Genomic DNA, 72,089 nt, shown 5'->3' with positions numbered 1-72,089 from the left:
GATTAACAGCATAAATTGTAGGTAGTGGAGTGAGGTCGTTCCTCAAGGAGACATGACTTCACCTTAATTCAAGGGTTCTAGGTCTGTAAACTGGCTCAAGACTGGAAATTGATTGAGGGGACATGTTTTTATAATTCAAGTTAGTATTTTGTGCATTCAACCTGGAAGTTTTCTGCTTATGTAAATTAAGTAACAATGCAGTAGGTTTTGTATCAATATTATTTCTAGGAACACCATGATTAGCCAGTGCCAGAGATCTACACGAGTAAGACATTCTGCTTGCTGCTTTGCCTCTGCTGTCCATTACTGTAGCTACACCCACCTTGCCTTTGATGGTTCAGTGCTACTACTTGATCCCTGCCACCTCAGGATCCAATTATTCTCATTGTAATTTAAATTTTGTAGTTGAGTGACTTTGGTTCCCACTGTAAAATCTGGCATACAGAGAAGAGCAATCGCAGAACTTGTCAAGAATGCAGGTGCTGCCCTCACAAATCTGTTTTGTAAAGCACTGGTCAAACATCTATCTTCTGAACCCACCTAGTTGGGAGGAGTAGGTCTAAAACGACTAATCCACTCCAGCACCCTAATCTCCCAAAGCCTTTGGATACCTTCCTCCACACTAAACCAAGAGAGATCAGACATTTTCAGTTCGCTCACAGTGGGACATCTTTTAATCCATATTTCAGCTAACCAAGCAAATAAACTATTAGAACTTTTTTAAAACTCCCCAAGCTGCAACATTAAATGCAAAATCCCTGCTTTGTGGATCCAAATCAATTAATTTAGCCTTATCAAATTCTATGTTTCTTCCACCATTATCCCACACTCTTAATATCCATTCCCATGCCTGTTATCCAGATTTCTGCTTATATAAATTAGAAAACTCAAGCAATTCTTTCCAACTGTAGTGCACCTCCCCATGGGTCACACTTTCAACCTCACCTCTAGGGGTCTGCGAGGACTTTAGTCATGGGACTAGAAGCAAACGGGGTGGTAGGGTGAGTCCTGAGGAGAATCAATATTACCTTACCTAGCAACTGACTCAGGGGAGGCCATCACAGTTGCCTCAGGCAGTGCAGGTTTTGTCTCCTTAGACAAAGTTGGAAAGGCTGACGGCAGCGTGGTTGGGGAGGGGATGTTGCTTCTGCTGGGGATACAGAAGCTGTTTCCTCTGGAAAAAAAAGGCTCATCAGAGTTTGTAAGCTCAGTACCTGCAGCTTCATCAGGGTCTTCCCACACCTCCCATTCCAAGTTGCAGGTTCCCATTCTTTTTCAACCAATGCCCTCACTTTAACAGTAGACACCTGGTGAGGCTGTGCATGCACATTTTGTTGCAGGTCAGCTACTCACATGATAAGAGCTTGTGTCTGATTTTCCACAGTTTTGGCTCTTTCTCTATGGGAGATACGTAAGACTCTCACTGAAGGCAATTTTAGAATATTTGAGGCTCAGTATGTACTTGTGGAGCTGGGAGACAGAATCCCTGAGCTTATCATTTTCTATCATCACTTTGTTCAGTGAATTTAGAAGAAACCAACTAACTTCATTATATTCCTTGGTTCTCTACATATGGTCAGTTATGATGTATGGAGTCACTGAACTTGCCTATCATGAGTGGTAAATCAGGAGTATCAAATGCATTTATTTTGCATAACTCTCTAAACAGTTCATGCCAAAGACATGTTACTATTAAAAGTAGAGTCCTTAGCATTTTGGGTTCTAATCATATTAAGAAACCAACTACAGTGACCCCTATACCAAAAAAGAACTCCATTCTTAATACTCTGCTTCTTTAGAACCACTCTTGATACTAAAATCTGTATTAGGTTCTCTAGAGGGACAGGACTAATAGGATAGACGCATATATAAAGGGGAATTTATTAAGGAGAATTGACTCACAATATCACAAGTTGAGGTCCCACAATAGGCTGTCTGTAAGCTGAGGAGCAAGGAAACCATTCCAAGGCCTACAACCTCAAAAGTAGGGAAGCCAACGGTGCAGCCTCTAGTCTGTGTTCAAAGATCCAAGACTGCCAAAGCTGAAAAACTTGGAGTCTGATGTTCAAGGGCAGGAAGCATCCAGCACAGGAGAAAAAATGTAGGCTGGAAGACTAAGCAAGTCTAGTCTCTCCACACTCTTCTTCCTGATTTTATTCTTGCTGTGCTGAAAGCAGTTTAGATTGTGCTTACCCAAATTGAAGGTGGATCTGCCTTTCCCATTACACCGACTCAAATGTTAATCTCTTTTGGCAACACCCTCACAGACACACCCAGGAAAAATACTTCGCATCTTCAATCTGGTAAAGTTGACACTCAATATTAAACATCACAGGAATGAATACAGTTTATTTTGATTGGTATCTTCCACCAGGCCTGAAAATGAGGCTTTAATTACTGCCAGTGTTTAAGATTTAGCAGGACTTGGTGTCCTTTTTAGATGCAGGAGTCAAACTCTGTAACTCAAGATCACAAATATTTAAAAGCATATACAGAAAGATACATGTATGTAATAACCATAATTAAGAACAATTTTTTTCTCAGTTTTTTTTTTCCTAAGCAAACAAAAACTTAATAATAATGGCATAGAAATTGTTTGTATAAAATATAAAATCTGTTAGGCCAGTTACCAAAAGGCAAAAGAAAAGACCTTCTGTACTACACAGAATATTATGTTGGAAGAAAACATTCCCTTTAGATCTTTAAGAAAACATTGTTAGAATCAGACCACAATAAACAGAACTCAACTGAAATAACTTATATGAGCTGAAAATGAGTTGAAAGAGAGCATTACTATTTCATGCCTTTTAAAATGAGAGAGACAACTGAAGTGATAGGCTGTAATAAAAGTTAGACTTTGGATTTAAAAAAAATTAAAATCTATTATAATTTATTAAGAGTAAATCAATCCCTTAAGAAAATTTCATTGTTCTAACCAACTATTTAGTATATATGTGATTTTTTTCTTTTACATCAAGTCCAATCTCCAGAGAGACCATTATAATTGGCCTTTAATTAATAGACAATGTGATCATATTAAGTCTTTTTTTTTTCTTTTTATAAATTCACTTATTGTGGCTCACACAGACCATTCATGAGATGGTTGGACTTTCCGTTTGTCCTGAACATCCTCCTTTCTTAAGCAACCAGACATTTTATTCTAGGACTGAATCTACCATACAAGATTCTTTCTCACACAAAATTACTTCTCTTTAAGCTTTCTTAACAAAACTCTCCTCTGTATTTCTATAACATTCTTTATATCTCTCTTACTTCTTTGCTCCTTTTACCTTGCTTTATACATAACCTTCAAATAAGCTTTGAATTAGACAAAAATTGTTCACCTTTTTAAAAAAGACACACTTTTCTTAGAAAAAATGTTTTCCTATGAATATATTTATATTGGAAAATACCCAAATAATGAAATATATATTATTTAATTTAATATAACTTCAGATTCTAGATTATGATAAGTTTGTCTACATATATTTATCCCATTACATTTACCTAATTATTTTATTTTAATCATTTACCTAGATTACTTATGAAAACTATGACAGTCATCATTTAAAGTCATGGAACCAGCTGGGTGTAGTGGCTCATGCCTGTAATCCCAGCACTTTGCAAGACTGAGACAGGTGGATCACTTGAGGTCAGGAGTTTGAGACCAGCCTGGCCAACATGGTGAAACCCTGTCTCTACTAAAAATTCAAAAATTAGCCAGGTGTGGTGGTGTGGGCCTGTAATCCCAGCTACGCAGGAGACTGAAGCAGGAGAACTGCTGGAACCCAGGAGGTGGAGGTTGAAGTGAGCTGAGATCGTGCCACCGCACTCCAGACTGGGTGACAGATCAAGACTCCATCTCAAAAACAAACAAACAAACAAAAAATAGTTATGGGACCATCATTGCAAAATTATAACTGAGAGAGTAAAAAAGATCTGACCAACCAGCTTCATCTTACTTCTACCTCCAAGCAGTCCTTGTTCATTCCTGGGCGTAGGCCAAACTAACTTTGAGAGGAACTTAGTTTATAGTTGCACTTTGAAACAAAGATGATAACAGTCTCTTTCCAAAATAAACTTTACTGCCTGTGAACTAGACCGCCTAAAGCCACGAGATTAGAAGTTATAGTAATCTTACTCAATTCAAGATTTAGCTATTTTTATTAAACAAATATCAATGTCTTATTTATTAAAGATTACACAAGCAAAGATCATTCCGTTTGGCGATGAGTTTACAGTTTTGTAATCCCTATGCCAAATTTTGACACCTTATAGTATTTGGCAGGGATAAGTATGAAATTACTTAATTAATAAATTCAAACAGAAACGCATGCTGGCAATTCTTAAAATATTTTTAATGTTACTTTACCAATAATTTTGAAGCTAGCTTATTTTTTAAAATATTTTACTTAAGTTACATAAACTTGAGAAAGCATTTGACTAGTCTTTTCTTTTTCCTGATAAAGTATTTGAGTGAAATGCTTTTATTTTCTTAAGCCAATTAAAGTGAATTTAGTTGTAAATTAAACATAAAATTATACAAAATATAAAGTTCTTTTAAATGTATACACACATATATACACACACCCACAATGATCCTTTGGCTTTTATTTCAGAACTTTAGCCATGAGATAAATGCAAATTCACTGACTTGCAATAAGAACCTGTGTGATTGAAACAGTGCTTTTTATCTTAATAGAAAAATAACAGCTGAGTTAAAACAGTCAGAAACTAAAAATAGAGAATTTAGGATTACTTAGTTTGCAGGTCAACCTTAGGCTTCTTTTTCATTAATGTAAATGTACACAAGGACCATATTTCTTCCATTTTACATAAACTCTGGCAAGAAGAGGTGCCATAAAACCTAAGGAGTACTTCAAAGGGGGCATTCTCCTTTGTTATTCCTCATTCTTAGATTATGTGTTTCCCACACTTTTTCTTAAAAGGAGGAACTGAGATGTTGCCCAGGGTTGTTGTGTAGTGGATTTATGTGCGGACTCCACAGTGTGTTGCCACTGAGCCGTTTCCACCCTCTTACGTGTCCTGGTGTCTCTTTCCAGAGGTCTATGACTTCTAAGAGGATTCAAAACGCTGAATGATCAGCCCTTATATTTATTTCCTGGATGAGCTGTTTTTTCAAATTATTTTTTTGTTGGGAATTTCCCTCCAGGGCCACTGCACATCATAGAGCTTCAGTACCCCAATACTCCCGCGAAGTCCCTGGTCACCCAGGGGCATATTTTGGCTAGGAGGAGCAAATGCCCTTTCTCTTCAGAGCTGAGAAAACTCATAAAAACAACAGTTCAGTTCTTCACAAAAATGTGCATAGACAAGCCAAGTCAGGATTAATTTTGGGAGAAAAAGCAATAGAGAAGACCCCTTAGAATGTGTGTATGAACTAGAAGATCCTTAAAGAACAACTTCCTAGGAGAGAACAAAAACAACAGTCAAGACTACTTCCTTTAAATTGTGCTCAGTCACCCCTACTTTACAGTTCTTATCTGCCATGACACACACAAAAGTCAAATCCTCTCACAGTACAAGGTCATCTCTGCCACTCCCAAAGTCAAAGGGATCAGGTCACGCAATACAGAAAAAATAGAGCTTTAGACCTAAGAAGAATCTGCCCACGACACTTGAAACTCCACAAAGAAAACAGAACACCCCAAAAGGGATGAGTGGCACCTTTGTTCTTCAAAAGGGGTTCAAGTTATTAGAAGCCTTTTCTAGATTTTTTGGTACTGCAGATGGCAAAGGGAGAAGGAGGTATCGGATGAAAGAAAAGTAAATGAAAGAACTTTGTTTAGAACAGGAAGCAAACAAAGAAACCAAGAGCATGAGTTTTTGTGTGCTTTTTTTCTCTTCTGCAGCTGTGAGGAATTTTAGCTAAATTAGAGGGGATTTATTACCCATAATTTGCAATTCTTACTCAGATTTGACCAAATCAGGTACAGTTGGTCAAATCTGATGGGAGAAAGACTGGAACAAATAACAACAAAAAACCCCAACAGTACGATCACAGAACATTCAAACAGTATGGAGAAATTAAGAGCAGCTGGTTGTTAAACGTTAGGCAAAACAAAACCCCATTTCAGCTATTTACCTAGGGATAGGTCTCAGGCTAAAGACTGTTTTCTACCACCCTAGAAGCAGGAAAAAACAATAGCAAAAACAACAACAACAAAGCCCTCAAATTTGTCTTTCCTGCTTGGGAGCAAGCTCAAATTCCATAAAGGAGGTACCTGCCTTCCATCATCATAGAAGGAGGAAATCTTGCATTCTTGTTGGAAGCAAGTAAAACTCAAATAAAAGAGAGTTGTACAGAAAAATAAACTTTAGATCGTAACCAAATTTTGGGAGATCAGGGATTCTCTGCAGAGTGTGCTTCTAGACCTCAGCAAATTGTCCTATTGGTTTGAGTCATAAAGTTAGCTCACTCTGGTACCAAGCAACAATAGGAGATTAATCAAAAGTCAAGGTCATCTCCACTCAGAAATCCTCCGTGGTACCAAGCACCAACAGGAGATTAATCAAAAGTCAAGGTCATCTCCACTCAGAAATCCTCCGTGGTTACCAAAATGTGAACCCCCCAAATCTGAAACAGGTCTTAGTTAATTTAGAAAGTTTATTTTGTCAAGGTTGAGGATGCATGCCTGTGACACAGCCTCAGGAGGTCCTGGCAACATGTGCCCAAGGAGGTTGAGGAACAGCTTGGTTTTCTACATTTTAGGGACACATGAGACATTAATCAATATGTATAAGATGTGCATTGGTTCGGTCTGGAAAAGTGGGACAATTCAAGAAGAAGGCAAGAGAATTTGAAGAGGGAAGCAGGCTCTAGGTGACACGTAGATAAGAGACAAATGGTTGCATTCTTCTGAGTTTCTGATTAGCCTCTCCAAATGAGATAATCAGATATACATTTATTTCAGTGAGCAGAGGGGTGACTTTGAATAGAATGGGAGGCAGGTTAGCCCTAAGCAGTTCCCAGTTTGACTTTTCTGTTTACCTTAGTGATTTGGGGCCCTCAATATTTATTTTTCTTTCACATGCCATACCCAAAAATCAACTCAAGATGAATTAAAGACTGAAATTTAAAACTCCAAACCATAAAAACCCTGGAAGACAATCTAAGCAATCCTACCTGGGACCTAGGAATGGGCAAAGATTTCATGACAAAGACACCAAAAGCAATTGCAACGAAAACAAAAATTGATGAATGGGATCTAATTAAACTTAAGGTCTTCTGTACAGCTAAAGAAACTATCAAAAGAGTAAACAAATATCCTACAGAACGGGAGGAGATATTTGCAAACTATACATCTGACAAAGGTCTACTATCCAGCATCTGTAACAAAGTTACAAATTTACAAGAGAAAAACAAACAGACCCATTAAAAAGTGGGCAAAGTACCTAACATATACTCTCAAAAGACTACATACATACAGCCAACAAGCATATGGAAAAAAAAAAAAAAAAAAAAAAAAAACCTCTGTAACATTGATTATTAGAGAAATGCAAATCAAAACAATGAGATATCATCTCACACCAGTCAGAATGGTTATTATTTAAAAATTAAATAATAACTGATGCTGGTGTGTGGCAAAAAAGGAGCACTTATACGCTCTTGGTGGGAGTGTAAATTAATTCAACCATTGTGGAAAGCAGTATGTCAATTCCTCAAAGATCTAAGAGCAGAAATACCATTTGACCCAGCAATCCCATTACTGAGCATATGCCCTAAGGAATATAAAGCATTCTATCATAAAGACACATGCACATGAATGTTTATTGCAGCTCCATTCACAATAGCAGAAACATGGAATCAACCTAAGTGCCCATCAATGACAGATTAAATAAAGAAAATGTGGTACATCTACACCATGGAATACTATGCAACCACCAAAAAAAAAAAAAAAAAAAAAAAAAATGAAATCATGTCTTTTGTGGGAACAGGGTCTGGAGGCTCTTATCCTTAGGAAACTAACACAGGAACAGAAATCCAAATACTGCATGTTCTCACTTGTAAGTGGTACCTAAATGATTAGAACTTATGAACACAAAGAAGGAAACAACAGACACTGGGGTCCACTTGATCAGGAAGGGTGGAAGTGAAAGAAATCGGGCACATTCCTCAGCCCCGGGCTCAACACAAAGCACATTCCTCAGCCCCGGGCTCAACACAAACAGGCCCAGTACAAACACATCCCATCATATATCTCTCAATTTCCTGAGCCCCGTACAAACACATCCCACCATATAGCTCTCAATTTCCTGAGCCCAGTACAAACACATCCCACCATATATCTCTCAATTTCCTGAGCCCAGTACAAACACTACCTGGAAAAGTCCCCGATAAGGACACAGCCGTTTGTGGTTTTACTGAAAGCGTGGGAACCAATAGAAAACTGCTAAATGTATAACTTAAAATGTAAACCAATTGCAATGCTGTAACCAAAAGAATTCCCTTGTCCCTCTGTAACTTTACGTATCTTATTTACATCGGGCTATAAAAAGCAAGCACTCGCATTGTTCAGGGCCCTCTTGTACGCTGTGGAATGGAGGAACCAAGTTCGAACTTGCAGTAAAAGATCCTTGCCGCTTGGCTTTGACAATGGACTCTGGTGGTCTTCTTTGGGGAACAAATGGTCTGGGCATTACAGGAGGAGGTAGAAGACCAGAAATCATAACTACTGTGTACTAATCTCAGTACACAATTGATGAAATAATCTGTACAACAAAACCTGTGGCACATGTAACACATCTTCACATGTTAAAAATCAGCATTTTAAAAGGAATGTAGTTTATTTATGTAAGGCTCAATTTAATTATATACATTCACTCAGAATAAGATAATGTCTAATTAATTAAGAAACACAAATTTGTGATTATTATAACCTCATTTGTTTCTCTAATAGATATTTTAAACGGATTGAGAGTGAATTCAGCCCTGCTATTGAACACATTATTTATCCAGATAATTTTCCTTTCTTTGCTACAAAGATTGATTTGTGCCTCTCTTTCTTATTCACTGAGCAAATTAAGAAACAAATATACTTGCTGAAATTATAAAAATTCCAATAATTCAGTATAAATGTTGCAATATTGTATCATAACACTTCTAACACATGTCCCTGACACCTGTCTCTAATTCTTACTGGCCCCTTTCTTTCTAATATTAAAAGTCTACTAGATTTATCATCCAAAATTATTTATGATTTTGGCTGCCAGAATCATCTCACCAATAAATCGAAGTTCTTGAAGGCTATGGAAAGAACTACTGAGGCAATTTCTGAAAAAAAAAATAAAATTTAAAAATTAAAGAAAAAACTCAGGATATTTAATTGACCTCATGACACCATTCATACTGTGAAATCAGGTAAAGTATTAGCCTATCACCAAAAGAGAAACTTTCATAAGCAATTTTTTAGTTTAAGGTGACATTCATCTTTAATTCTCTCAGTTAGCATCTAATAGTCTTTTACAATTTTTAATAGTTCAATGTGTGATAAACCAACATACAATTTATATAAGTTGTCTTTTTTTTTTTTTTTTTTTTTTTATGGTACAAAAATAAGTTGTGTGATTTAGATTGAAATTTACCAGAGATTGCATACCATTTGTTTGGGATCTCTTTCAGGAATGGTGGAACAATTTAAAACTTAATTGGTGTCCTAGAAAGAACAAAAGGAAGCCATTTTATAGTTGCCAGGATGCTCAAATTATTCCCTGTAGAATCAGAAGTGACTGAAGTAAAAAATGACCCCAATTTTACTGTGGTTTAGAAAGAGAACAAAACAAAAAAATGTCTTTTTATGTTTTGTTCATGCTGCATCGTCAGTTAGCAGGGGTCATTAAAGAGCTATATTCCATACAGGCTTTCAAGAACCCAAACTAAAAAAAATCTCCATTATTGTCTTGCTTCCCTGACTAAAATATAAGGCTTTCTCAATCAGTCAGTGAAGCAAGGGGAAAATATTAGAAAATTATTAATGAGATTTTCATTGACTAGGCTGTGAAGAATACATCATATTTCTTCACAGCCCTTTGGCCAGAGCAACATGTGACCTCACATTAAAGGAAAGTTTCTGGATAATGTAGAAAAGCAATGGCAAATAAAATCTTTAGTAGGTATTAGCGTCTGCTTCAATCGGTTCTTTTAATTGCCAAATTCCTTTTTTCTTCCTTTTTCTAATTCATCATACTTGATATGTTCATAAGCTATTTAACTTTCTGAGGGACTCTTTCATATTCCCTATCCTACTTGGCCAAATATAAAGTAGGCTTAGGACAATATGTTCTTCCTATTATTTGTACATCTTTTTCAGTTCACTACCTACCTGTAGAATCTTTTTGGGTCAAAGTATAGTGATGATTCCGTCCAATCACTGCATTGAGTGGTATGGTCAGAATATGATCTTTCCAAAAAGTCAACAAAAATTTTAACTGTCTGACTTCAATGTATACCCATGATATAATAGTGGAACAGTAAAAATCTGCAATAATTATTCCCATTCATTACACTAAAAAATGGCAAACATATCTAATATATCATCAACTGTTCCTCCCCAGTCTGTTCCAAAGCAGTTATAAAATCCTGCTGGATACAAATAAACAATCTAGATACGTATTCACACACACAAATGAAGATGAGCCAGCCAGGAGTAAACAGTAAGTCCAAAGATTAGACCCTACAGGAGGATGCTCCATTGGTCCTGCAGACCTCAACCTGCCCAAAGGGGACACTCTGGCAGAGGTTCTGAGGCCTAGTATAAAATTCTCCTTAGAATTTTCTCTTGCAATTGCAATGCTGCTCGGCCCCAAAATTGTTAAGAATCTGAGGTTAACTATCTAATGGGAAAGTGGGATGGCATTTCATGTATCCAGGCTTTTGTGCTGCTGTTGTAAGCAGGGTGCCTGATTAATGTGTGATGCCCTGCTTTGGTACTGTTTGGCCCCAGTGCTCCTTGGAGTCTGGGGAGGGTTAGCCTTTAAAAATCAAACTGCCGTGGAGACTGCTTTACCCAAAATTTTGGTTCACAGCCTTCCTTCCTCGGATCATCTATTGGGTCAAAGTAAAACCGGCAAGCTTGTATTGATATCTTAGGGCTAAGGTTCCCAGCTATTGAATCTTTATCTATGTGTGTGAATACATGTCTAGATTGTTTATTTGTATGTACACTTCTTGTTCTCTGTTGTGTGTACCAAATTGGCTTATAAGTAAAAGAGTACTCATAAATTAAGTAAATAAGTCTAAGCAATTTTCAAGTTCACTTGACCTAAGTATAACTTTACTAAGCAGGCTAACTTTAAAATTATTGGCAGAATAAAAATAGAAAGGCCTTCAGAATTGTCAGCATACATTTTGTCTGAATTTTATGTTTGTTTTTGCTAGATATTTTTAAATGTCAGTGTTAATTCAAGCTGGGAGCTGCTTGGTGTGAGGCTGCCTCCCATTCTATTCAAAGTCCCACTGAGATAAATGCATATCCTATTGCTTCCTTTGGAAAGCGTAATAAGAAACTCAAAAGAATGCAACTATTTGTCTTCCACCTGTAATCTGAGAACCCCAAGCCCCCTCCTCACCTTGAATTGTCCTGCCTTTCCAGGACCAAACCAATATTTGTTTTACATATGTTGATGGATGTTTCAAGTCTCCCTTGTTAAAAGTAGAAAACTAAGTACAGTGAATAGGATAATTGTTTTAGGTAAACCTTTTGTATAAATTAAAATCTTTAAATTATTTTTAATGCTTGATTTATATCTGGATCATTTCCAACCAAAAAATAGTTGTAATATAGATAAATATGTTTCTAAAATTGTGAAATTGTTCTTATCTATGAATGCCCATATCTTCATAGTTCAAGATTTCTTCCTTTTCAGGGTTTCACTAAAGTTTTGGGTTACTAAGGATAAAAATTTTAGTTAACATGTAATTCTGTATAGAAAATGTGCCAGAAAGGCTTGTTATTAGTGGAAAAAAAAAAAAAAAAAAAAAGAATAATTTTGTCTAACTAATAAGTTATCTAAAAGTTAGCTCAAATTACAGATTTGAAAAGGTTATTTATGAAACAATGTAGTGAGGAGTCATTAAGTAGGGGAGAAAGATGTGGAAAAGTTTAAATAATAAAATGTTCTTTAAAACCTGATAGCGACTTGGAGACATTTGGCTAATTAACTTTTTCATAGTTAAAGCTCTTAGTCTTGATTAAAGTTAAATAAGAACTATTGTGAAAACGCATCAGCAGTTTGGCAATTCTTTTTCTACAATAGTTAAGCATGAAGCTAGATTTAGTGTCAAGTCAAATTTCGCATACATGTTTGCACTGCTTCACACTATCTTTACAGTTTTGTGTGGATAGTGCTAGAGTATTTATTAGTCATGTGCCTAAAATGAATTTCTTGATTGATCAGAATGTATAACGATATTGGTAAACTTAAGGATATTAACTTATGTATCAGGAATAAAATATCCATTTTGTGGGGTTTTTGAGGTCCTAGGTAACACTGTAACCTCCAGGGTAAATTGAGTAGGATAATTTAGGGTTGGTGTCCTGCTTATTTGTTTTTGCTTCAAGTTTTCATTCATTTGCTATTTATTCTCCTCTGGCTTTGTTTTTGTATGCATGTATATATAAAACCATGATTATTTTAGTTCCTAGTGGAAGGATTTTATTCACTTTGGTGTTCCTATGCACTTCTAGTGAGTCATTATTCATTCCTTTAACTCGCGTCCCTGTGAAGAGACCACCAAACAAGCTTTGTGTGAACAACAAGGCTGTTTATTTCACCTGGGTGAAGGTGGGCTGAGTCCAAAAGGAGAGTCAGTGAAGGGATATAGGGTTGGGGCTGTTTTATAGGATTTGGGTAGGTAATGGAAAAGTACAGCCAAAGGAGGTTGTTCTTTGGCGGGCAGGGGCCGAGGTCACAAGATGCTCAGTGGGGGAGCTTCTGAGCCAGGAGAAGGAATTTCACAAGGTAATATCATCAGTTAAGGCAGGAACCGTCCATTTTCACTTGTTTTGTGATTCTTCACTTGCTTCTGGCCATCTGGATATATACGTGCAGGCTTGGGCTCAGAGGCCTGACAGTTCCATTGATCTGTAATTCCTAAGCTACATTTGTCAGGACTGCAGGAATTAATAGAGCACACCAGGTTTTTACCCTTAAACTAATTTTTGGATTTGAGGCTTCCTGATACTTTAGGGGTGTTGAGTATATTCTCACAAGTAGAAGTTGAGTCATATTTCTCTCTTTTCCTAGTTTCTCCAAAATTTGTAAACTATGTATGAATTAATTCATGGCAATGTGTCTCTTTGCATACATTCAAGCAGGGCTGTCAGGGCTGCTCAGGGAGAAAGAACCCAGAAACCTGGCATGCCAACACAAGGGTAAGAATTTCTTACCAGTCAGTGTCCGGCCTCTTTCTCTCCATGTAAACTGGTTAAATATAAAGTAGAAGTCACTGTATATTTTCTCTGAAAGTTTTAATTAATTAATTAAATAATAATAGCTTAAAGCAAATATTTTGTCAGAAAAGTAGAAAATGTAATGTCTTTTAGTTCACATGACTTTAGCAATCTTCAGGAAATAAAGATGGCTTTCAAGATTATTGGTAAAATACAAATGTCTTCAACATGTAAACTTGTGGTCTGAATTATGTTCTATTATTAGGTTTGCTAAATACATTAAGGTCATAAATTGCTTCTTTGGATTTTGAAAATTGTTTAACTTGCCTGCTCTCCAGCTAGATAAGACCTAGGGACATGTGGAGTTGGCCATGCCCTAGCTATGCTGGAAACAGTCAAACCTTATCAGAACATAACTTACCAGGTTTTATGTTAAAGTTAAAATTGCTGAGTCATCATTGTAACATGCAATTAAGACTATTAGAGGCCGGGCGCGGTGGCTCAAGCCTGTAATCCCAGCACTTTGGGAGGCCGAGACGGGCGGATCACAAGGTCAGGAGATTGAGACCATCCTGGCTAACACGGTGAAACCCCGTCTCTACTAAAAATACAAAAAACTAGCCGGGCGAGGTGGCGGCGCCTGTAGTCCCAGCTACTCGGGAGGCTGAGGCAGGAGAATGGCGTAAACCCGGGAGGCAGAGCTTGCAGTGAGCTGAGATCCGGCCACTGCACTCCAGCCTGGGCGACAGAGCGAGACTCCGTCTCAAAAAAAAAAAAAAAAAAAAGACTATTAGAAACAGTTTTACATGCAAGGTGCGTAAGAACAGTAGAACGTGGTTTTTTTTTTGTTTGTTCATTTGCTTAATTTTTATTTTTTAAGTTTATAAGAGGTTTTTTGCTTCTTTGAAATTTCTGAGTCATCATTTTGGTAAAAAAATAATTTCTAGTAATCTGGAATTCCAAAATCAAACTTCAGTTTCAAAATTGTCTTTCCTAATGCCTGGTTTTCTGGATGGATCAGAGGGCCCCTGAAAACATCCAGACATGAGATAAACAAGATTAGTTGATGTGTTTAGGTAGATGGGATTGCCAAAATGACGGTCAGTCTTCTTTAGATTATATTTTTGTGAATGATACTATATATATTCCAAAATGGTATGGGGTTTCTAAAATTATAATGTATAATTGTGTGCTACCAATCAAAATTACAGTTTTCATGCTGTTATTATAAACCACATATATAACCCAATTTCCTTGTATAAAGCTACTAACCCAAATAAAACAATAAATTAATTAAATCTAAAGAAAATACTTTCCTGTTAAACCAGCTAATACTGAAATTGTTTTAGTATTATTTAGTAAATTGTAACCAATCCTTGATCCCATATTACTGGGAAAACAAAGCTTCAGGTACATTTGGTCACCTGCTGGGCCATTTAAACATTCTTATAAAGGAATTTTATTCTATTGTGATTTTCACTGCATGTTTTCTGGTTGTATACAAGCTTTCTCATGCAAGAGGGTTCCCATGCAGTAGATTATTATGCTACAATGTATTTTTGCCAAGTAAAGAAAGATTTTTAGCATTTGAATCTTCCAGGAACATCAGAGAAAGGCAGTCGTTGCCAACCACACTACAGCAAAACTTTGGGACTTAGGGCTTTGGGTTCATGGTCTCACAACTGAGAAAGGTCCCTCCATTCTTTTGGAACCCTTGATGTAAAGCTAACCAGGGAAATTTTGCCCAAGAAGATGGCATTCTTGATGTGAACAGCTTTTCCCAAGTTCAGATTAAGACTTCTATTGTCATGAAACTTTTATCTTTGAACATTTTTTTCTTGTTTATGCCTCTATGGCAACAGAAATGGAAAAGGGATCTGTTATGTGTACTAATGGGGTGCACTTTTATTTCTGAAGGAGTTTGCAGCCAGCCTTATACGTGGATAACCTTATAGTTCTATAGATGAAAGATAAAGGCCCAATGTAGGTCAGAAATTTTTATGGTATATATGTTGCCTCATGATCAGTCAAAACAAAAAACATTGGTCCACTCCTGTTAACTCAAACGATGGGTAAAAAAGAACATTGACAGAAGTCCTTCACTCTTTTAAAAGGACAACATTTGTTAGATCCTTTTTCCATGGTTTAAAGTAAAAGAATCATGATTAGAAATGTATTCCTCCTGATAAGTTCTATAGCAAATTCTACTGTAAAGGCTACAGTTACACAATGGACTCTAAATTCTCTTGTGAAAGTTATGATAAAATTAGCTAAACAGAGAAGTATCTGTGCAGTGGCTGGCACTTGTGGCCTATGGGGAAGAATATCAGATGAAGATTATAGAAATTCAGTGGCAGGGTATTAACAAAGAGACTGCTTAATTAAGTGAATAAACTCTTTATCTAGCTCATTCTTTGATCTGGTTGATTTTAGGTGGTTTGGTTTGTGAGGACATTGGGTAAGGAGCAACTCCTAACTCTTGGTATTATCCTCCCGATAGTCATAATAGTAGTCTCCCTGGTGCACTATATTCTCTCAAAGGTTTTAAATGTTTGCATGCAACCATCTCTAGAATGTCATATGGTCTCTCTTCTACTGGAAAAACAGGAACTGAAGAACTGTGCAACCATGAGAACATCATAACCTATAAATGAAGTGCTGAGATGGGAAATCCAAGATGATGGTAACCAAGAGTGACGCTAAGCCCCTAAGTTTTGGTTACACCCTTACCTATGTAGGAGCCTGGCCAAAAAGGGGTAATTTACTAAAACAAAATTATGTGAGGTCATTGTTTTGGACCATGCTCATGCACTAGGCCCCAACAAACCATACCAGACCAAAACGGAGTCGCTCGTGCTAAGACTTTGAGGAAACACATAGATTCTAGAACAGACCAAGTTTTGTGTTTTCTCCTGCAAATCTCTATAGCAAATATTTCTGACAGCATAGGTATCCACCTATTGAAGTTCTCATTAAATCTTTTAACCAAATTCATTTCCTCTCGCCTAGAGACCATCAAGCTTCAGATGATCATGCAAAAAAGGCTCCAGCCAGTTCCAGGTAAAGACACAACCCCTGGCCATCAAGAAACTACCCTGCTTCCACTAGACAGAAAAGGGTGAAAATTCTGTGGTCCCCAGTAGGTGGGGACTATGCCCCAAGCCAGCATGAAGCAGCTACCAGAAAAAGGCCATCGGTCTCTCTGCTTCCCATAAACATTTATGGGAATCACATCTCTCAGATAGTAGATGAGGCAGGAAAATAGGGTCTGGAGGCAGGGAACATAAGGCTGATTCATACTTCAGCTATGACAGGAAATATCCCCTCTATAGGGCTTAGGTTCAGTAAATGATTTTGTAACTTTACTTCATCCTCTCCATAGGGCGCAGGCCAAGCAAACAACTTTGTAACTTTACTTCATCCTCTCCATTTACATAGGGCATATTCCAAGTAACTAGTGAAATCCTCTAGGGGGTGTTTAAACTCCTAAAGTTTCTATAATGGGACTTTGGAGCTCCTATGCTCAGTCCTGCTCCTGCATTGTGGAGCGTACTTTCATTTTCAATGAATCCCTTCATTCCTTCCTTGCTTTGTTTGTGCGTTTTGTCCAATTCTTTGTTGAAGATGCCAAGAACCTGGACAGATTCCTTGATTAACATGGGAATCACACATTTTTTTAATACAATTTAATTATTGAAAGGCTCTTGACATTTTACATACTTCCTCAGTCAGTATTTTTTACTTTTTGGGTTAAGAAGTGGTTGAGATTTTATATTATTATTATTATTGTTATAAATACTGAAAGGCAAAATTTTTCTAGAAATTCTATATTCACTTTCTATTTTATATTCAAACGGGCATGTTTTTCTGAGATTTTCTCTTTCTTTTAATACCTAGCAAATATAGCCAATAGACACCAAGATGTGCTAAAATCATTCTGTTTAAATCTTTTTAAATCTTTTCTCCGAAGGCTCTAAGTTCACTAAGCAAGTTACTTTTTCCAATTGAATTTCACTTGACAATTTTCCTAAACCTTCTTCCACCATGTATCATGGTTTCCAGGCTTTGATATCAATTTTCTCACTGTATGGAAATATTTTAGATTTTTCTTTAAGAGTCACCCCACTTTTGGTACCAATTTCTTTACTACTCAATATTGGCTACAATAACATAAATTAGTAAATTGCCATTCAACATTATGCTATAGTAACACAAATTTTTAAAATTTCAGTGGCTTGACAAATGCAAATCTCTTAATTTATTTATGTATTTATTCCTTTTTTTTTTTTTTTTGTGAGACAGAATCTCACCACATCACACAGGCCAAGGTGCAGTGGCATTATCTCAACTCACTGCAACCTCGACCTCCCAAGTTCATGTGATTCTCTTGCCTCAGCCTCCCAAGAATTTGGGATTATAGGCACTCACCACCACGTCCTGTTAATTTTTTTTATTTTTAGTAGAGATGGGGTATCACCATGTTGGCCAGACTGGTCTCAAACTCCCGACCTCAAGTGATCCACCTGCCTTAGCCTCCCAGAATACTGGGATTATAAGTGTGCACCACTGCACCTGGCCAACAAATGCAAATGTAAATTCATGCTCAGACTCATGGCTAGTTAGGGTCCATGAGGTACTCTATTTCTATTTATTAAACATACTTGTCCTCAACATCTGGTTTTTGAATTGTGATGAATAAATGCAATAGTTCTTGGAACACCCTGTCACAAAATATTCTGTTGCCTCTCCTAAATTAAAATATGCAGTACAAATGCATCAACTAAAATTCAAGGTCTTAAGGCGTACTTCTCATCTTTATTTTCAACTACATTCTATTGGTATCAACACCTTACTTCATATAATCTGTGTTTTCCAAGTATAACAGTTTCATTTCTACGTAATTATTTTATTAATTTGTTAATTCATTCATTCATTCTCATTCTCTTAAAGTTATCTAAATTCTAGCACATTCTGGAATATTAATGCTTGGACCTTGGAACAAAAACTTAAAAAAAAAGTGTTAACTATCATCTTTGAAATTTGCTTTAACAAATTATTTAAATTTTTGAGTTTTTATTCTAGTATGTGATTTTTTTGAAGGTCTACACTGTTGTTTTACAACAGACTTTTCAAAAGGCATTTATGAAGCAAGTCCTTAAGATACATTAATGCTTCGTTTATTCACAACCACCATTCAGTGCTCATCATCTGATTGTCCGTAAAGAAGTTTAGCAACAGAAAAACTAGATCCTGAACCTGCTTGGAGGCTTCCTAATCTAAATATATTATCTCTGTCCCAATTCTTGATTTGTCATCTATTAAGGGAATATAACAATATTTTCCATTTGTTTTTACAGAATTACCAATGTAAAATAAGTCAAATTTCTGCAATAAACATACTTTCTGAAATTTTAACATGCAGTAGAAATATCATGTTATTTTAATTAATATTACTCCCATTATTGAAGGTTAATTTAGACTAATGTTACAGTAGAAGTCTAATAGTCTCTCTGAAAGTTTCTATGTATTCCCAGGCTATGTATAGTTACTTCTTTTCTTCAGCATTTATTAGTTATAATGATTTTATAGTTAAAAAATTAGAGTAGTTCTATAGCTCTTTAGGTTTTCTGTCTGTGTTTCTCAACACTCATTAGCTTTTCTCTAAGCAGCGCTTGGTGTTAAGCAAGATTTTTGTCAGGCTCAGTACTTGGTAACTGTCCAAAAATACCTAAATGAAATAAACACCTTCCCTCTTCTGGTTGTTTACATTAATATTATTATCGAAAAAATGTCCACTGAAAAGAAAATTTGCTAAGCAAACATATTGAAGTCTAGTTCAAAAGATCTTTTTGTAAATCATCAATAATTTAAAATTACTGAAGTTTAGAATCAAGTGTTTTACTCTATTTACAAGCAAAAAAAGCTAACATTTAGGGCTGTTTATGAAAAAAAAGACTTTTTCAGTTTGGTACTTTATCCATATAATTTTGAAAACGCAAGAGAAGTCAATCTTTTCTCACCTCAGCTCCTTCTCCAATGTTTTCAGGAATTAATCTTATTAACAATGATTTTTTGGGCTTTTATTTCTTTTTCCTATAGTGGAAAGGAGAATTAAAAATATGATAAGTCAAAATCTTCACTGCTCTGTTTCAGAATTATGAATGAGAATATAAAAGTTATGGGCTCATAATCCATTAAAACTAGACTCATCATCCAATAAACTCCACAAGACACCTGGGATGTTTGAGTGAACTTTCCGTGTCTATACTGCTTTGTAGTATCACAGATCGATTCAGATCTCCTGCCTTGTGATTCCCACAAAGATTTTCACTATATTGCAGCAAGTCCAAGTTTTCTTTTGGTACATAAGTGATAATGTTGAATGAATAATATTGTAAAAGATTAAAATATGATAAAGACTCATGTGCCTTTTATTGAGAGGCAATATAAAGTATGTTCTCACAAGAATTCCACTAAACAAATCTAACAGGACAGGCAAATTGTTATTTTTATGTGTGTACTTAAAGCCTTGGGACATTTAGAAAATTTTGCAAATTCATAGTGCCTGGGGCATTTCCATTAAGTTAGGCAATGGAGAGAGAGATAGTGCTTTTATCATTTTCTGCTGCATTAGTAATTCAGGACTTGATTCTGAAGGTATGTGTATTTCCCTTGACCTTTACATCTTCATATATGTGGTTTTTCAAGACTGAAATGAAGTCCCCTCTTTACCTGATAGTTGAAGACAGGATGAGAAGAGAGTTGTTATAATGTATATGTTAAAAGAAAGAAAAGAGAAATTTCATATAACTTACATTCTATTTAATTTTTAAATCTATCATAGGGGATAAATAGATGCAAATTTTGAGAAAAACGTTTGAGATAACAACTGTGAAGAGGAACCATGCTGACTACCTTAAAATTATTAGATATTGGTGTGGCTAGAGGTAAAGAGAGAAGCAAAAATGCTACTAAAATGCGCAATAAAGAAATGGCAAAGTTAATTAGGAAAGAGTTGAAAAAAGAGATGGGGAGGTAGAGGAGATACTAAAGCTATTTAGGAGGCAGAATAGATGGGCCGTGATGATTAGCTGGAGGGTGAAGGGTAATAGGTCATTGTTTAAATCGCAGATTCACACTCTTCTTATTTAATCCCAGACTCACACTCTTCTTACCAGAATGCAGTTGCTTCCTCTGCCAGGAATATTTTTGCAGATTTCCATCTAGATTATTTCATCTGGATAATTTCTATTCATCTCTCAAGGATCTTTTTTTTAATCTGATTCCATATCCTAAAACCTAGCACAGGGTCTGGATTATGTTTTCAAAAGATACACATTAATGAGTGAATAAGGGCACCAAAAAATGAAAAAGATCACAGAAAGGACAGAAGAGAGACAACTAGAGCACAGTCTTTTCAAAGGAAGTGGTAGATGTCCAAGGTGTACTGGATTTGAATATATTTGCTTGTCCTCTGAGTCACTTGATATACATTTTTTATTAGGAAACACTTTTGGAGAAGCTCATATTTCAAAGGAAGCAAAAAGAAAATGTCTATTTCATTTGTTACTTCCTGCTTCTAATTTTTAGTGTATGACCCCTGTGTTTTCTGTTTTCTACAATAAGATAATCTGGGATCAGCTGTAGGAGACATAGGTATTGTCTTCAATATTATATTTTTGTCTTATGCATCCTAAAACATAGAAGAGACTTTGAGTTGAAATAGACAAAATGAGATATAAGAGAAGAACTTATTTTTTCTGAGTCCTAGAAATACTTAAGTGACTATATATCAAGAATATATTTGAGTTTTTAAAAATATGTCTTAATGATATTTCTTTAGACAGAAATTGGAGCTTAACAAGCTTAAATTCTTATTTCAAGAGGCATTAAAGAGCAGAGCTAAATTCAATTCTTCTTTAATAGAGACTACTTCTCTTTAACAAAGCATTTTATTCCTTTCTTAATTTATTTACCCATAAATATGCATACGTTGCACTTTTTCTGTTATTAAAAAATGGTCTATTTATTACTTAGAATTCCACATTTGATTTAGGTTATAGTTTTCTAAACCTGGTGGATAGTGTATAGGATCTTCAGTCTACTCAGAAACTCTGTGGTATGGCCTATAAATCTATATATTATCAAATTTTCTAACTGATTCTTATTCAGTCTTTGACCTTGTACCAGGCTGAAAGTTATGTTTGTGAATCACTGCACTGGAGACATGAAGTAGAATTAATTCCCCTTTATAATCATCTAGCAGGAATATGAGTCATTAAAAATATAGGCCAAGAGTATGATTTGTATTATGAAAATGTCATGGCTGATCAAAGGGGAAAGACATTTAGATTTTGGGTTAAAATATGGTAATTTTCCTCAGGCCTTTTTAGCCTATCTTTAGATGGATGAGCTAGGAGTTTAAAAAGTGTAATACAGTCTTCTTCAGAAACATCAAATGTAATGAAATCAGATGTGGAAATCAAAAGTTATGTACATATGTACAGAGCGCATGTATAGATGTGTTGCAATAAGAAAGTGTCATGCCGTTCAGGGATGTAATAGTGAAAAATCATCTGAAAATTTCAATTTCTGTCAGGTTGTGGGGGTCTTGAATGTTAATCAGAAATCTGGAATGTACACAACATGTTCTGCAGACATGGGTAATTTTTTTGACCAAGAGCAAAATATTTTTATCATGATACATAAAGTAAAACGTTATAATTTAGCCTTGTATATAGCAGATCACCAGATGAGGTTCTAGAGGTCAGAAGACCTGTGAGCTTATCATTATGAAGATCATGAAGTAACGAGCTTTTGAACCAAGGTTTTTAATGAGAAATAAAAGGCACAGACACTAGAAAAGCCACAAAATGGCAACGTCCACATTGCAAAGCAGAAAGAGAAAATGAAATTAATCTAGTAATACTTTCAGAAAAAAAGCAAACTCTTACTATAATATTGGAAACTAATGGAAAAGAAATAGCGACTATAGGATTTTTTATAGTGCAGCATTCCTCAAGGAGATAAAACAATTATTATACATTGTTTTCTCCCTTCTTTCAGATTCCACATCGATTTCTACATTATTTCTTTCAAGCTTCATAATGGAATTGAATGCCTACTGAACACCAGAAAATGAGGTTTGCTTATTTAAAAGCTCCATGACTTTGAACATTTCAAATTTACTTCAGTCACCACCATTGAAACTCTTATAAGTAATGCTAAACTTCAACTGAAAATCATGAAAAGTGTAACTTTTTCACAGGGTAAGCTTATTTCACTTTTACTTTTTTAATTGTTAAAGTATATAGATATTTTTCTTGTATTTTATACTACTACATTATATATTCATTTAAGCACACAGTGAAGACATATTCTTCTTAGAAGATTCTCAAATGCTGACAGACTTCAATCCATTTCTTCTTTGGGTCAGCTGTAGAACGTTTTTATTCACTTGCTTATTGTGCTAGGTTATAAGTCTATTCTTCTGTCACAATTTTTTGCTGTATAAGATAATTTATAATAATAGAAACATTCCTCCTTCATAATTAGAAGAAAGGATCAGAGTGGTAGGAGGGAATGGAGTAGAGAGAAGTAGTAGTGTTACTATATACAGTCAATAAGACAAGCATAATCTTAGAGGAGGTTGCTCTTTTTAACATGCTGCATTTTCAAAGAACAAAAGAGCAGGAAAAGATTATCTAATACACAAACTTTCCATTTTGGTGACCTGTTCTGCTTAAAGTCATTCTAAGATAAGCATAACATAATTCAATTTTCACAATATGTTTTAATGATTTTTTTTCATCTGAATATCTCAATATTTTAAAATGGCAATTGTAGGTATTATTGACCCTATTTTGTAGAGGAGAGAAACTGAGGCTCACAAAATCTACTGCCCATAGGCAGATAACAAAGACTACCAGTTGTGGGAGGCTGAGGCAGGAGAATAGCTTGAACCTGGGAGGCGGAGGTTATAGTGAGCTGAGATTGTGCCACTGCACTCCGGACTGGGCACAGAGCGAGACTTCATCTCAAAAAAAAAAAAAAAAAAAAAAAAGAAGAATTTAATGAGATATGTATGATAAATTTTGGAACATACTGTCTCTCTTTTAGTCCTCATTTTTCAAAAAAAAAAGATGGGGTTGTTTGCCAAATAGACTTTAGCCTTTTATGTGGCCATAAAGAAGAGCAATAATAATTATTTTTACATAGGCCTTTTAGATTGGCTTTGATGAAAGTTTGTGCCACAAAGAATCTCAGATAAGACCTTTTAAAGCTGAGCCCAGCCATGGGTTTGCATCTTCAAATATCTGTGTGTTGGGTGATTCTCTCCTAAAGGTCCCAAGGTAAACTTGGAGCTGCTGGACCTGTTAGAAAGTGCAATTGTTTACTGACCACAGGTTAGGGACCCTGTACAGGGACTGCATAGGCAAGGGTATGAGGCCAGTTGCCCCACCGGGCTTTCATCAGCTCTGCAGTTTTAGATTGGCTCCTTAAAGGGAAGCATACCCTTCCAGTCAAAGCCTTGGTAAAATAACCACTTTCTCCAATTGTGTGCTGTTGCAAAAGAAAAATGGATTCTTATTGCACTGATACAAACGACTTATTGCCATAAGAACACTTACTCACAGATCGTTTCCAAATTTTAGAGGAACCAGACAGGGAGAAACAAGGATGCCACAAATATTGATCACAGGAGTATGCCTTACTCAATTATTAAAGACTGTAAATAGTTCAAAATAAGTTTCCTTAACTCTGAAAAATAAAATAAAAATTAACAATATTCCATGGAAAAATCAAAGAGATTTGCTTCAGTTTCTGAGTTCAGTCCATTCAGTTAATTCTTGTTTTGCTTGATATTCATGAGCATTTCAGCTGTTTATAAGTTCTATACATTTTCCTTTATTGCAATGTTACAATCTCCAAAATTATCAAAAGCCTGTATTTGGGAGCACCTGTCAGTTCTATAGCTTATTATAAACCATCTTTTGGAAGGATTAAAACAAGACAACAATTATCTATGAATAGCAAAACGTCCCAGGTAGTTACAGTTAGAAACACGACTGGCAAAGATGTTTGGTTATCTCCGTGGTTTACAATAGCTTAACATAACAACCTTAATTATGATTGATAGCATATATTTAGATATTAGAATCATAGAAATCCCATACAATTTTGGAACATATATTACCATTATTTACCAAGATATAACCTAAAGAAGACTGAACATCATTTTGGCAATCCCATGTACCTAAACATATCAAATAATCCTGTTTACCTCTCTTTTCTGGATGTCCCAGGGTCCCTCTGAAACATCTGAAAAGCCAGGAGTCAGGAAAGACAATTTTGAAACTGAAGTTTGATTTGGGAAAGGTTGTTACATTTTCAAGGTTTCAAACACTTGATATTATGAAATAGAATTCCAGATTACCATAAACTATTTCTTTTCTCAAAATGATGACTCAAAACCTTTAAAGAAGCAAAAATATTTTATAACCCTTTTAAATTTAGTCAATATGTTCACACAGAGAACCTCTTCTTCAAGATTAATTTCCACAATTCTTCCACCACTGGTTTGAACCTTCAGTTTTTCCTAACTCAAAACGATTCTTTAACCCTAGACAAAAATTTATATTTCCATGCCTTCTTATAACCTTTTGCTAAACAACACATTTTACTATTTTTATACACCTTGCATGTAAATCCGTTTTCAGTACTCTCAGTCACATATTATAATGGTAACTCCTAGTAATTTTTAATTAAGGTAAAACCTGGTAGGTTACTTCAATTATGTGCTAAGTGTAACCAACGTTTTTTTCCAGCATAATTAAGGGTGCGGTTAGTTTCATATATCCGCAGGCCTTACCAATTGTGAAGCAGGAAAAACAGTTCTCAAAACTCAAAAAACAGTTTGTAACCTTAAAACAATTAGTAAATCTTGCACCTGACCTGCATTTTACCAGTAGTCTTTAGAGATGTTTTTATTTCTCGAAGATTAAAGTCACATGAACTGACTTCATACTTCGCCTGATTATTTGCACAAAGTACAGCAAGAACTGAAAGTACCACAGCTTTTATCTTCCCTTTAAAAAATATTAGATTCAAGTGCATGTCTTTCTGAGGCCAATTTAATTAGAGCTCTTTTTGCAGACATCACATACAGTACATACACAGGCAGGCAGAAGAAAACTCGTTCACTGGGTGGTGTCCTTTAAGAGACAGGGATAGGAAAACATGCAAATGTCAAACCAGAGAGGGCTCATCCTCTAAGGCAGGATTGCTAAACAAAGCATTGACACTGGAGTTACAAGCTATGCCCTCAGGATGTAAAACAAAATGGAGGCTCAATTTCACAACCAAAACTTTGCAGAGAATACCAAAAGTGATAGTTGCGGGAACTGGCCCAGCAGCACACCTTCGAAAAGAAAAGCAAGCAAACAAACAAACAAACAAACAAAAACTTTAAAAGTTAACTTGCTGATAAGGTAGAAGATAACAGGAGGAAAAGAAACAGTTTAAAAATGCCTGGGGAATAACCTCTTATTCCTAGGCAAGTGGTTCCTCCACCAGGCGGAAAGCTTAATTACTATCATATGGAGCTGAATCCCTTGGCCGGGAAGGTAATGGCTGCAGTGACCCATGACTGGGAACCCGCCAGCCGGCTGTGCAGAACCCTTAGGCCTTGCGTCCCAGCCCCAGCAGGGAATGGGGAGGAGCGGGAAAGCTCTCCCTTGCTTATACCAAAAAGGAAAGAAAAGGCCATGAAAAGGTCCTGGAGCAACGGGGATGGGGGCGTGGCTTTCCCCACCCTCAGAAGTTCAAGGATGAAAAGGCTTAGGAGCAACAGTGAAAGGTTTTGAGTCCCCATTACACTCACCACTTCTTGAGCCCCCACGTTGGGCACTAAAAATGTTGCAGAATTTTTCCTTAATTCAGCTAAAGGTGGGGTTCTTTGTCCCATGGCCATGAAAATTCAGGCTCATAGACAATTTGAATGGTGAATAAGACCAGGTTTTATAGGGTGAAACAGGAAAAAAGTGGGGAAACAGGGACTCTCCCTAGGCCAGAGTCCCTGCAAGAGAACTTTCCACCTGCTGCATGAATCTTCCGCCTCTCTATCTCAACATGGCGCTAGAGGAGATCTAAAGATATAACAGAAGGCTTCATGGGGAAAGTAAAATTAACTGTTGTTATTTGCCTTCTGTTCCTGTTATGTAACAGAAATCTTGCATTGCACATATAAATGAGTGAAACGTTAGAATTAAAATCTACGTATAAAATTGTGTGCAGATTTTGATTTTGTAGAGAGACAGAATGAAATTTTTAATTTTATCTCATTTTCACAGTAGAATTAAGTGTTAACTTTGTTGTGTTTTTTGCAAAATAATTAGTTTCTGAAAGGAAATGATTAAAACAGCTAGTGGTAATGGATTGTATTTCTAATTTGAGAAAATTTTTAAACAATGGTTAGTCACTAGTTTTACTGGCAGAAACCTAGTGAACTTGAATCTGCCACTTATTCAGTGTATGAATGGACAAACCACTTACAGTTTTTAGTGTCTTTTCTATAAAATAATACTCAAACAGGTTTATAGTATTTTTATATGTGATGATGTGTGTCAACATATCTTGTGTAGATGTCAGAGTTTATTATAAAGCTTTATTCACAGAAAAATAAAGTTGTTTGTTGTATTTAAAAAGTTTTCTTAACTCAAGAAATATTACCTGAATGATTAAGAAAACATCATTATAGTACAGATAGGCTCTCTAAAACTATGAACAAATAAGTCAGTATCAGTTTATGGATGTTACTTTATTCTTAGTACCTTTTTTAAAAAATCAAGATATTAAAATGGAAAATTTAGAAGTCAAATTATCTTTATGCTGTTATACACATATACTGGCTGCTATGGTCTGAATGTTTGTGTCTACCAAAATTTGTATGTTGAAACCTACTCCTCAATGTGATACTATGGAGTTGGAGCCTTTGGGAGATTATTAGATCATGGGCATTTATTCTGAGATTATATCCATTCATTAAATTTTACTGGAAAGATAAGAGCTAACAGATCATGAAGGTGGAGTCCTCATGAATGGGTTGGTGCCTTTATGAAAGAGGCCAAAAGGGGCCCTTTGGCTCCTCCCATCATGTGAGAATATAGAGTAATAGGCACTCACCTGACACTAGGTCTGACAATGCCTTGGTCTTAAATTTCTTAGTGTCCAAAATTGTGAGAAATAAATGTTTTTTATTGTTTAAATTATTCTGTTTATGGTATTTTTGTTACAACAGCCCAATGGACTAAGACTTAGGGTAAATTATAAAAGTAACCAAATTACTTAATTAAAAAAAAAATGGCCATTTAAATTGAGATGCTAGTTTACTCTACCAGAAGAAAACTTGGTTGATGGAATTGACAGTGAAAGTAAGTATAACTATCTATCAAGTGGTTTGAAATTGCTCCATAACAGTTACTGATAACATGATGAGACATTTTAACTCATTTGCAAATGTCAGCCATGAGCATTTACTTTCAGTTTAAATCCATTCTTTAAATTATACTGAAAAAATAAGAGCTGGTAGTTAAAAGTTCCTTGGTGGCTTAGTAATAATTTTCTATAAATTTGCCTTTGAAATAAATATTCAGGTACACATGAACACACTTTGGTAGAATGTTCCATGCTAAAGTTGTGGAGGTTACTTGTGTCTAAATTTTGTTATGTAAAGATACACAATTATTCAATTCATAGATTCCTGAATTAATTCTCTGTTTGTGTCAATTCATCTTCTGTCATTACTAATGTCAATTAGAAAAAATTTCAAATATGCAGGAATCTATTAATATAGAATATTACATGGCCAATACTAATATATTAATCATGTGATACAAACTCAAAGTATAGTAATAAAGACATGAAGAGACTAGACAAGAAATAGAAGAAACAGACATAGTTTTTTGCAAGTGCTAGGAACATAGGTGAAAGAATGGTTAAAAGATTTCAGGAAAGAGAAACAACCGGAGTAACTTAAGACAGCTGAGTGTCAACATGATAGGGGAGATGGGATGTGAGAATATCTGACTAAAAATTAGCAATAAAACTCTTATGGAAAATTCATATTAGTGAGTGATTAATCAATCTCTGAGCTTTTTATATAACAACTATCTGAAAAATGTCTCGCTTTTTTCAATAATAAAAATTGTAATGTATTTTCATATTCATTTAGATTTGTAATTTCCTTTCAAATAGAAAATTGCATTGTCTTCACAACACACCCATGAGGAAAGATATCTTTATGTTTATTTTGGATGTAGGAGTAATTTGCTCACTTTTACAATGTTAGTAAGTGATGAAACAGATGAGTGTACCATGTATAAGAATGCCCGCCAAGGAAGTAGAAGGCAGGATGAAAGTCATACATGCATTGCTTGCCAAATCCTCTAACTTGGTTCAGCACTAACAGCCTGGAGGAAGAGAACCTGTCCTAGAAATCTGTGCTCCTCGAGATTTACTTTCCATCTTTTCCTACCCTGTTTTCTGACTGAGGATTTTGCTTTTGGCAGCTAATTGTGTTTGGTCAACAAGAAGCAAAAAAGAAGGGATTAAAAGCAGGAAGAAAAATGTTTTGGGGGCATTTATTTCCCAGTCTTCCCCTACTTCGGACTGGCTGTTTTCTAGCTGTCAAGCACTACAGTACTCTATCATACAGTTTTCCACCACTGCTTCCTCACCTTTCCTTTTAATAGAAGATAAAGTAAACCTTAAATATATACAGTATCAATTAATGTTTTAAGAAGTCAAAGCCAGGTTATACCAAAGATCCTTGTGATGTGTAACTTTTGTATTATGATTTTCTTTAATTACTCTAATTTGGATTATGTTGATTTTTTTTACATAGACCTTGACTGACAAAGAACCTAATTCTAGTTTGCCTAGAAGTGACAATTTCCTAATTTATTTGTCTTGAAGGAAAACTTTTAACAACTTTACAAATGTACTGAATCTTCTAGCATCTACTGAGGGTAAAACTAATATTTAAAGCTGTGCCCTTCCATCAGCAATTCAAAAGGAATCCAGTGCCACCTCTCCCACTGACCTGCTTGGTTAGATGCCCCATTTGACCTATCAACATCACCTTCTTTTCCATTATGTTAAATTAGTATATTGCACTAGAGTTTTAAAGTATTTTCTTGGATTAAATATTCTTCTTTGATTTTTTTGGCTTTGCTTTGTTTTGATGTTATGATTCTTTAAAATTTATACTTGGAAAAATTTCTCGCATTAAATAATCCCAAAACACAAGCTGAAGTTTACTAAAATTAAATTTATGTAAATACAGAAATACAAACGTTTATTTTTTTTTTATTTTTTTATTTTTTTGAGACGGAGTCTTGCTCTGTAGCCCGGGCTGGACTGCAGTGGCTGGATCTCAGCTCACTGCAAGCTCCGTCTCCCGGGTTTACACCATTCTCCTGCCTCAGCCTCCCGAGTAGCTGGGACTACAGGCGCCCGCCACCTCGCCCGGCTAGTTTTTTGTATTTTTAGTAGAGACGGGGTTTCACCGTGTTAGCCAGGATGGTCTCGATCTCCTGACCTCGTGATCCGCCCGTCTCGGCCTCCCAAAGTGCTGGGATTACAGGCTTGAGCCACCGCGCCCGGCGTACAAACGTTTAAACAAAATATTAATATATCTAGATTCTGTTTTAGTTGATATTTCTAATTATTTTTATATGTGGAGACCTAACCTCCAAACACATGTTTCAAAATGTAAAAAATATAAAGGTCTTTTTTTTTTTTTTAGGTCTTCAAGTTATTTCCTGCATATATACAAATATGACATTGAACAATGCTGTGAATATCCTCAAGGTATGTTTGTCTCCTTAATAATTGAGAAAACTTTGAGAAAATTGTTACAGTAATAGGTCAGCAAAATTATGAAAATACATTTAAAATTGTATATTTTAAACAAAATACAAGAATAGTGTAGTGCTTTCATTTCCTCTAAGTGTGATTTATGCCTATACAAAAAAAAAATGGATCTGAACCATGAAAGCAATTTTCCCTTGTGCCTAATGTTTTCTTATCTACTGTATCAATATTTTGTAGAAAATATGTAATAGGTCCATTAAAATTCACAGAAATGAAGCCAAAACATCATGCATGTAATTAATCTACAAACTCTAAGCCAAAAAACTTGGGGATTTTTTTTTTCTTATTAAAGGAAAAAGGAGAAGCATATCATTGATCTTTTGAGTGGAAAATTCATTTTAATCTAATGCCAAAAGTGTCAGGTTAATCACAGTACAGCATAACTTGTGTTTTTCATAGCTGTCTAAATAAAATTCTTCATAAATTATCAAAATTTTTTCTTCTGCTCAGCAGCCATCTCTTCCATCTTGTACTGAATGAATTTCAAATGGTTCATACTTAGCTGGACACTGGGCATGTCCAGTAACTCTATCCTCTAGATTAGATGTAATATTGATAGAAATAGGTGATACACTGTAATTCAAATGAGCCTCCAGTTTGAACATTTAACATTTATGTCTGTATGCATGTATGTGTATGTATTTATATATATAAAATATGTGTATATATTTGTATATAATATGTCTATATATTTTTATATATATATAAAATATGTGTATATATTACAGTGAAGATTTTTGAAATAAAAACTAAAGCACTGGCCAGACGTGGTGGCTCAAGCCTGTAATCCCAGCACTTTGGGAGGCCGAGAAGGGCGGATCACGAAGTCAAGAGATCGAGACCATCCTGGCTAACACGGTGAAACCCCGTTTCTACTAAAAAATACAAAAAAACTAGCCGGTCGAGGTGGCGGGCGCCCGTAGTCCCCGCTACTCGGGAGGCTGAGGCAGGAGAATGGCATGAACCCGAGAGGAGGAGCTTGCAGTGAGCTGAGATCCGGCCACTGCACTCCAGCCTGGGCGACAGAGCGAGACTCCGTCTCAAAAAAAAAAAAAAAAAAAAAAAAAAAAAACTAAAGCACTATTAGGGCAAAATATGCTGTAAAACACACGTTCATATAACTAGGAAATATATATATATAATATAAAATATATAAAATAATTATATAAATTATGACTTAAAGTATAAAAAGAAAGATTCATTTTATGATCACTGCAAAGGAAAAAAAGTAACCTTTTCTTCTATTAGAGTATTAATTTAAAAATGGTTGTAACTATGTTTAAAAAAATGGAGTGTGAAAATTTTCATCTGATAGTATGACATCCTGGCAATCTGACCGAACATTCCACCAACTACAGCCAGCTATTTCTCATATATTAGCACATATACTTTTAAAAATGTGTATGATCTGAACTTTTGAGAAACTCAAATACTGATTGGAAGTGAAAGCTTGAAATCAACTACTAGTTGAAAGAAACAGGGACAATAAAGCCGGCTTTCACTGTTGGACATCTGCTGAGTGTATTAAACTTTAGTTTTTATTACCATGAAACCCCACCTCAAGAATTCACAAAGTATTTTTAAAAAATGAATCCGTAGTGAAACAATTAACTCCTGACACCATTAATGTGAGCTAGCATAAACAAAAAGAAGAAATAGTAAAGCTCTGAAGATACCAGTTCATAAAATTAAGTGCATTTAATGATAATGAGAAATGACAGATCAATGAGGTACAAGCAAGAATCCAGTAAAGGTGGCTAAATTGACTATCCATTTGACTTGGGATTAGTAATCAGAACATACAAAGAGTTCAGACAACTCAATAGTAAAAATAAAAATAATCCAATTTAAAATGGGCAAAAGATATGAAAAGACATTTATTAAGCAATGACATACAAATGACTAACAAGTACATCACCTGTTAAACATCACTAATCATCAGAGAAATGCAAATAAAAACCACTATGAGATATCATCTCATCTCAGTTAAAATCGCTTTTATAAAAAAGACATGGAAAACAGATGCTTGTGAGGATATAGAGAAAGGAAAACTCTTACTGTGTTGGTGGGAAAGTAAAGTAGTACAGCTGGAAAACTGTATGGAGGTTTCTCAAATAACTAAAAATAGAACTAAGATGCCATCCAGCAATCCCACTACTGGGTGCATATCCAAAAGAAAGGAAATCAATATGTAAAAGAGATCTGTACTCACATATTTATTTCAGCACTATTAACAATAGCCAGAATATGGAATCTATCTAAGTGCCTGTCAATGGATGAATAGGGAAAAAAATGTGGTGTATATAGACATAATGGAATATTATTCAGCCAGAAAAACATAAAATCCTGTCATTTGCAGTAACATAAATGGAATCGAAGGTCATTATGTTAACTGAAATAAGCCAAGCACAGAAAGACAAATACTGCCTGTTTTCACTAATGAGAACTAAAAAAGTGGACCTCATGAAGATGAGGATAGATTGGTGGTCACTAAAGGCTGGAAAGAGTAGTGAGGAAGGAGGAATGAAGAGAAGTTGTTTAATGTGTACAAATGTATAGTTTGTTAAAAGAAAGATTTACCATTTAATAGATCACTAATTTGATTATAATGAACAATAATCTTTTGTATGTTTCAAAATAGCAAGAAAATAATTATTTGGATGATTATAGCATAAAAGAGACATATTTAAGGTGATGGATATTCCTATTACACTGATTTGATCTGTACACATTGTGTGAATGCATTAAATTATCACATATACCTTGAAAATAAGCACATCTTTTATGTATCAATAAAAAATTAAATTATAAAAAATCTGGCATTAAAATAATACATTCAAAAAGGAAAATAACCTTATTGAACATATATAAATTAGCATTAAATAACATGCATTTAAAATTCAGTGGATATGTTAGTGGAGATAAGACACAATTGAAAAGTTACTCCTGAATATAAAACATAATTATTGATAATGTGATTTAAGAAGAAATGCAGTAAAATATGCCAAAGTATGATTAAGATACAAATTTATGCAAGAAAAGTAAAATATATTTAATCAGAATTTTGGGAATAAGTAGATAGAATGAACACAGACCTATATGAATAGATAATTACTACAAAATTTCAAAACTGGTGAAAGAAAGCAGTTCACAGAAGCTCAAGGACTCCCAAATGAAATAAATAAAATACATTTGCTCCTAGCACATTTCAGTAAAGCTGTAGGACACGAGAGCCAAATGAAATCTCTTAAAAATGACAGAGAATAAGAAACATGACCCTCAACACATTTGCAATTAGACTTATAGTTGATTTGTACTAGTAACAATGGAAACCTGAAAATTTTTAAATAATATCACAAACTACTAAGAGAAAAAAACTGTAAATTCCACTGAAAAGAAAATTTATAAAGTGAAAAAAATGATGTTCAGAAAACAATATATAAGACTGCCAGAAATAGACTCATATCTTCTGAAATTCCATAGGTTATAATTATATCAGAATGAAAGAATTTAGAAGGATATTCATGATGATGCAATGAGGAACAAAAAGCAAAAAATATAATGTGCATTTCAGTAATTAAAATAAACATTGCTTGAATAAGCCAATATTAATATTCCTTGTAGGAATTAAAAATATTAAATTGCAATAATGGGTGATGCTTTGGAAAAATTTGAGAAAAATATCAAATATAAGGTATTCTAAATACTATTTGTGATAAAGGTCATAATATCAACTGACTTAAATAAATGAGAATTAAAACTTTTAAGAAAAAACTAGAAAGAAATGTAACAGTTAATTTTGACTAAATTGAGGAGAAAACTGAATGAGAACAAATAATCACAAAGGCAGAAAAAGTCAAAAATGTAGAAAAGTTGAGAATGTTTTATTGTTGTTGGATCAAAGACTCAATGACTTGCTTTTAACTAGTTTTAACCTCTAAGCTTTTACAAGTGTAATCAGACAGGTGAGAATGGTACAGGATATTTCCCAATATTTCTCATATAAACCCAAATTTTTGCTCTTTTTTGGAGCAAAATAACCATTCACTGTTTACAAGGTTATTCCTAAGTTGTGAAAATTCTCTCGTATTTGAGAAAATTTTAAGGACAACATATACAATTAAAAATAATTGTATATAGATTAATAATTACAATAAATATAAGTAGACATAATTAAGTTAAGAAACATAAACTTTATCAGAAAGGGACTCTTCCAGAACTATCTACATATATGCTATTCAAAAGAAACATCTAAAACAGCCAACGGAAAGGTGAAAGTAAAATGAGCAAAGACAGGATTGGCTAATACCTACCAAAACAAAGTTGGCATAGCTATATTAGTTAAGGCAAACAAAATATGGCAATGAAGGTCATTGCATGAAATTAAATATTAAATTCATCAGGAAAGTATGTGATATAAAATGTGATTATACACATGTAATCTATCATCTATATATCTAATCTATGTATAAATTCATCCATATATGCCTCTCATCCACATATCTAGACTGCAAACACTGACATATTAAAAGAAAAAATAGACATATCAGTAATTAAAGAAGATAAAAATAATTAGGTTGCATATGATTTTAACAAGGTTCATTTAATGAACAAGTTTATTATATGAAAACTAACAGGAATATATATTGATTAGGGTACAAAAAAGACAAAAAATTAAGTATTAAGAAATTTCAAAAAATTGATACTTTAAATCACAACTTTCTAGTATCACAGATACAATTAAATAAATAATAAAGCAAGATAATAAAAACCCTGTATTAATAATTACTTTGCTAACACCATTTGAGAAAGACAAATTTTAAATAAAAATTATAAAATAAGTAGAAAACAATGAAAATTATAAATAAAATTAATATGTGCAACGAATGCAGAATATACATGAGATCTTATGTTCATATTTATAATAAAATGAAAGAGCCCAGAGAATATGAGCTAAATACCAAACTTAAGAAGAAAAGAATAAATACAGACAAAAGTACAAGTGAAATACAAATACAAGTGAATATATTAAGGAAATAAAAACTAATGATTTGGGCATCATGGTATGCACCTGGAATCCCAGCTACTCAGGAGGTTAACTCAGGAGGATTGTTTGAGGCCAGGAGTTTGGGATGGAATGCACTATGATCACACCTGCGAATAGCCACTGCACCCTTGCCTGGGCTACACAGTGACGTCCCATCTTTTTAAAAAAATAAACAACTAATAGAAATAGAAAATATGACTTAGAAGATGATGATTTGGAAAGACATAAAACTAGCAAAGTGTTATTCTTCAGGAAAAAAGAGACAAAGCAAATACATACATGATAGGCATGGAAAAAGATGACATAATGTAGGTACCTGTGTTTTCACACATAATGATTAGTTTTTTAAAATGATAATTATTTTGAAAAGATAAGGCAAACAAATGAATTTCAAAATAAGTATTAACTTGAAAAGCTGACTACAAAATAAATTAAAAATCGGATATAATTTATAACTTAAAAAATACTGGTTAAGTCTTCCAAGATGGTAACACTTAGCCCAGAAATTATTTTTACCAACAAGTATATGTACTCAAGAAATAAGTAATGTCATTTTCTATATTTAAATCCAGATTACAGAAAAGAGGGAACAATCACCACTATTTTGGGGGGGATTAACATATCCTATATACCAAAACATACAAGGACAGTACATAAAATGATTACAGGTAACTTCACTTATTAAAATAAACACAAAATTTTAAAGACAATTCAACATGCAAAATCTAGTGACTCTTAGGTAAAAGTATATTAGGAAGAAATTATATTTATTCACAAAATGTTGATTTAACATAAAAAATGAGATAGTCAATCATATTGAGAATTGAGGAAAAATAACATCATCTCAGTAGATGAAGAAAAATACAATAAAAATTCAACATTTTGTGGTTATTAAAAATTTAAAACCAAAAATAATTAGAAATAAAAGTGAACATTCTTAATTTGATAAATGAATAGTTATCTACAAAACTCTCTTTCAAAATTTTATAATTAATGATGAAACATTGTGTGTTAGGCCATTCTTGCGTTGCTATAAAGAAATACTGAGGCTGGGTAATTTATAAGAAAAGAGGTTTCAATGATTCATGGTTCTGCAGGCTGTACAAGAAGCATAGCACTGGCATCAGATTCCAGTGAGGGCTTCAGAAGCTTACAGTCATGGCAGAAGGCAAAGGAGAAGCAGGTGTCTCATGTGGCAAGATCAGCAGGAAGGAGTGGAGAAGGTACTACACCCTTTGAACTGGGCCTTCTTGTGTGGACTCCCACTGAGAAAAACACTCTACCATTGGGATGGTGCTAAGCTACCTGAAAAGGATCTGCTCCCATGACCCAAACACCTCCCACTGGGACCCCATCTCCATCGTTGAGGATTACAGCTCAACATGAATTTTAGAAGGGACACTTATCCAAACTATATTACATTGAAAGCATTATTTTTAAGAGTGTACATTATACACAATTTTAATGTTCCTCATGCTCATTTGTTTTGTTTTGTTTTGTTTTTTGTTTTTTTTGAAACAGTCTTGCTCTGTCGTGTCCAAGCTGGAGTGCAGTGACGCAATCTGGGCTCACTGCTAGCTCCGTCTCCCGGGTTCACCGCATTCTCCTGCCTCAGCCTCTGGAGTAGCTGGGACTACAGGAGCCCTCCACCAGGCCCGGCTAATTTCTTTTGTATTTTTAGCAGAGACGGGGTTTCACCGTGTTAGCCAGATGGTCTCGATCTGACCTCGTGATCCACCCGCCTCGGCCTCCCAAAGTGCTAGGATTACAGGCTTGAGCCACCGTGCCCGGCCCCTCATGCTCACCACTTTTATCCATTATTGTGGTAAATAGTGTAGTTCACATAGATTTTAAAAATCAAATAATTATAATGAAAAGTTCTGGAAAGAAGGAAAAAAATCTCAAGCAATGCAGATAATACTATTCTCTACTAAAATCAAGTGAATCTATGGCTACAATCACAAAGAACTATAGAATTTTGAATGTTTGTTCAATGCAAAATTAATATACAAAAATCTGGTACATTTCTACATACCACCAAGAAATTAGAAATTATATTACAATACACCAATTAATATAATGTAAATAGTTATTGTAATATTTAAAATAATACAAAAAATAAATGATAAATCTAGAAGAATGTGTCCAAGTAGTATAGGGAGAAAACTGTTAAATTTTTGAAAGACTGTAAGAAGTCTTAAATAATAAATTTAGATATATACCATATTCGTATGTGGAAAGATTAAATACAACAAAGATTATAACTCCCTCCAAATAGATATATATGTTAAGTATGATTTCAAAGTTCCACAGCAGTCTTTCAAGGAGTGTCCCCAGGTAATTCTAAACTTCATATAAAAATTAATAATCAAGAAATAGCAAGACAATCATAATGCAAGAATAACAGGAAGGGATGGTGTTTTAGTCAGTGCAGTCTGCTATAACAAATCCCAAAAACACAACAGAAACTTAATCTTCACAGTCTTAAATGCAGGAAGTTCAAGATCAAGGTGCTGGCTGATTCAGTTCCTGTTGAGAATCCTCTTCCTGATTTGCAGATGGACATCTTCTTGCTGTATTTTCGCTTGGTGGAGAGTGAGAGGAAGCAACCTTTTTTGTGTCTTTTGTTATAAGGTCACTAGTCTCATCACGAAACTTCCACTCTCCTAACCTAATTGCCTCCTGTAGGCCCCATTCCCAAATACCTTCATGTAGGGGATTAGAATTTCAGCATGTAAATGTTGGGGAAGCACAAACATTCTGTCCATGACAGGGTACCTGTATTATACTACAACAATAATTAATTATTCATCTAAGATTTTAATACATGTAATTATTACCAGAGAGTAGGTAAATTGAACAATTAAGCAGAAGGGCAAGAAACAAATATCACTATAAGAAAACTTGACTTATAGCACAAATGGTATTGTCAGTCATTGCAGAAAGAAATAATTTTACAACAATATATGCTGAGATAATTAACTACACTTATGCCCAAAAATGAAACTGGATATCTACCTCACAGCATGAACAAAGATCTGGTGAATTGAAAACTTAAATATTAAGGGAAAACCTATAAAATTTACAGAACTTAAAAGCAAATATTTTAAAACATAAAGCTAATAAAGGATTTCTCAAATCGGAGGCATAATTACCATAGGTAAAGACTGATAAATGCGACTGTATCAAAATAAGAATACCTATTCATTAAAATAAATTATAACAAGTAGGAAGGCAAACCATGAACTGAAAGAAGATGTTTAAACTAATCTAATTTATAAATTTAGAATATATAAGAGCCATCTACAACGCTTTAAAATATTACCCAATAACATTGGCAAAAGACAGAATTCCTAGTAAATAAAACTTTAATAACCATCAACTATATGAGAATGTTAAACTTTTAAATAATCAGTGGAATTAAAATTGAACCCACAGTGATATATTAACTTATACTGACTAGATATATTAAGCATGAAATATTAGTGTTAGTGATGATATGAAGTAACTGGAACATTTGTATACTTTGATGGGAGTGCACATTGATACAACTGCTTTAGAAAGCAATTTGGCTTGTCCTAACAGGAAACTACTCATACCACATAATGTAACAATTCTATTTCTAGGTGTATATCCCTGAGAATCTCTTGCACCTGTGCTCCAGGAAGCATCTATAAAAATCTTATGTAATAACTAAGAACATATTGTATTCTTGACAATGCAAAGAGAGTAGATGTTAAGTGCTCTCACTGCAATAATAACTATGTGTGGTAATATATTTGTTAGTTAATTAGATGTAAGCATTCCACAAGGTGTTTCTATATACATTAAAACATCCTGTTTACATAATACATACATATGTTATCTGTCAATGTAAAATATTTAAAAATGAAAAAAGAATACATTACAGTTATTTACAAAAAACAGATGAATTTCAGGAGCACAATGTTAAGCCGAATAAGCAAGTTGCAGAAAAATACACACTGTGTGTTCTTGTAGTCTGTAGTATTAATGTCACCGGTAAATTGAGTTCTCTCTCTCTACATTATATTAGTCTCAAAGACAGAACACACAATTAAAGCAATCAGGTTTTATTCACTGGCCAGGGAACAGGAAAAGGGAGGTCTTGCTCTAAAGATACCTTCTCCCTGAGTGATGGGAAGCAAGGAGATTTTAAAGAACTAGGTGTGAGTTAAGGGAAGTTTCTAAACATGCACACAATGGAGTTACAAACACACAGGTGCAGTCCCCAAACGTACTTCATAGATCGCATGTACAATAAATGGCAGCAATTTATTTTATTTTAGGGGAGGGGATTCTAACACTATAATGATATGTGAACAATCTAAAGGTAACTAGGGGTACACGGTTCTGGTTTGCACCCATCTGGCACAGGTCTCATCTTCCCTCTGTGTTTGGCAAAGGATCACTGGGCCATCTGGAGTTCTTCAAGCAATAGTACCTATAGATAAAGAGACTAAGGAAAGTTTCAGAAAACAAGTTTTCCAGCTATTTCACTAGGGTTGCCATGTAATATTAATATAAAGTTTAAAAACATCCAGACACAGGTAAGTATTTGTTCAGTGATACCGGTACGTACTTAGAAAACTACAGGAAGCTGGAGAATGGCAGACATAACATCGAGAGTATGATTTCCTCCAGTAGGAAAAACTGAACTGAGACAAAATAAGGACCAACAAGCAATCTCCCAAGGCAGTATTATTCTTTTTTTTTTTTTTTCCCCAAAAACTTTTATATATTCATTTAGAGACAAAGTCTCATTATGTTACACACAGTTCACTGTAGCCTTGAACTTCTGGGCTCAAGGTCCTCTACCTCAGCCCTGCAAGTAGCGGGGACTACAGGTCATGCCACCAGGCCTAGCTACTTTTTTTATTTTTATTTTTATTTTTTGGAGACACACGGTCTCATTATGTTGCCCAGTCTGGTAGGAAACTCTTGGCCTCAAGTGACTCTCTCTCCCTGATGTCCTAAAGTGTTGGTGTGAGCAATCACAGCCCACCTATTCTTCATCATAAAGGATATGCTGGATACATCAGTGTTTACTCTAAAACTCACATCTTTTAATAAATATTTTTATTATATTCACTGTTTAAATGCATTAAGAAATGTAAGGGTTAACCAGTTAAAAAAGGAAATAAGCATTATAAATTAAGATTAATCAATAATTTAAAGTCAGAAACAGTAATGATAGAGGAGCCTGTCATTCAATCCAAGGAACACTGAATATTTACCAGGTGAAAATCACCTTGAGGTTTGTAAAACCAATAACTGAGAGTCATTGACTTCTCGGAATTCAGGATTTAAAGAAGAGATGAATTCCGATGCTAATTTAAACAACTGATGTGGGGTTTGGAAGATTACTTTTGATTGGGATGCCTAAAAATTGCAAGGCAAGAACTAGATTTATAAAAATCTAAAGACTTGGACAAGTCTTTTAAGTTTCTTCTGTAAAGGCATTAAAGGTGGGCAGTTAAGACAATCACTTCACGGAACATGTCTTCTGCAGCCTCTGCTCAAGGAATGTATGTGAGGATGTAGAAGGGGAAGTAGAAGCCTTTTAATATGTATATACAGATAATACAAACAGAAGACTTGCATGGAGTTTTCTCATAATGACCTTGCCTGCAGGTCAAAATTGTGCTAGAAAGAACAATTAGAAATGATGGTATAAAGCAGAACAAGGAAAGGGTAGAGTCCAGTCTACATTGGAATGATCACATTTATTATGATCTAGGGTCTAGTAAAATCTCAGTCTAAATTACACCTGAAATGTTAATCTCACTTTTCACGGATTATTCAGGAAAATGTAGTTTATATAAGGACTAATTCAGTGCAGCAGGCAGGATAAAATGGACAGAGCCTTGAATATCTAGAACCTACAGGTAATATACCAGTTTCCTAGGGCAGTCATGAAAAGCTATTTCAAAATGTGTGGCTTAAAACAACAGAAATGTATTCCCTCACAGTTCTGGAGGCTAGAAGTCCTTAATCAGGGTATTGGTAGTGTTGACTTTTTCAGAAGTGTCTGTTCAATGCTGATATGATTGGGATATGTCCCCACCCAAATCTCATCTTGAATTGTATCCCCTATAATCTCCATGTGTCAAGGGAGGGACTCAGTAGGAGATGACTGAGTCATGGGGCCAGTTTTCCCCATGCTATTCTCATGATAATGAGTGAGTTCTCACAAGATCTGACAGTTTGTAAGGTAATTTTCCCTGCTGTTGTTCTCCCTTGCCTGCCGCCATATGAGATGTTGCTCTTCCCCTCCGCCATGATTGTAAATTTCCTAAGGCTTCTTCAGCCATGTGGAACTGTGAGTCAATTAAACTTCTTTTCTTTATAAATTACCCAGTCTCGGGTAGTTCTTTACAGCAGTGTGAGAACAGACTAATACAAATGCCTTAATGCCTTTCTCCTATCTTCTGGTAATGGTTGGCAATCTGGGATGTTTGGCTTTTGGAACCCTTACTCCAGTCTCTGCTTCTGTTTTCAGAAAAAGGTCAATTTGTGTTTCTTTGTCTTCAGATAGAATTTTTCTTATAAGAACCCAGGTCCTACTGGATTCAGGCACACCCTAATGTCCTTGGCCTAACTTGATTGGACTTGTAGATAACATATTTTCCAATAAGATTATGTTTACCAGTTGTAAGGATTATAAATTCAGCATATCTTTGCTTGGAAAAATTTGTTATTCATATCAAATTTCATTCTCATTGTAATAAACTTTCCCTTCTCCATTATTTAAGTTACAAGAAATATGCCTTTTCTTTATAAAATGGAAAAGTGTTTTTGTTATTGTATATGTAACTAAGTGATTTTTAAGTTTAACAGCTTCCTAGATATTATTACTTAGATACAAATTATTAGCTGTTTAGGCACCAAAGACTGTTCTTTCATCATTCCATATTTTACTGACAGACAATAATTATACACACTTTATTTCTATTTTTCTACTATATTTATTCATTCTAACTTTAATAAAGCAACTAAACCTCAGCTAAGAGAATACCTAGTGTAATTGATGGGCAGCTCAAATAGAAATGAATAAAATGAATACTCTGTACAGTCTTAAGTGGTCTTTACAAGATACAAATTGATTTGTTACTCAGCAAAAGCACCACAATAAAATAGGTGAAAAGGAGAATGACCCATTATTTATTTTAAACACTTAAAAATTGCTTTCTAAAGGTCATATCAATGGAGAATACTACATTAATTATAATATTTTTTAGTTCTGACACTTATGCTGCAAAAATTGACCCAATTCTTGTGTAATTTTCTACAAATGCTCTTTTATTTTCTTAGCCCTGCAGTAAATTGTTAAAATGGATCTTTACACTATGAGCAGAAATGTGTAGTTTCAAAATACAGATCAGACATAAATATTAACCACTCTTTGGCATAAACAAAATTCAATTATAAGCCAGTCGAATGTAAATGTAGTAAGAAGAGACTTACATATTATAAGAATAATTGAGCTTCAGGCTACATAATATAGAAATATTCATTTTCTTTTATGGTCATTTTTGAAAATTTTCCTGTAAATTTAACATTATATTTTCTCTGAAACTGGATTAAAATTTGGGTCAATTGACCGGGCGCAGTGGCTCAAGCCTGTAATCCCAGCACTTTGGGAGGCCGAGACGGGCAGATCACGAGGTCAGGAGATCAAGACCATCCTGGTTAACATGGTGAAACCCCGTCTCTACTAAAAAATACAAAAAACTAGCCGGGTGAGGTGGTGGCAGGCACCTGTAGTCTCAGCTACTCGGGAGGCTGAGGCAGGAGAATGGCGTAAACCTGGGAGGCGGAGTTTGCAGTGAGCTGAGATCCAGCCACTGCTCTCCAGCCTGGGCGACAGAGCGAGACTCCGTCTCAAAAAAAAAAAAAAATTCGGGTCAATTTGTCACCTCACATTTTATATAGGAGAAAGAGAGAATAAAGATGAAGATAGTCTTCTTCTGTTTATTAAATATTAAATGTAAAGTTCTTTAAGTAACAATCTAATTATTTAATTATATAATCATTAATTGTTGAAAAATAATTTAATCAGTAGCCTATTATAAGATACATAGATGTATCTTATCTGTTATTGCTTAATATATTATTTTTAAGGTTAATTATTTTAGGCAGAAGCTTAGAATAATTTATAGATCGGTACATGATACTAACCATTTTTCTAAGCGTAATCAAATCTTGGCATTATAGTCTGTATGCCTAACACAACCATGAATTTCTAGTAAAACTCAAAGGCACACTGCTTCCAGATTGCTCTAGTTGTCAGTTGAATGATTATTTTCTCATTTGGACTTTCATGTCAGCAATGCTTTTGGTTTCTATTCTTACTGTTTCTTTTAATGGTAACATAATCTGCTAGACAGAAGGTGAAACTATAGAAATTTATAGTTGTATTAGGTATAAATAGGAGTGTTGCCAGAGTGGCTAGTATTTTGCTAGCAATAACAGAATTAATGAGAGAGAGAAAGAGAAACAGAGAGAGAGAAAGGTGGGATTTTCAGAGGAAAACTTGGAAGATGAGATAAGGAATTGCTTTATTAAAAAATAAGAAATGCCAATATAAATAACTTAATACTGTCATTTCATACTTGTGCATGTTGACAACATGTTTACTTTCACATTCTTAACCATAATTTTAAAAATAATATTAGAATAGAATGGAGTCCCAGGTCCTGCAATGCTTCTAAAATTGATTTGCAATGCAACATTTGTATAGTATTTGTTAGTATTAACTCTAACATCACTACATGTTTTTATTTTCATAACATTTGAAAGGGCACTACTGAAATGGCAAAGCAAATGTTCAGATGGCAGCAACAATTAATCCAAAACCTTTATAACAGAAAAAATATTAGTGATTTTTAAAAAGTACAATGACTTACTATACGTGATCAGCTGTTAATCAGTTATTTTAGAAACCAGTTAAACGTTTTACTACCATCTTAGATTTTAAATAAACCACATATTGTCAAAAAAATTTCCTAAACATTTTCATGAGGAAAGAATATCTATGTATTTACTGGGTTATATGCATACAGAATATATGTAATTGAATCTGTGAATATTTCACTATTCAGGGATTTTATTGGTATTGCATAGGCAGGGACTTGCTGAAATTTTATTTAAATTATGTAGAGTGAATTTTTACCAAGCCCTACATTTGCACTCATAACATTCTAATTTGCCATTGATTTATTTTTGTATAATTTTAAGTAAACCTTAATACAAAGAGTCATATAACCTCCAAAAGGGGAGAGAGAGAAGATAGTATAATAGTACATAAAATGTTTGTTTGCTTACACAGCAAGATAGAATTGTTGCTTAAAATATAGTTGTCATTACTTTGAAACAAAGCAGGTAAACATGTTGCCCCAAATGAAATTGCATATGGTGTTCATTATATGGTTATACTTTGAATGACATTAAATAGAAAGGCTTAAAAATTGATGTTTATAATGATCTTTTTATGTCCTAAGCATTAACAAAATCTTTATATAAAGTCATAGTGATTTAAAAATGGAATTAACAAATTCTTTATTCTCCTTTCTAGGTCTAAAATAAATGTTCTAAAAATTACAGTTTTCAAATAAAGGTTACAATGAAATAGAAGATTTATCTTTCACTGCAACTTGATCAAGAATCACTTTACCTTGACATTTCTAAGAATTATCAAGAACAAAGACTAACACTAAGAGCTTTCCCAGGGATGTAAAACAGCTTGCGTATTACTGGACTGAACACATAACACATTTTTTTAAAGATCACTTTTAGGATTCTTTATATATTGATGCTAGAAGTCAGGAATACACACTATAAATTTTCTTTATTAAATGTAATTAAATGATCTTATTTCCATAAATGTCAATTCACTTCAAAAAGAAAACCTACTCTTTGAGAAGGTTTTTTTTTTTTTTTTTTTTTTTTGAGACGGAGTCTCCCTCTGTCGCCCTGGCTGAAGTGCAGTGGCGCGATCTCTGCAACTGCAACTTCCGCCTCCCAGGTTCAAGCGATTCTCCTGCCTCAGCCTACGGAGTAGCTGGGACTACAGGCGGCCGCCACCAGGCCCGGCTTATTTTTGTATTTTTGTTATGTAGAAACGGGGTTTCACCATGTTGTTCAGGCTTGTCTTCAACTCCTGACCTCAGGTGATCCACCCGCCTCGGCTGCGCAAAGTGCTGGGATTACAGGAGAGAAGACTTTTTATTTGCTTATTTTTCTTGAAAAATTCTCCTCACTGTAAGTGCTTATCTTTGTGTTATTTCCCTCCTCAACTTGTTTAAAAATATTTAACGTCTTGGAATACAAATATATCTAGTACTGTAATAGACTGATGAAAATGCAGTAATTTTTAATATCATGTGTCCTTTGAACTTTTTTTTTTTTTTTTTTTTTTTTTTTTTTGAGACGGAGTCTGGCTCTGTCGCCCAGGCTGGAGTGCAGTGGCGCGATCTCAGCTCACTGCAAGCTCCGCCTCCCGGGTTTACGCCATTGTCCTGCCTCAGCCTCCCCAGTAGCTGGGACTACAGGAGCCCGCCACCACGCCCAGCTGATTTTTTTGTATTTTTAGTAGAGATAGGGTTTCACCGTGTTAGCCAGGATGGTCTCTGTCTGCTGACCTCATGATCCACCTGCCTCGGCCTCCCAAAGTGTTTTTTAAGCTTAAGAATTGATTACTGGAAGAAATCTCCTTGGTTATGTCTTCTCACGTAAGTTTACCCAGTATTGCCCAGTGTAAAATGCCCTGTAGATATTTTTTTCTTACCTTAATCCAGCTAGAATAAATAAGTCTCTCATAGAAAAAAATGTAAGCTTTTGTTCACAGGGTGCTGCTTTTGTGAGTTATGCTATTATGTACTATATTAAACATATTTAGTGGAAGAAAAGAGAAGGTATATTCCCTTTAACACCTTTCCCCTCCAGTTAGGTATATAAATTTAGCTGAGAGAGATTCTAAATTTTCATACCTAATATTAGTCATTGGAGTGCTTGTTGTCTGAAAAAAAGTTGAAATGTGTTCTGCAAAATACATTCCTCCTTCATGTCTTTGGTAGAGTCATATACAAGAATAGATTTCCTTAGGGGAAGATTAAGGCAACCACACTGTTGTATCAATCCTCAAAAATGCTTCTAGAAATATTAAGCAATAAAACATTGCTATTTAATATAGTGAAATGTCTATCTTCTATTCATTTATTGTGATGCTGTTACCAAAAAATCCATGTGAATTTACTAGATACAAACATGGTCTGGTAAATTTTATGAATTGTAGTTAATCTTAATAATTTTTTGAATTTTGAGACAATATGGGCAAGGACTGCCTGCAAACTGGAGTTGTTTAAGGTAATTATAACTTAAGAACTCTTCATATTCCAAAGCAAAGGATAAACTGTGAATAGTTTTAGATTGTTTATTTCAAGTTTGAGAAACATTTTTATAATCAAGCAAACATATACTGATAAAGAAAAACAGAAGCCAGTTCAGCTTTGTCATGTGCCCATCTCCAATATATGTTTTATGTATACGTATGTGTGCACATGATTTTGACATGAATTGTTTAGGAAAGACAAATTATATTTCTGGTTTATTTTATAGATATAATTTTAAGGATACCTAATTTTAGTCATGACTTGGGTGATTAAACTAAGGTAACTCAGTGAAGTAACAAAGTAGAATAGACTGAGAAATTTAACATCAGTTCACATCCTGTTTTAGAAGCCAGCTTTAGTTTGTGTATCGACAATGGCTTTGATCAAATCTGTGTTGAAGGGAACTAGGTTTATTGAAACTAATCATTTATTGAAAAGATGTATAACAGCAATTCACAGAACCATGATTATCATCTTCAATACACTTGCTATTTGTCAATAGTTATTTTGGTGCATCTGCGAAACAGTAATTTTGTTGGCATCATCTGTGTTTTAATTAAATTTTCATGCCTAAACAGACCGATTTGAGGGAAAATTTACCTTTCTTAGGAAAAAAAATGAATTTTGGAGAAGGTATCTTAAATATAAAGATACAATTTTTTCACCAATATTTTTGACAGACTTGGATTGAATTCAGATTAACAACATTTTCTGCAGAAGTAAGGCTTCCAAAGCAATTGCTTTTAGTGATTTTGCACAGTATATTACAAATGTTTATTTGCTCTCCCTGAATTCTCTTTGTTTTGACCTATCTGAAGATATTCTCTGCAAATGAATATATTTTTCCCCAGTCCATCTATTGTCAGACCAACCCTCCATGAACTTGTTTTTGTTTTTATCAAGGATTATGATTTTGAGTATTTTGTGCTCAGAGGTAAAGATTTATGTGAAGTGTTTATTTAACTGTGTGTTTAAATATCCAGATAATCCCAAAATACCCTTCTACTATTCCCTTTACAGTTTCCAAAATTTAATATGCTTGGGTATCTCTGTGTAGCTAGGGCAAGATATATTAATAAAAATGTAATTGAATTTATTTTCTATAAAATCAGCTATCTATGTAATTCTGGACAATATAAGTCAACTGTCATCATGATCACAATAATAATTCTTTCCATTTAAGTCCAGCAAGGTGATAAACGAATTAATGAATTTGCAAATTACTAGCACAGTATACATCTATTATGATAAGGCAAGAAATAGGATTGTCCAAATACATATGTGGTAAGGTTTAATAAGCTATGTTTAAATATCTTTGCTATCATTTAATATTTTATAGTTTCTAACAAAATATGTAATGTATTGAAATTTCATCTTTTCTATTATTCATTTTATTGTAATAGCTATCTAAAATAGTGTTCTGTGGATTAAATTTAAACCCTTATCACAGTCTTTAAAATTTAATACAATTTTTATTAGTTCAGTATAAGATTATCAGTGAAATTAGCCCATTTGGAGTATGTGGGAAAGTTTAAGACATTCAAATATATTTTCCTATATGTATTTTTACTCTAGCAGCTATGAATACACCAGCAAATACTTTTATATTGTGCATTATATTGTGCATACCACATATCATATGTCTTTAGAATAATTAGAGAGTTTTTTCTTAATGTCAATATTTGTAGACACATTGGATCATGTCAAGTAATGAGACAATTAAGTAAATGTCCAAAGACAATTTGAGAAACAAAACCAAGAAAACCTAGAGATTATCAAAGGCTTTTTCAGTAAAATTGAGAAAATACTTTGAATAATCCTCATAGGGTTTTGGAAAATATTTGATGAGCTAATATTGCAGGTATAAGTTCTAATATTTTCCATATGATTTATAGCCATTTTCAAATAGCTGTAAGACTATTTCAATGAAATTTTATTAAAGCTGTCAATAATTTAATTATAATTAAAACTTTTTTGCTAATGTTTTAACTGTAAAATAAATAGAAACATTATACTATTTTGGAATTTCAATAATATTTCCCATATAGAGGAACACAAAATATTCTCCACTCTATCAGAATTATAAATTTAATTTACACTTATTTTGTCTATTTATGTTTAAAAAATGAATGAAAGGCAAATAGTTCAAATCGATCACTTACCTTTAATGAGTTACTACTGATTACATGATTTAGAAATTATATGTATATATAATACCTACTGTTTCATTTGGCAAGATGAAACATGTAGATAATATATATATGGGTCTATATCACTCTCTTAGCCAAATGTAACAGTTATACTTCGGTAAAGAAAGAATTACATAAGAAAAGAAACAATTGTAATTCAATTTATCGGGAGAAAATATGATTTATTATTTCAACAAATGTTTGTTTCTGAGAGTTTCTGACAACAAAAGAGTCAAAAATTATTTGAGCTTTGCCTTTAGTGAGTTTTGTGCTATCAATACAGACATCAATAAAGTAATATTATAAATCAATATAAAGTAACTTTACTATTTTTTATTATCACATTTAAAACAGTAGAATAGGTTTTTGATTTTTGCTTGAGAATAAAATTTACATTTTTGCTTAGTGGAAAAATAATTTGACTTGCAGACAAAATGTGTTTTAATTGAACAATTTCAAATCTGAGCTAACCAACACTGGAGCTACTACAGATTACATTTTCTTTTTCTGTTGTGTCTCTGCCAGGTTTTGGTATTAGGATGATGCTGGCCTCATAAAATGAGTTAGAGAGGGTTCCCTCTTTTTGTATTGTTTGGAATAGTTTCAGAAGGAATGATAGCAGCTCCTCTTTATATATCTGGTAGAATTTGCTGTGAATCCGTCTGGTTCTGGACTTTTTTTGGTTGGTAGGCTATTAATTGCTGCCTCAATTTCAGAATTTGTTATTGTTCTTTTCAGGGATTCAACTTCCTGGTTTAGTCTTGGGAGGGTGTATGTGTCCAGGGACTTATCCATTTTTTCTAGATTTTCTAGTTTATTTGCATAGAGGTGTTTATAGCATTCTCTGATCGCAGTTTGTGTTTCTGTGGGATCGGTGGTGATATCCCCTTTATCATTTTTTATTGCATCTATTTGATTCTTCTCTCTTTTCTTCTTTATTAGTCTGGCTAAGCAGTCTATCTATTTTGTTGATCTTTTCAAAAAAACAGCTCCTGGATTCACTGAATTTTTGAAAGGTTTTTTGTGTCTCTAACTCCTTCAGTTCTGCTCTGATCTTAGTTATTTCTTGATTTCTGCTAGCTTTTGAATTTGTTTGCTCTTGCTTCTCTAGTTCTTTTAAATGTGATGTTAGGGTGTCGATTTTAGATCTTTCCTGCTTTCTCTTGTGAGCATTTAGTGCTATCCACACTCTACACACTGCTTTAAATGTGTCCCCAAGATTCTGGTATGTTGTGTCCCCGAGATTCTAGTACGTTGTGTCATTGTTCTCATTGGTTTCAAAGAACATCTTTATTTCTACCTTCATTTCGTTATGTACCCAGTAGTCATTCAGGAGCAGGTTGTTCAGTTTCCATGTAGTTATGCGGTTTTGCAGATGATAGGTATGAGATTAAACCAATAGAATTTAATTGAGAGTTGGATATACACATTTTACAAAAAGGGTGGTGTTAAAGATTAGTGTGATGAAAGTATTTACCAAGTCATGAAGGTCGAGCTCTTGGAGTTTTAGAATTCTTTGAAACATACGTTTAAATAATTTAACTATCTTTTCAAAATAAGACATACATACAGCCAACAAACATGTGAAGAATGTTCAACATCAATAATCATTAGAGAAATGCAAATTAATACCACAATGGAGATTCTATCTCACACCAGTCAGAATGGCTATTATGGATTAAAGAAATAGCAGTTGCTAGGGAAGTTGCTGAGAAAAAGGAATGCTTATAAACTGCTGGTGGGGATGTAAATTAGTTCAGCCATTGTGGAAAGCAGTGTGGCAATTTCTCAAAGAACTTAGGACAGAATTAACATTCGCCCTAGCAATTCCATTATTGAGTATAAGTGCAAGCTAAACATTGAGAACATATGAACACAGAAAAGGGAACAACAGACCCTATGGCCTACTTGAGGGGTGGAGAGTGTGACGAGGGACAAAAACTATCAGATGGGGACTCTGCTTATTACTTGGGTGATGAAATAATCTGAACACCAAACCCTTGCGACATACCATTTACCTGTATAACAAACCTGCATATGTATCCCTGAACCTAAAAAGTAAACATGATAATAGTGATTATTATATAATATATAGATAATAAAGTCAAATGAGATAAGCATGGAAGTAATACCTGTTATGTGTTTTGGTAGTTGTTTTAACAATAATGAGAACTAGTTTAATGAAAACATTTGATTAACCAGAGAACTGAATGATACAAGGAGAAAATAAAAATTGAGCAAATAAAATAAAGACAAATCTTTCCAAAATTTCAGCCATGAAGGGAGAGGGAAAAGTGATTAACAAAAGAATCAGTGTTGAATTTTCTTTTAAAAGTTTTTCAGTTACAGTTTGAACATATTAATATGGATGGAATGAATCCAGTAATAAGAATAAGTTGACTAGATGAGACAGAAAGAGACAGAAAGGATAGTAAAGGAAGAAAAAAATGGAGAAAGGATGATAAGAGAAAAAGAGAGGGAGAGAAATAGAGACAGATACTCCTGAGAAGGTAGGTAATATCATTAGGATGCAGTAGGCAGAAAGTTTACTCACAAGTGAAGAGTTAGAGTTAGTAATACCTGTTGAAATTCAGATATTAGATTTCCATTGAATCACTGCAAATATTTACAAAGAGTTTTTTCAAAGAATTAGAAGGCAATAAACTTACAATAGTTCTTTTTAATTACAAAAAAATGGGATTAGGAATATTGGAAAAGTTATCTGTGAACTCACATCAATGCTGTGCATCAGTGCTTTTGAACTATGACAGTAAGTTTTATTCAGAAATATCCCACAAATTTATTACAAATTTATATTATAATTTGCAAAGTTACAAATATAAGGATGTATAAAAACAGGGGAAACATTTAGAGTAAGTGTAATGGATCATAAGTTGGTCTCTAGGGAAACACAAAGTATTAAAGTGTGCTTATGGCACAGTATTTAGATATGAGATTTAACTTAATTAAACTACATTAAAAGGTTTCCAAATTAGCCGAGCATAGCGGTATGCTCTTGGAGTCTCAGCTGCTCGGGAGTCTGAGGCAGAAGAATTGCTTGAACGCAGGAAGCGGAGATGCAGTGAGCCGAGATCGCGCCACTGCACTCCAGCCTGGGCAATAGAACGAGGCTCTGTCTCCAAAAAAATAAATAAATAAATAAATAAAAGCTCTCCATTGTACCATTGTAAACTTAAACATTTTCTCCAATTGATTTAGTACACAGTTTGCTAAATTTAAAGAAAAAATCACGTTTAATTTATTGTTTTTATTAGAGATAATACATATTTTCTGTCTTTTCCCTAATATTTCAAATGAGGCTGTTCATATGCAGTGATTCCAAAGGAAATTATGGCTAAATGGAGAATCACATTATATTGTTGAGGCAGTAATTAAAATGAACTCTAGCTGTCCATGATCAATTGCAGTGTATGTTAGATCTCTTTTATATTATAAATATCATAGATATTTATAATGGTTTGTGAGAACGCTTCATTAAAGATTTGGTCATGTTAAGATTATATATGTTAATATCTCATGTCACTGCCACCTTTACCTTTTTATTATGGATTTTGCAATATATTCTCTGAGTGTTTGAACTTTTACTGTTCCACAAACAGAAATGATTCATGATGCATTGTATTTAAGGAAAGTAGTAGAGAATTTTTTCTCTCTTTCATATTATGACATTTAAATTTCATCTTTGATGAAGGAACAATAACAAATCTATTACAATTAAAAGTGAAGATTCTGGAAAATAAATGCACCAAGAATTGTGAATGACATAATTTAAATAAATTGTCAATTAGACTTTAATATTCTAGTATCTAAAATTTCCACTTCTACTCACCCACAGACTTATACTGAGATACGTGCTGACTTTTTATCTTCTCTCCCTTTAGACTAAGTTATAGATCGTTTAATGATAAGACATGTCTGATTTATTATTTGTGTGTGTGTGTATATATATGTATGTATATATGTGTATATAGATGTGTGTGTGTATATATGTATATACATATATATTATTTTTTTCTCACAGTCAGCATGATTCTCTTAGGGAATGAAGAATGTGTGGAAACAACAAAAGTTTAGCCTTCAGCTCTATTCTAGCTTTTCCCAGAAATAAGAATAATACTTTTCACTCAAAAATTTTCATGGACATAGAAAAGGCTAATATATATCTTACACTGTATGAGATGCAAGATGCTAATATATATCTTATGTAACATGCTAAGATGTAAATGCTAATATATGTTTTATATAGATCTTGAACTTGTATGGAGTTCAAATTCATTCAAGATTGGCTTTTTCTCAAATTTTTTTCAAATAATTTTTATTCTCTATGTATTTAAAATATTTGAAGTATATTTTTATAGTAGCATTGTAACTTATCTCTCTTTAGTTACTGTTAAGTTTTCACATCTCTCACCTACTGTATTATTTTGAGGCAATTTAGAATCCTGAATCGTTCCATCTACCATTCTAAGAATATCTCTTATTTTTGGAGTAGAAAGGAGACTCTGCTGGTCTGTATGTCCTGCAGCAAATTCATGGGTAAAACCATCTATAACTTGCAAAAAGACTTTAGGTTTAAGTACAATCCTGTTAACAGTATGTAGCTTCATTATATTTTATCATTCAATAAAAATGTATTGAGCTATTAGTACGTGTAAATATTTATTTACCAGTAAAAATACACATTTGGGTAAAATCAACACAGATGAGCTTATATTCTAGCAGGTAAAATATACATAAAATGAATGATTGCATATTTTTGTTTAATAAATATAATAACCACTACAAAGGAGAAGTACACATGCTATGGGTAGATATTACCAATTTGTAATGCTCTAGTCTAGAGCTTCAGCAAAGCCTTCCTACAGGTGTTTTCAAATTGAAATTGAGGTGTCATTTTAGTAACAGAACACATTCTGCATGTTATTGGGCAAGAAGTAATTACAATAGCAGCATCAAATATCACTTACCACAGATCAACTTAACAGATTTAATAATAAGAAGAAGTTTGAAATATTTTGAGAATTACCATAATGTGAAACATATACATGAAGTGAGCACATGCTGTTGGAAAAAATAGCATTTTTGGAGTTGCACAACACGGTGTTACCACAAACCTTCAGTTTCTAAATAATACAGTATTCATGCAGGATTTTTCTCAACCCCTTCATCAGACTTGCAACAAGGGAGCCCTGTTTACTCAGATCCCTGTGCTCAACCCTTTGTGAGAGGGAGCACGTGAGCAAGCTCCATGGAGAGCCTGTGGTGGTGCCTAGGTGTGTCTGCAACCCCAAAGTCCCAGAGAGAGTGTTACAATGCTTTCTTAGCTCTGCTGTCTGCAGATGGCTGTGTATTAGCAGTTCAATTGACCCCTTGCCTCATTGTGTGAGGCGGCTGTCCTCCATCAGCTAGGGCAAAGGGCCAGTATGATGGACTTTCTGGGTACCTGCACTCAGTAGGTCCTGAACTCTTTTCCGGTGTCCAAGAAAAATGAGGTCATGCAGACTAATTGAAGAATGGTGAAGGTGGATAATTTTATTGAGCTATGAAAATGGCTCTCAGTGGACAGGGGAGTTGGAATGGGGATAGGAAGGATAGATCACCTTCCCTGAAGTCAGGTTGTCTCTTCCCCAAAGTCAAACGATCTCTACCCTAGTCAAGCCATCTTTCCTGTAGTCAAGCGATTTCTCCCTTCTACCCACTGAGTCTGGGGTCTTTATAAGCACAAGATCAGGGGATGGAGTGGAACATGGGTAGTTTTGGAAAAGGCAACATTGTTTTGGAGAAAGAGGCATTATTCAGGAAGAAGCAATTGGGAGCAGCAAACAGGAATAGAAGTTCTCACTGGGTCACACGTTTCCGGCTTTTTGGCTTGGAGGTGGGATTTCACCAGGGACCCACCCCTGTCTGTCTAGAATTTCTCTGCCTCCAGTCTCTATCAGTATCTGTGAAACACAATAAAGCAGAGAAAAATAAAACGAGAATGCCTACATGCATTTTTGTTCATCAGTTGAACAGATGTGGAGAGTGGAGTGGTGTGTGTTTTAGGTAGAGGCAACATGCATGAAGGTACAGTGTTAAAATAAATCAATCAAATAGGAAAAAACAAAAAGAAATGTATACTGGTTCTCCCTTATCCATGGTTTTCCTATCCTGGATTTTACTTTCAGCAGTTTCAGTTGCCCATGGTCAACCTAGGTCCAAAAATAGGTGAGTGCTATGTTCTCATAACTTTTATTATAGTATATTGTTACAATTGTTCCTTTTTATTATTAGTTACTATTGTTAATCTCTTCCTGGGTCTAATTTATAAAGTTTAAAGAATAAAAATAAGTTAAACTTTATCCTAGGTATGCATGTATATTGAATAAAGCATAGTATAATATATATAGGGTTCAGTACTATTACTGGTTTTAGGCATTCACTAGGGGACTTGGAAAATACTGTCCATAGATAAGAGGGAACTATCATAGTGAAACCCATCCACTTAAAATCCAGTTAAGAAAGAAAACACTGTATACACCTTTGAAGAATCCTGTTCTAAATGAACATATTCAATCTCTTCCATTATCTGTAGGTAATTACTGGTCTGATTTATTTATAGATAGATAGTTCAATAGATTGATAGATTGAGATTTCAGGTATCTATCTAAATCTGTATATAATCTCGTACTGAGTTATGTCACATATTTAACCTAAAACTTTATTCGTACTATTCTATTTCTTTCCACAGTGAGAAATGGAATTATTCTTCACATAAAAAGCCAATTTTAACATTTGTAAAATATGTGAACCAACTGTTTTCAAATATTTTTCAACACACACGTAAGACTGTGATCCCTGAGTAAAGGCAAACACATGAAGGCATGTTATAGTCTTTTGGATGGAGGCAATTTCTAGATATTGGTGTAGGGAATGAAAACTGAAGTAGATTGTGGCAATTTTGCTGAGTTTTACAGTAAGAAATTAAAGTTCAGAAGGCCTTGGCAGCTGGAATTTTCAGGACAATATGCCAGAGAGTAGGGAGTTATAAGCACTTTGATCATTTCTTCTTCATGATGCATGAATGTATTACATCAAATTTTCTTAGATTTGAGAAAAAAATTAATAAACTGTTCATATACATGTGGGCAATTTCAATTTTAATTGCACTACCAGGCATGTAGCAAGCAGCAGCAATCAGAACTTCAAATGTAAGTTAAAATTACACCCTCAGCAGTGTATCCAATGTAACTAATGAAGTTGATGAAAAGCCTGAATAGATACATACTTTGTAGGCAAGGCTAAGGCGAGGCTAAGGTTGTATCCCTAATGTTTATAACATTTCATAAAGTCATATACTTTGCTTCTTTCTTGTTCTTTCTTACTAACTCACTGGATGCAGAAATAGATTAATACATCAAATATGCTCTAATGTTTTTAAGTGAACATTTACATAAGAACACAGTTTAGAGAGAGCACAGTTGTGACTGTAGCCACCAATGAACTAAAACCCTTGCCTTTGCTGTTCATTAACAAGATTTTCAATACTCGGTAATCAGAAGAATAATATTTTAATATTTATGTCATTTAATAACATTGCATATATAAATTTTTGTAGCTAATCAAATAGGTTGATGGAATTGTGAAAACAATATTTTGACCTAATTTTTGTATTTTATTATTTATATATTTTTTAGTCAATAATATTATTTACTCTTAAACCACAAACTTTATGGATGCTTCATGGTATTTACACTATAGAAATATTGGCAGATAACATTTTAATAGGAATTCAAGCTCTTGGGCAACGTCATCAGTTGATATTCTCATTATGAAAAAGAAAAAATAAATTAAAAATAATACTGCATTTTTAATAGTGTTTTTTAAAACGCAAGGAGCTAGTCATCAACATTCTTATTATGACAGTATCCTAAATGTCATGTGATTACAATAGGAACAAAAATCATTTTGCAGGTTTGTGTATTTCTCATTTTCTTCTTTAATTTGCAGTTAAAGAGATAAAAGTAAACCTATTTCTCATTCTTTTTCTGTCATAATTTTCCAGATTTTATCATATCTTAATTTTATTATGTCTATATAATTAATGAAGTGTTTTGTGTTCTGATAATTATCATTTGAGCCTCTTGTTTCTAAATCTTTTTATACTCCAAGAGCTTAGACAAGGCTTTAATTTTACACCTGTTCATTCTAGTAATGTGGGCGTAGTATTGCATGCACTTCACAGAATACTGAACTCCAACCACCCAGCTTTCATGAGCCAAAGATGAACTTATCAGCTGTGTTAAATAGCAGTATTATTTTTAATGTGATTATGTGAAAAACTTATAAAAAGTTATGAAAATGATATAAAATAGAGAACAACCATAAGAATATACATCCTTAAAATTTAAAAAATATGAAATATTATGCCCAATAGTTAGCTATTTCTTGCTGTTACTACCAAACAGCAAAAATATATTACAGTAAAAAAAAAAAGTTGAATAGACTCTGAAAAAGGAAATTTTTCTTGTGTTGAATAAAATCATCCCCAATAAAATATTTCACAACACTTGTCTCAACTGTTTTTATTTCAATATAAATGGATTTCAGCATATAAAAATTCAGAAATTTATGTTGTTCAGCCTGTAAAACTGGGTAAGAGACCAGAAACAGAAATGAGAGCAAAAATAAAATATAATTTCATATGAAGAGAATTTAAGTATATGTCAGGGTATCCAGAAAGCATTTTATAACAGAAGAAAGTTATATATATGTATACTTTATTTAGCTAATATCAAACGTGTTTCTATTTTCTCAGAAAGACAACTTTGCTTAAACAACACTTTTGTACTTTCAGTTTACTAATTCTCATACTTTTGTTTCTGACCTTTCAGAATGTATCTTCTTGTACCCATGTGACTGTTCAATTAAGAGAAACATTATAAACAACAGTGTTCAGCAGGCCTTAAAGAAATTATGCATTAAACAAATAACATGAAAAGACTAAACAGAATTGCTAGCAATGAGGTACTGGAAGTCAGCCAGTCTGCAGGCAATAAAGAGATAGTTAGTAGTTTATGAGCTTGCTAACCTGAAGATTTATGGGGAATAAATACAAATAAAATCCCCAAAGCATGTCTGTAAGACATTGTATTCAATAGATGAATGAGAATAACTACAAAGAGAGAAAGTGTAAGTACTTAAAATATATGTTGAATTACAACCTCCAGCCAATAAGACACTGCTGTAAACTGTTTGCCAAGAATAGTGGCATGCAGAATTATCAAGATGTAAACATGAAAAAAGAATAGCTTATATATATATATATAAATTATAATCACACAAATGCATTAACAAGCACAATTCACAAAAAAATGTTAACTAAAAAGTGGCTTTTCCACCAAAACAGATTATATTTTATCTTTGAACTGATTTAGTTTAATTTGTCCTTTTTCTCCTAACCACGTAAAAATGTACTTTTCAAATAAAAATATCCACTATCAGAGCTCTGAATACTTATAATAAGAAAAACAAATTAATTTATTAAACATTTTCATGTGATTCTTATCATACATCTTATCATACATTATAATGTTAATAAAATATAGTGTATATTTATAAATAAATATGTATGTATACATACATGCATTTTTATATAGGTAAAATACAACACTTATTAAATAAATTTTAATTATATAATTGTACTCAATTATAATTATAGGAGATAAAACATTGATATATATTTTTAAAATACAATGAATTTCAAACATGATATTTACTTAAAATTATGATAAGTTGATTATAATGTAGATTACATTAGGAACTCAGCAAATATTGTAGAAGCAGAGAAGTAGAAAATAGGATAAAAGCAGGACAATTTTCATGGAATAAAGGAAGAAAAGCAAGTCAGATGAGGCACCTGATCACCCAAGCAGAAAGGGGATGATCAGAATCAGTCACTTTGAAGGTAAGCAAGCCCAATTTTATTTCAGGTTAGCCCTAAGATTTTCTGGGGTGAAAAATATGGTCCCAACCGTCAGCTGCACAGTGGTTGAAAATGTCTGGAAAGTACTTAGAAGCAGAAAAAAATAATAATAATAAATAAGTACGACTATCTTGAAGTACTGTGTCCAAAAGCATAAGTACCTAACTTTGTAACTAAGTTTGTGGAGTGAGACTCCAGCTCTTACAAAGACAGGAAAGTTGAAGTAAGAGGATGAAGCAGAAATTAAAACAGAAGTCTCAATCAAAGCACATGTACAGTAATTTTTACTTTTTATGGCCAAAGTTTGTTTAGCTGAGAAACAAATTATATGATTATGTGACTTAAGTTATAAGAGTTTTGTATGTCATTGTACACAGAATGATATTATACTTTTGTGAGTAAGAATACCTGACGAAATTTTAGCAAAAGAGCAACTCATACATAATTAAAGTGTACCTTTGGGGAAAAGAAGAGACTATTCACATGCTTCCTAGACTTATGATGCAATTTTGGAGAAAATTATGATATAATATGATGCAAAAATACAATACTTTGAAAATATTTTTGATTTAAATTTTCTGTTGAACAACTAGAAGGCAATATCCAGATGATTGTTAAAAATATGAAAATGTGGTTTGTGAGTTTTAGAGATTGAAATTATTTTTATAAAGATGTGGGTAAAAGCCATGAGCCTGAAGTAAATTGAACATTGACAAGGAAGGTAAAAGTCAAATAGGAATTGAGCCCTGTGGAACATCTACAGGTAAGGAAAAGGCAAGAGAAAGAAAACAAGGATCCTACAAAATAGAGAAGGTACAAGCAGAGAAGTGGGAGTAAAATCAAAGGAATTACATAACAGCTATAAAGTATTGTCTTACACATTCTGGGACCATTCTCTCCTAAAAAAGAATCCAGTACATAGTATAATTGACTGAATGGATGCTTTTAAAGTATAGAAGTAAATTTACTTTGCACAGATCCATCAGAGGAGCCATCATCTATGGCGGCTATAACCTTACAAAGTATATTTCTTAAATAATAAGACTTGAAAGTGAAAACTACTTCTTGACCCATGGGCTGCAGAATGAATATTGTATTAGCAGGCAGGAAATGAACAATTAATATCTTTGTACATCTCTATTAGAGACATAGGGTGAGTAGATGCATTTTCAATAACTAATGTTTGGAAAAATATTTTTTTCTGAGCAGTAGGTCTCAACAATTGGCTTGAAATATTCAGTAAACCATGGTGTAAACAAATGTACTATGATCCAGGCTTTGCTGATTCATTTACAGAGAACACACAGAGTAAATTTAGGATAATTTGTAGGGGACCTAGGATTTTTTTGTTTTCTTCTTATTATTTATTTATTTATTTATTTATATAATTTTTATTGAGACAGTCTCACCATCACCCAGGCTGGAGTGCAGTGGCACAAACTCGTCTGACTGTAACCTCCGCTGGGTTCAAGTGATTCTTGTGCCTCAGCCTCCTGAGTAGCTGGGACTACAGGTGTGCGATACCATGCCCAGCTATTTTTTTTTTTTTATTTTTTGCATTTTTTGTAGAGATGGGGTTTCATCATGTTGGCCAGGCTTATCTTGAACTAGGGCCCTAGGATTTTAAGAATAGTATATAAGCACTAGCTTCAACTAAAAGTCATCAGCTGTGTTAGCTCCTAAGAAGAAAGGCTGTCCTATGAAGTTCTGAAGCCAGGCCTTGATTTCTCCTCTCTGGCTGTGAAAGTACTAGATAGCATTTTCTTCCAATAGAAAGCTATTTTATCTACAGTGAAATTATGTTGTTTAGTATGGCTATCTTTATTAGTTATCTTAGATAGATCTTCTGGGTAACTTACTACAGCTTCTACTTTAGCACTTGCTGCTTTATCTTGTGCTTTTATTGTTATACACACAGCTTCTTGCCTTAAAGTTCATGATCCAAACTCTGCTACCTTCCGACTTTTCTTCTGAAGCTGCCTTACCTCTCCCAGCCTTTATATAATTAAAGTAAGTTAGGGTCTTGCTCTGGTATAGCTTTGGCTTAAATAGAATGTTGTTGCTTGTTTTATCTTCTATTCCAGACCCCTAAAACTGTCTCCATATTGGCAATAAGGCTGTTTTGCTTTCATACCATTCATGTGTTTACTGGGTGTAGTAGTGCGTTTTCACACTATGAAAGACATACCCAAGAGTGGGCAATTTACAAAAGAAGCATATTTATTAGATGTACAGTTCCATGTGGCTGGGGAGGTTGCAGAATCATGGAGGAAGGTGAAAAGCCCATCTCACATGGCAACAGACAACAGAAGGCCTGTACAGGGAAACTCCCTTTTAGAAATATCATCAGATATTTTGAGACTTATTCACTATCATGGGAATAGTATGGGAAAGAGCTGACCCCATGATTCAATTGCCTCCCACTGTGTCCCTCCCACAACACATGGGAATTCAAGAGGAGATTTCAGTGGGAACACAGTCAAACCATATCACTCTGCCCCTGGCCCCTCCCAAAGCTCTTGTCCTCACATATCAAAACCAATCAACCTTCCAACAGTTCCCCAAAGTCTTAAGTAATTTCAGCATTAACTCAAAAGTCAAGTTCAAAGTGTCATCTGAGACAAAACAAGTCCCTTTCACCTGTGAACCGGTAAAATCAAAAGCAAGTTAGTTACTTCCTAGATATAATGATGGTACAGGCATTGGGTAAATAAAGCTGTTCCAAATGGGAGAAATTGGCCAAAACAAAGGGGCTACAGACTCCATGCAAGTCTGAAATCCAGTAAGCCAGTCAAATCTTAAGGCTCCAAAATGATCTCCTTTGATTCCAGGTCTCACATCCAGGTCACACTGATGCAAGAGGTGGGCTCCATGTCCTTGAGCATCTCTGCTCCTGTGACTTTGCAGGATACAGCCCCCCATCACTGCTGGTTGCTTTCCCAGGCTTGTGTTGACCGTGGCTTTTCCTGGCATGAGGTACAAGCACTGGTGGATCTAACATTCTATGATCTGGAAGATGGTGGCCCTCTTCTCTCAGCTCCACTAGGCAGTACCCTGGTAGGGACTTTGTGTGGAGGCTTCCAGCCCACATTACCCTTCCACACCATGCTAGCAGAGGTTTTCCATGAGGGCACTGCCCCTGTAGCAAACTTCTGCCTGGGCATCCAGGTGTCTCCATACATTCTTTGAAATCTAGGTGGAGGTTCCCATACTTCAATTCTTGACTTTTGTGTGTCCACAGGCTCAACACTACATGGAAACTGCCAAGGCCTGGGGCTTCCACCCTCTGAAGCAACAGTCTGAGTCATACCTTGGACCTTTTTTGTCACAGCTGAAGCAGCTAGGACGTAGGGCACCAGGTCCCAAGAATGCACATAGCAGAGGGTCCCTGGGCACAGCTCACAGAACCAATTTTTCCTCCTAAACCTCTGGGCCTGTGATGAGATGGGCTGCCTTAAAGACCTCTGACATGCCCTGGAGACATTTTTTTTCATTGTCTTGGAGATTGACATTCGACTCTTCATTGCTTACACAAATTTCTATAGCCAGCTGGAATTTCTCCTCAGAAAATGGGATTTTCTTTGCTATTGCATTGTCAGGCTGCAAATCTCCCAAAATGTTATGCTCTGTTTCTCTTTTCAAACTGAATGCCTTTAACAGCACCCAAGGCAATTCTTGAATTCTTTGCTTGCCTAGAAATGTCTTCCACCACATACCCTGAATCATCTCTCTCAAGTTCAAATTCCACAAATCTCTAGAGTAGGGGCAAAATGCTACCAGTCTCTTTGCTAAAACATAACAAGTGTCACCTTTGCTCCAGTTCCTAACAAGATCCTCATCTCCATCTGAGACCCCCTCAGACTGTATTTCATTGTTTATGTCATTATCAGCATTTTGGTCAAAGACATTCAACAAGTCTCTAGGGAGTTCCAAACTTTCCCACATTTTCCTGTCTTCTTCTGAGACCTCCAAACTGTTTCAACTTCTGCCTGTTACCCAATTCCCAAGTTGCTTCAAAATTTTGGGGTATCTTTTCAGCAACGACCCATTCTGCTGGTACTAATTTACTATATTAGCCCATTTTCACATTGCTGATAAAGACATGCCAATTTACAAAAGACAATTGGAAATTTACAAAGGAAAATGTTTATTGGACTTACAGTTCCACGTGGGTGGGGAAGCCTCACAGTCATGGTGAAAAGTGAGCGGCACGTCTCACATGGCATGAGACAAGAGAAGAAGACTTTTGCAGGGAAACTCACCTTTTTAAAGCCATCAGATCCCACCAGACTTATTCACTATCAAGAGAACAGCATGGTAAAGACCTGCCTCCATGATTCAATTACCTTTCATCATGTTCCTCCAACAATGTGGGAATTCAAGATGATATTTGGGTGTGATCATAGCCAAACTATATCACTGGATTAACACTTTTAATTTCCTTTAAGAACTTATTCTTTACTATCATAACTTGGCTGTTTGGCACAAGAGACCTAGCTTTCAGCCTATCTCAGCTTTTGACTCGACTTCCTCGCTAAGCTTAATTATTTCTAGCTCCTGATTTAAAGTGAGAGATGTGCAAATGTTCCTTTCACTTGAACACTTAGAGGCCATTGTAGGGTTATTCATTGGTCTAATTTCAATATCGCTGTGTCTCAGAGAACAGGGAGGTTTAAGGAGAGGGAGAAAGATGGGAACGATTCTTTGATGGAGCATCAGAACACACACAGCATTTATCAGCTAAATTCTCCTTTTGTATGGACACAATTTATGATACCCCAAAAAAGTTACAATAGTAACATCAAAGATCATGACTAATCACCATAACAGATACAATAATAATGAAAAAGTTTGAAATATTATGAGAATTACTAAAATGTGACATAGAGATACAAAGTGGTAATATGCTGTTAGAAAAAATGGCACTGATAGAATTGCTCCATGCAGGGTTGCCATAAACCTTTCACTTTATAAAATATGCAATATTTGCAAAGTGCACTAAAAAGAAGCTCAATAAAACAAGGATGCTTGTCATTACCTTATTAAGCAAAACATTTTGCTCAGTCCCCAATATGTTCTTAAATATTGCATATTCTCTATATTGCTCTCTTTGTGTTCTATTAATCTTGATTATGTGGTATGGCATGGCCTGCATAATATGTCATAAATATTTATTTTCATGCCTGTATACCCATTGTTAGAATTGTGATTATTGTATAGAATATGAAATAGGGAACTTAGCAAGAGATAGCATGATGGGGCAAGAATTATTCAGGAAAGAATAAAGACAGTCTCAAGCTCCTCACAACTCCTGAATGACAGGAAAGAACATATCACTATCTCCAGTAGGCCACTGATTATATCCCCAAAGTTTTGCAGGTATATAGGGGTTCCCAAAGCTGTTGAGGAATGGGGTGCAGTTTCACTTGTATGAGATGAAAGTGGACATTTTTGGCCAATTGGAAATCAGAAAGATGTGGTAAAAACTCCTGGCGTGCTCATATACATACAGAATTGTAGAAGATAAGGTCTGTTACAATTGGATTTGTCATGTCTTGCCCCTGTAGATCCTCTTGACTTCAAGCTAAATTGACCATAGAATTCTGCAGAAAAAGAGAAAAATATGGGTTAGGTATGAAAACTTTTGTTTCAACCAAGACATGAACAGCCATATTGGCAGATATTTTACCCAATTTTATCCCAGTTTTCATTCTGAGCTGGCCACCAACATGGTCATGAGAAGTAGAGAAAAAGTCAGCAAGCAGATTGCTGTGGGCTGGAGCACTGCCCAAGTAATGAGAGGGGGTTTTAACAGACAGAAATGTAGAATCATGGTTAATTCTCCATCTCTGTAAAATGACTATTAAAATCTCATTAATTGGTAAATCATTTAGATAAAGATGGGGTAAAAGATGGTAAATGAGTGAGCTTTTAATAGTCATTTTAAATTTAATTTATTGGGAAGTTCTGAGATAGCAATAACTGTTAACTGGCATATTTAAATTTTGACATTATATCTTTTACTGTCAACTCAGTTCAGAAAACTGGGAGCTTTGAAATAAAAATGTAATGAGTTATTATAAAATATGAGGATATTTTTATTTATGCAAAGCTGTTGTTTTCATTACACTGGAAATACATGTAAATTACATCATTTATATAATGCATATGACATACTTCATAATACTTAAATAAAATGATTTAAATATTGTCTTGTCCAGAGTTCCTTGATAGCAATTCTTAGAAAACAAAATAGCAGGTAAGAGTTGTGCTAAAATCTGGCTCATGCTGTGTTAAACACAAATTAAGCATGCTTTTTTATTACAGTAATGTTTTTCATAGTGACAATGTGAATTATCAGTCTCCAAGATGATCCCAGATTCAATTCCAAAGCACAACATATTTTTAAAGACTATTATACATACCAATGCTTGCTATAAATTCAATTTTAGAAATTCTTATTTATTTATATTCCTAATTTTTCCATTGGGGAATCCAATGAAATAAGAAATTAAATAACTAGCTAAAATTGAACAGATAAATATCTGGAAAAAGACACAAATTTAATCTCAATTCTGTCACACTGTTGACCTCACCTGAGTTCTACATCACCTCTTTAATTTGGTGTTTAGAAGTAAATTTGGATTCCATATTAGCTAACATTTTAACAAGATCAAACGGTAGATTTCTTCTTTAATTAAGCTTACTATCAGTGTCCTGTTTGCATGTTATATAAAATAATTCTACTCATCTTTATTTTTTTTAACTTAAAAATAGAATTTTGCTTTTCTTATAATGGTGGGCTGACATTATAATTTCGTAAACTTAAGTTACCTAATTATGAAATAGGTGCTCTCATTACATTTTATTTTTTATCAAAGAAGCATTGTCAAAGTTTTCCTGTTGAACATCAATTTATTAGAATTTTACAAACATAGAACTTGAAATCCAGGTTAGCAAGACTGCATATTCCATTAAAACTGTAGTTACTTGCATGTTACTGTACTTTATGTCAAAATATCAGATTCCTTGATATCACCCATAACAATGAAGTAGAAGCAAACATCTTTACATATTCCCTTATCCTTGATGCTGACTCATAAATTTAATTTACCACTGTTATGCCTCTGTCACTGAGTTAACATTTACATCTAGATAAATGATGTTGATGTGCATGTATACTGTTTGATATACAAAATTACTTTCACTAAAGAATAAGTGCATTCTAATACAATGAGTAAAGAATATTTCACAGACTATAACTTGACCTAGAACAATTGGCAAAACAATTATTCTCTAAAATGTTAAACTTAATAGCATTTGAATTATAAATTGAATAGGTAAAGTTTGTAATAAATAGTTATAAAAAGGGCATAATAATTACTTTTGCAACAATTAATGCATTCATTTTTTTAAACTTGTATTTATTAGGTGCTTATAATGTGCCAGACTACATGTTGAAAATATGGTTAAGAAAATAGTACCTCTCCTCAAATTATTATTAATATCATTAATAATATGTTTTGAGAGAAGGTCTTGCTGTGTTGCACAGTCTGGAGTGCAGTTATGTGATCATACTCACTGTAACCTCAAGCTCCTGGGTTCAAGCTACCCTCCCATCTTGGCCTCAGCACTGGGATTACAGGCAAGAGTCACTATGCTCAGCCCTCAAATTGTTTATAGATAAGATAGACCTATCCCATGTTTTCCCAGTAGACTACACATCTATGTGTCCTTTAAAATCAAATTTAAATATACAAAAATTAACTGGTCATGGTGGTGCAGGCCTGTAATCCCCACTACTCAGGAGGCTGAGGCAGGAGAAATACTTGGACTCGTGAGGTGGACATTGCAGTGAGCTGAGAGCGCACCACTGCACTGCAGCTTGGGCAACAGAGCAATATTCCGTCTCAAAAAAAAAAAAAAAATTATGATTCCTTTTACTCTCAAATGGATCGTAGTATGTATGACTAGTGATATGACTATTCCATTTACAAACTATTGCTACAGAATGTGTATTTCTTATATAGTATACAGAAATATTGAAAGAGCTTGAATTTTATCCTACTTGCATCCATTAAAGCAACTTCTTTTAAATCTCATTAAAAGCTGAATAAATATCTGATTACCTTTCAAAAAGATCAACCTCATGCACAGAAATCAGTAAATTAATTCCATCCAGCCGTGATAAATCTTGTTTGCAGAAATCTGTATAAAGAATATTATGACAACGTATTATAAATTGATTGCAAGTAAACCTGTAGTTTTCCTATGGGAGGAAGATATGGTATTTACTCCTACAACTAAATATTCGCATTCTTGTTTTAGAAAAAACCTAGATATGGAACACTAGTCATTAAGACATTAATTGTGGGTGTAGAATATATTTTAAAGAAACCTGAAGAAGTAATATTTTTAAAACAATACAAGTAAGCTGCTAGAATGCAAATATGAATATGAATTGAACTCAATTATAAAATAGAAATGGAGTAGATTCAGAATAATTAAGAAAAGTTTACTCAGAACTCTGAAGAAAGAATTAAATAATTCTCACTTTTCTAAGAAATTATTCCTTAACTATATACAGGTTTAATCTATACATTAGGTTAAAGAGATGTTTTGAGGATTTTTAAAGTAATTCAACCCGCCACAAAGTTTTGAGGCATACAGAGGTTCTAAACACATATTTTTGCTAACAATACACTTTTTTGCATATTTATAAATACTTAACAGAAATATAGTCTGTCTCTTCAGAAGCATAGTCTGTTTTTTCACAGAAGTAAGTTGGAAGATGGCAACTCTCCATCTCATATAAACAATAAAGTATACAAATATTTTTTTCAATGCTAACGAGTAATATTGTTAGTTACTAATACTTAGAATAAATGACTTAAATATTATCTGCGTATGTTTAAGAAGAAAGCTCGGCCTGGCACAGTGGCTCATGCCTGTAATCCCAGCACTTTGAGAGTCCGAGGTGGGCGGATCTCCGGAGGTCAGGAGTTTGAGACCAGCCTGGCCAACACGGCGAAATCCCATCTCTACTAAAAAGTACAAAACTTAGTAGGGTGAGGTAGCATGCACCTGTAATCCCAGCTACTCGGGAGGCTGTGGCAGGAGAATGACTTGAACCCGGGAGGTGGAGGTTGCGGTGGGCCAAGATTGTGCCAGTGCACTCCAGTTTGAGCGACAGAGTGAGAGTCTGTTTCAAAAAAATAAAATAAATGAATAAAGAAGAAGCAAACTCACATCATATTTTGTAGTGTATGGAGAAAAGGGGCAATGACTTTCTTGTCTTTATCTACACAAATACTCTATCATACCTACAAAAGTGTGTATCTTACAGTACATGCACATTCAATATTTGATGGATTGTTGAATTGAGAAAATAAGTTGAGAGACACAATTGAACATTTGTGTATTTTTTATGAAAGTAAATGAGATGATAAAGAAGATGCACATTTTTCTCTACAGTTTCTGTGTTAAAATAATAACTTGCTAATTCTTGTAAAATGAGTAAGTGAAACTAGATCATTTCCAAATGATCCTACAGCACTATTTTTAATGACATTTCTTCTTTGTTTGGGGGGAAGAAAACAAAACTTTTAAGTTATGTTTATCCAAGGCACCTGGAGTATGCCACAAATTGCAGTAAATTTGAAATGATTTCTAAGGAGAAACCATGTAAACACGATGACTTTAAAATGATTCTTTGTGTAAATAACTTGTCGCATGTTTTAGCTTGCTTTGAAAATAAATATTTTGAGGAGTGTATATTACCTAGAAGTTTGTATTTTATTTCCTTTTTGCATTTTTTTCTGAATAGTATTAGAATTTTCAAATATTTATCAATAAATTTCTTTTGAGAAGGAGTCTTGCTCTCTCGCCCAGGCTGGGGTGCAGTGGCCGGATCTCAGCTCACTGCAAGCTCCGCCTCCCGGGTTTATGCCATTCTCCTGCCTCAACCTCCCGAGTAGCTGGGACTACAGGCGCCCGCCACCTCGCTCGGCTAGTTTTTTTGTATTTTTTAGTAGAGATGGGGTTTCACCGTGTTAGCCAGGATGGTCTCGATCTCCTGACCTCGTGATCCACCCGTCTCGGCCTCCCAAAGTGCTGGGATTACAGGCTTGAGCCACCGCGCCCTGCCTTATCAATAAATTTCTAATCAAACATTCTGAAGATAGTTCTGAAAGCAAAAGCACAGTATGTTTAGCTATATTAAAATTAACATGTATAGGTGCAGTCAGAATTAATCAGTGATATAAAATATAATTAAAAACAACTTGGTATGTAAACTTATGAATTTGAGTGATTAAATGACAGAAAATTTTAATGTCCAAATCAAAAGCGAAATCATATCTTTATTTTAATGAATCACAAAATGATTAATTACCAACTTACACTTTTTATATATCTACCTACCTATATATCTAATTAGATAGATATAGACATATTATTAGAATAGTTACTTTTTATTTTTTGAGACAGCATCTTGCTCTTTTGCCCTGGCTGGAGTGCAGTGGCACAATCTCTGCTCATTGAAACCTCTGCCTCTCAGGTTCAAGCGGTTCTCCCGCCTCAGTCTCCTGAGTAACTGGGATTACAGGCACCCACCACCACGCCCAGCTAATTTTTGTATTTTTAGTAGAAACGGGGTTTCACTATGTTGGTCAGGCTGGTCTTGAACTCCTGACCTCGCGATCCACCTGCCTCGGCCTCCCAAAGTGCTGGGATTACAGGCATGAGCCACCACGCATGTCCAGGATAGTTAATTTTATGTGTCAATTTAGAGGATGCCTCTGGATGATATTAACATTTAATGTGGTGAACGCTGAGTAAAGCAGATTGTTCTTCATATGTTGTAAACTCTTCATGCAATCAGTTGAAGATGTTAATAGAAAAATTAAAAGATCTGTCTCCCTTAGCAAGAGAGAGCTCCCTAGCAGACTGTATTCAGATTTCACCTCCACCATTGACATTCATTGTCCTCTAGCTTGCTATGCCTGTGAACTGGAGCCACACCACTAACTCTCTTGAATCTCCAAACTGCCAGCCCACATGGTAGATTTTGAACTTATCATTGACTCTGAACAATTGACTTGTGTAAGCAAATACTTCATAATAAATTTCATATATATATTTATATGTGTGAGTATATATAGGAGTGTATGTATACATATACAGATACATACACACATATATAGTTCTTATAGGTTCTGCTTCTCTGGAGAACAATGACTAATATAATCCTTAAAATCAATTTGGTTGAAATACTTATTTATAGGGCCACCACCTGTGACTTTATAGTAGCAACAGAAGGGATTGCAACATTAAAAAAAAAAAAAATCAATCACATCAATACTTGGTGGTGGGGGGGAAATGTTTGTATAGTACTGTGGCCAAAACTTTTCTTTTAGAATCAGAGTGTGTATATATGCAGGTTTGTTACAAACGTGTAAGTCATAGATTCAAATTTTCAGATAATTTTTATTGATAAAAGCATTTATTTCTCATCATATGGATACTGTTATTTGAAAAATCTGACCTTCAGAATAAAGCAGATCCCATCACTGCTACATCATGTAATTTTTTGAACCACAATAAAATTTATATTTTAACTAGTTTACATTTTGTTCTAAATTTAATTTTAATAAATTTTAGTTACTACAATTGTTATCTCAGATATAGTATGCTATTTTTGTTAATAAGTCAAAATCTCAATGAAACATTTATTTATAATTATTTTATACGGATTATGAAAACAAAATTTATTTATATTGCATGCTAAATATTCATTGTGAGACCAATTTGTCTCTGCTTTATGTTATATTCCCCCCAGTCCAGACTGAAAAAACAGACTCTCTTGGGGGCGTGCCATTTGCTTGGCAAAGGGAACAAAGAGATAAAGCTAACTGTGAATTGGCTTTTAAAATTTCAGAAATGATACATATCACTGCCACATTAATTTCATTGACCAAAATGATTTACATGACCTCTCTTGATTTCAAAATGTATAACTTTTTTTCTAGATAGAGAACCACAAATCCCAGTGAGTAAATCTGAGATAATTGGGCAGGCAGGGAAGTATGATCCTTGTGCAAAGAGAGACACTGTGGATAATGCTGACAATCCTGACATTGATAGGATGTGGCAGTATAATCCTTCCTCAGGAGGAGCAGCAGATGTTTCAAACAATACATATTTGGTGTCAATCCAACTGACAGAATTATACACATCACCAGTAGATAGAATTTTCAAAAAGTGATAAGCTGGTTTGTTCTTAAACAAGAGTGGTCACAATAAAACAACTGTCCAATGAAAGTGTAAGTTTTATATGTGATAATAATTTGCCTTTAAAATATTCAAATATGACTCTAACAATCATGTCTCAAACAATGTTATATTAAAATCTACTGGAATTTAAAAAACCTCCAATTCCTTCAATATGGTAATAGCATACATTCTTTATTTAAAATACTGGTTTGTTCTTAAGAAGTTTGGAAAGAAGAATGAGACAGAGGAGTTGAAGAGATAAATGAGGAGGAGAGAAAATAAGAGAAGGAAATAGAAATGGATTCAGAAATAAAACTTTTCTTACTAATGCCAAATGTAGTCTCTCAAAAACCACAGTAATGTAGATGAAAAGAAGAATCTATACTTGGCGGGGGAAAAAAAAGTTTATATAGTACTGTGGCCAAAACTTTTCTTTTAGAATCAGAGTGTATACATATGCAGGTTTGTTACAAACGTATATTGCATGATGCTGAGGTTTGCGGTATAAACAAATTTGTCTGCCAGGTAGTGAGCATGGTACCTAACAGGTAATATTTCAACCCTTGCTGCCTTCTTGTCTTCCCCCTTCTTGTATTCCCCAGTGTCTATTGTTCTCATCTTTTTTTTTTTTTTTTTTTTTTTTTTTTTTTGAGACCGAGTCTCCCTCTGTTGCCCAGGCTGGAGTGCAGTGGCACAATCTTGGCTCACTGCAACCTCAGCCTCCCAGGTTCAAGCAATTCTTCTGCCTCAGCCTCCTGAGGAGCTGGGATTACAGGCGTGTGCCACCACCCCCAGCTACATTTTTTTCTGTATTTTTAGTAGAGACAGGGTTTCACC

The 72,089-nt window shown here is 34.3% G+C and overlaps 1 long non-coding RNA gene across 1 annotated transcript; it reads left to right on the top strand.

Moving 5' to 3' along the window:
• The first annotated feature begins 45,874 nt into the window (after positions 1–45,874).
• LOC140712029 (uncharacterized) lies at positions 45,875–65,190 on the top strand. Its single transcript, XR_012093449.1, has 2 exons — positions 45,875–46,145; positions 62,221–65,190. It is a non-coding gene; the product is annotated as an uncharacterized lncRNA (long non-coding RNA).
• Positions 65,191–72,089: the final 6,899 nt, after the last annotated feature.

The sequence above is a fragment of the Chlorocebus sabaeus genome, chromosome 7, assembly GCF_047675955.1.
Source record: "Chlorocebus sabaeus isolate Y175 chromosome 7, mChlSab1.0.hap1, whole genome shotgun sequence".
Classification (NCBI taxonomy): domain Eukaryota; kingdom Metazoa; phylum Chordata; class Mammalia; order Primates; family Cercopithecidae; genus Chlorocebus; species Chlorocebus sabaeus.
This window is presented reverse-complemented; position numbering and strand designations above follow the sequence as displayed.